This window comes from Carya illinoinensis, chromosome 13, assembly GCF_018687715.1.
Source record: "Carya illinoinensis cultivar Pawnee chromosome 13, C.illinoinensisPawnee_v1, whole genome shotgun sequence".
In the NCBI taxonomy this organism is placed as follows: Eukaryota; Viridiplantae; Streptophyta; class Magnoliopsida; order Fagales; family Juglandaceae; genus Carya; species Carya illinoinensis.
The window spans coordinates 29,784,442-29,845,389 of NC_056764.1; the positions used below are offsets into that span (position 1 = coordinate 29,784,442).

General features: G+C 37.1%; 6 protein-coding genes and 1 non-coding gene across 17 annotated transcripts; 5 read left to right on the top strand and 2 right to left on the bottom strand.

The window, feature by feature from the left end:
• The first annotated feature begins 8,835 nt into the window (after positions 1–8,835).
• On the top strand, positions 8,836–17,588 carry LOC122292151 (homeobox-DDT domain protein RLT1-like). Of its 5 annotated transcripts, XR_006236852.1 has the most exons (9): positions 8,836–9,077; positions 10,667–10,774; positions 10,869–11,528; positions 12,157–12,236; positions 15,314–15,778; positions 15,881–15,967; positions 16,091–16,224; positions 16,783–17,167; positions 17,299–17,588. XR_006236852.1 is itself a non-coding variant. In XM_043100374.1 (8 exons), exons 1-8 carry the CDS (start codon positions 9,071–9,073, stop codon positions 16,804–16,806), a joined length of 1,569 nt encoding a protein of 522 aa, XP_042956308.1. In that variant the 5' UTR covers positions 8,836–9,070; the 3' UTR covers positions 16,807–17,265. The 5 variants fall into 5 exon arrangements, 4 of the variants coding, with proteins under 4 accessions (XP_042956308.1, XP_042956306.1, XP_042956309.1 ...); XM_043100374.1 differs by lacking the exon at positions 17,299–17,588 and having other exon boundaries at positions 16,091–16,228; positions 16,783–17,265; XM_043100372.1 differs by lacking the exon at positions 17,299–17,588 and having other exon boundaries at positions 16,783–17,265.
• A 281-nt stretch (positions 17,589–17,869) lies between these two features.
• LOC122291126 (E3 ubiquitin-protein ligase EL5-like) lies at positions 17,870–18,364 on the bottom strand. Its single transcript, XM_043098772.1, has one exon. The coding sequence runs from the start codon at positions 18,362–18,364 to the stop codon at positions 17,870–17,872; it is 495 nt and encodes a 164-aa protein (XP_042954706.1).
• Positions 18,365–22,076: 3,712 nt separating this feature from the next.
• On the top strand, positions 22,077–35,167 carry LOC122292105 (PH, RCC1 and FYVE domains-containing protein 1-like). Of its 2 annotated transcripts, XM_043100327.1 has the most exons (9): positions 22,078–22,889; positions 24,960–25,046; positions 26,813–26,902; positions 27,627–27,707; positions 27,849–28,043; positions 28,123–30,261; positions 31,784–31,930; positions 33,962–34,344; positions 34,674–35,167. In XM_043100327.1, exons 1-9 carry the CDS (start codon positions 22,839–22,841, stop codon positions 34,804–34,806), a joined length of 3,306 nt encoding a protein of 1,101 aa, XP_042956261.1. In that variant the 5' UTR covers positions 22,078–22,838; the 3' UTR covers positions 34,807–35,167. The 2 variants fall into 2 exon arrangements, with proteins under 2 accessions (XP_042956262.1, XP_042956261.1); XM_043100328.1 differs by lacking the exon at positions 27,627–27,707 and having other exon boundaries at positions 22,077–22,889.
• A 1,101-nt stretch (positions 35,168–36,268) lies between these two features.
• Positions 36,269–39,061, top strand: LOC122292106 (pentatricopeptide repeat-containing protein At5g27110). The gene has a single exon (XM_043100330.1). It carries the CDS (start codon positions 36,334–36,336, stop codon positions 38,431–38,433), a length of 2,100 nt encoding a protein of 699 aa, XP_042956264.1. The 5' UTR covers positions 36,269–36,333; the 3' UTR covers positions 38,434–39,061.
• Positions 39,062–39,197: 136 nt separating this feature from the next.
• On the top strand, positions 39,198–39,269 carry TRNAE-UUC. Its single transcript has one exon. It is a non-coding gene; the product is annotated as a tRNA-Glu (tRNA).
• A 3,527-nt stretch (positions 39,270–42,796) lies between these two features.
• Positions 42,797–44,740, top strand: LOC122292107 (cytochrome P450 94A1-like). The gene has a single exon (XM_043100331.1). It carries the CDS (start codon positions 43,030–43,032, stop codon positions 44,623–44,625), a length of 1,596 nt encoding a protein of 531 aa, XP_042956265.1. The 5' UTR covers positions 42,797–43,029; the 3' UTR covers positions 44,626–44,740.
• A 1,827-nt stretch (positions 44,741–46,567) lies between these two features.
• Positions 46,568–51,622, bottom strand: LOC122292543 (probable magnesium transporter NIPA3). 6 transcript variants are annotated; one of them, XM_043100944.1, is made up of 9 exons: positions 51,286–51,611; positions 51,154–51,210; positions 50,697–50,787; positions 50,427–50,587; positions 50,219–50,346; positions 49,482–49,619; positions 47,911–48,003; positions 47,041–47,161; positions 46,568–46,925 (listed from the first exon to the last, which is right to left on the bottom strand). In XM_043100944.1, exons 1-9 carry the CDS (start codon positions 51,413–51,415, stop codon positions 46,792–46,794), a joined length of 1,053 nt encoding a protein of 350 aa, XP_042956878.1. In that variant the 5' UTR covers positions 51,416–51,611; the 3' UTR covers positions 46,568–46,791. The 6 variants fall into 6 exon arrangements, 5 of the variants coding, with proteins under 5 accessions (XP_042956878.1, XP_042956879.1, XP_042956880.1 ...); XM_043100945.1 differs by having other exon boundaries at positions 50,697–50,818; positions 51,286–51,371; XM_043100946.1 differs by having other exon boundaries at positions 50,697–50,934; positions 51,286–51,369.
• Between the last annotated feature and the right edge of the window lie 9,326 nt (positions 51,623–60,948).

A 60,948-nucleotide genomic window follows, 5' to 3' on the forward strand; every position in this document is an offset into this window, starting at 1 on the left:
TGGGTCTTGTTAACTTGAAATGCAGTTTCTTTTATTTCATAATGGTTACTTCTGTATTAGGCATTTATTTGGCCAAAGATGCGAATGATTCTAAGTGCATGAGTTGATAAATCTAACACTAAGCAATACACGTGATATTGAAGATAATTCGTGGTTCTTATTTTGGAGTTACTTTTCAACTGTAAGATTTTCCACTAAAGAGAAGATCTGAGCACCATTTCTTTACCTATGCACTAAATAACAAAAATAGGTTGTTAATAATAAGCACATTTCATAATACATATTATTACCCATTGAGCACCTGATCATTGACGTTCATTTATTCATAAATTGGGCATGATAATTGGTGGGTAATTAGTACCACATAACTGGTTAAGCACCTGATCATTGCAGCTAGACTATCTTCACAAGACTGTCACACTTTCCAAATACACAATCTAAATTAGCTGCAACATATTCTTCTTGAAGAACACAATCAGCAGTTTCCAATTCAGGTAAAGTCAATTGCCTACTTTTTCAAACATTCACTATCCCATGTGTTCCAAAATACAAAATATATATTTTTTCTAAAAATATTGTAGGTATTTCCATAACTACTAGTCTAAAGCAGAAATTCACAAGTGTTCAGCTTTATACACTAAGTTTGTTGATTAGTGGATATTCATTGTGATCGTGAGAAGTACAAATAAAGTAATATACAAATTATACAATAGAGCCTTATATTTGTGCATTGACGCTGGACTCCCAAGTCCCTCTTGACAATTTTCCTCTCTCTTTTTTGAACCTCTTCATCTCTTGTTTGAACCTATTCCTCTCTTCTTCGAACCTCTTTCACTATTTGTTGAACCTCTACTTGTGTTTTCTAAAGCTCTTTCTCATTCTTTAACATCTTAATTTCTATTTTTACAAGTTCTTTTTCTCTTTTCTGGCTGTTATCGCTATCTGCCCATTTGAAATAGTTGCAGTGTAGTAACCCCTGTATAAACAAATAAACGAAATGCATAGGAAAATATCAAAATTTTGACTCAAACCCAAATGCAATTCAAAGGATGTAAAATTTTGTTTACTTGAGAATTGTACTTTGAACCAAAGTTTTGAAATCCGTTTCGGAGACTATTCTGGTTGAGGCACTGGAACGGAATATTTCGGTACCAGTACGTTTCGGTGTACCGTTTCAAAATTAATTATATATTATATATAAATATTTATATGTATATATAAACTAACAATTAATAAAATAAATACATATATATGTAAGTATGTATCATGTATATGTGTATATATATGGAATAATTAAATATTTATAAAATAAATATATATTGAAAAAAATCACAAACTTGAGTTAAGACACAAAAATAAAGGAAAAAATTAAAGAATATACATATTATTAAAAGTAACAATACTTCTAGTACACGGAAAAGAGTATTTGAATTTTAAAAGTACAATTTTATCCATTATTTTTCAACTTATTTACAAGAGAGCTATTTTTTATTTTTTTTAATTTGAATTTTAATTTCGGACCGGAATTACTATTCCGGCTGGAATATCGGAATCTGTCCGGAATTGATCGGAAAGGTCGAAATTTGACCGGAACGGCCGGAATTTGACCTGAAACGGAATAGATACCTATCCCATTTCGATTACTATTCCGGCACGAAAAATTTCTACCATTCCGGCCGAAACGGAACAATTTTTAAAACTTTGTTTTGAACACCTAAAGAATGATCGACCTGTATTTCTTGGTGTATTGGATGTTCTAAGTGAAGCGGGTGACCCACAAATGCACATTAGATTGGTTCTCAAAGTATGATTAACAAGTAAAGAAGAAGAATCTTCACTCGATACCTTTTCTCCATGCAACATTTTCCCAATCTACGATGGAGTATACTATTGCTAAAAAAAAAGTGTTTTTTATTTTTAGTTTATGTTCGGGTTTAGAAGTATTTTTTTAGAGAAGAGAGGTAGACCAACTTAGTTAAGATTAGGGCAGTGTTAGTGGAAAATAGAGAAATCATGAAGTTAAACCAAGTTGACACAATGGTGATAACATTAATTAATCAACCAAGTTGGTACTGCACCACTACTTCTATTACAAGAGGAAGATCATACATGGACTTTTTGCATACGTTCAGGGCAATAAGAGTCTTAATGTCATGAATAAAAATAGAAACAAAAATTTATTCTTATCCATAAATAATAGACCTAGCCCAACCAATTTCATGTGACGCATATCTTTCGATTCACATAATTGTAGTATTTTCAGTCAATGAACAAAACTGTACAAGACAAATCGAGATTAATGCATCATTGGTCAGGAAAGAATATCTTGCAATGCAGATTAGATCATATATATATATATATATATATATATATTTATATATATATATATATGTCTCCACCCATATCTCAAATAGTTTAATCGGCCAAATTAAAAGAATACCAAACTTATTTAGAAAGTGTGTGCTTCTTTATTGGTAAGATCTTCAATTTTGTTAGACATATATGTTTATGTAGTGTAAAACAAATTATAAAAGCAGAACAAAATATTTTATAATAAAAAATGGAGCACATCAGCTAACTATTCCATGAAAGCATGCATATATGTATATCCATGTTAATGCAATCAAGTGGCAAAATTGCTTTTATTGTTGCAGATAAGGGGCTAGCTAGCAATTACCTAGTTGCTTTTTCAATAAAAAATGTACAATATCACTTGCATGTTCTAGAAGTATACACATCATTTTACGATACCTGAGAAGCTAGGTTCACTTGCAGAGTTAAATGTTACTTGAGTTCATGGTCGGGTCAAAACTAAGGATAGATTACGTACAATAATATTAGCTATATTAAATAATTTTACTTTAATGTATAATTTATTAATAATCATGAGAGAGCCTGGAGATCAAATGGAATATATTAAATGTTAAAATGGCATATACTTAACTATTTGGTTTATCATAACATTAGCTCAAAAGATCACTTTATATGAGTTTTCAAGCTGATCAACTTATATTATAATATGAGTGGTGGAAGTTTAAGGTTGGAATCCTTACATATTAAATACATAGCTAGGTGAAAAAATAAAAAAAAAAATTGAGGAAAACAAAAATAGATGAGCAGTGGATGCAGCCAACATCACATTCCTATGAATTTAAAGGGAAGTATTACCTACTTTACTCTTTGTATAGTGAAATTTCACGAGTGTTTCTGCACTTTAATGCATGCCAAAATTCCACGGGTGTACAATTTTACACATCAATTTCACATATCTAAAATAATTATTCTAGAACCAATTAAAACCCTTTAGCATCGACACAATGTAGAAAGCTAATTCAAAGAAGTAGAATATCCAAATAATCAAAACTTATAGATATGGTTTAGGGAGTGCGACGGGTTAGATTAGTGATTTCACTCTTCACATGAGGGGAGGGGTTAGGGTTAGTGATTTTCAACTTTCAGATGGGGGAGGATAGCCTTCAGATAGGGGAAACCATTTCAATGGGGGAGGAGATTTTGATGGTTTCACATTAGGAGACCTTCGATTCAAAGGTCTTCAACAAAATAATCTAAACACACAAATTGGTTTAATAAAAGATATTCTTAAAAAAAATTAATCAACGTAACATACTTGAAGAAAAAGTCTATTTTTACATCTAAAAAAAATTCAAATAGGCTTTATATTCTTTTCCACTTTCTCAGCAGCCAAACAAGACATCAAAACCAAAATTATTATAGGTCTCAAAATTAAAGGACTATACATAACTCAATGAATTAATTTTCTCATAGAAACCCTAAAAAAAAATCTTTGTACAGATTAAGGGCTTCTAAAATTCATCAAATAAAAAAATAGATCAAATAACTGAGAGAGAGAGAGAGAGAGAGAGAGAGAGAGAGAGAGAGAGAGAGAGAGAGAGAGAGAGAAAGAGAGAGAGCTATTAATCTCGATTTAGGGTTTCTCAAACTCTAAAAATCTACACCGCAGAGTTCATGAAATACAATAAGCAAAATGAAGAAGAAGCCAAGGAGTCTTGCAACGTCAAAATGAGTGTGGGGGGAGATTGATAGAGGAGAAGATCTCGATGAGGAGTTTTAGACGCGGGGGGGGGGGGGGGGGGGGAGGGGGAGGGGAAAGCTGAGACAAGTGCAAATGAAAAGAGGGAAACCAAAAAGGCTACACGAATGGTTGAGTTAAATTTCTGTCTTCCCGCTTCAGATAAAACACTATATTTCATTTAATCCATGTAAGCAATTGGTGCTCGATTGGTCCGTTGTGCGCTTGCAATAACACCTTTCCTTTAGAAAATGATACTTTTATAATTATTTCACAATTATTTCAAAATTTTACATAAAATAAAGGGTAATTTTGTAATATTAAAATTTATTTTTAATAGAGTAGCATGATTTTATTAATTATTTGAAAATGAGTTATAAAATAATTTTAAAAGAGTCGTAGATATATCATTACTTCTTAATTTTTGGCTAGATCTAAATCTGACAACTCCAATATAGAAAATTTTGTAAGTTCACCGTTATCATACACTTATTTCATAGTAACAAGATTACCTTGTTCATAAACTTTTGTTTTTTTTTTTAAATAAATTAAAGATAATTCAAAAGTGATAAAAATGTTACATTTTACATAATGGTATGAAAATGTGACAAGAATACAGTTTGTAGCGTTACTAAAAAAAATTAGAGTTTTACTACATACAAGTAAATTTGTGTATCGATCTGTGTACCGATGCTGCTGCTTTCATATTTAAAATTCAAATTAACACAATTTTCATTAAAGTCTAACTTTCTAACCAATCACGTTGGACGGGTATGCATATTGATTCTCATAATCGTTTACAACCAGATTTTTTCAAAAAATTATAATCTCAATCTAAACATATTTTAATCTTAAAAAAAAAAAAATTATGTTTCAATTTTTTATCCAATCATTTACTTTTTTTGAGATCAAATAAACTTTATTGATAAACCTCTCTACAAGAGAGAATGAATACAAGAGGGAATGTACTCCTTATCAATAATAGAATCTACAGCAGATAGTGCACTTTTGCTCAGAGCATGCGCTACTTATTGGCTTCCCTATTAACATGATTAACAAACCACTTAGGAAACTTTGCAAGAGTATTCTCGATATCTGAAATGAGCATTTCTTTGCTATTCCAATTGTTTTTAGAACCATTGATAGCTTTAACAACCAGTAAAGCATTTACTTCAAGAATTATATTTTGTAGCCCCAACTTGAGACTAAAGAAGGTGGCATGGACAACAACATAGGCTTATGCTAAATAAGGATCTGGATATAAAGATCTATCATTCTCAATAGGGCTATTCTTGGAGGAGTCCCCATGAGGTAATGGTTAAAGATGTATTGGATGTCTAATTAGAAAGCCTTTGATTCAAGGTTTTGAGATTTAGCAATCTTTGAGTCACCTTATTCATGAGCGCTTTTGGGTGGGTAAATTATGTTTAGAAGACAAAGTCATTTCTCCTTTTTCATAGTCTCCAAGTTACCACTATAAATTCCTCCATATCCCCTCAATCTAGATTAATAAGCAAAGAATGCAATGTCTTTGAAGCTCTAGATTAATAAGCAAAGAATGCAATGTCTTTGAAGCTCTAGTTGGTAATGGAAGTCTTTTGTAACTTCTTAGAACACTCGCTCCAAACATCCCTAGTTGATGCATATGTCCAAGGAACATGCTCAATAGTCTCAAGCTCCTGATCACAAATAGGACACATTGGGTTATCCACTAATCTCCTTTAGAAAAACTTGAGTTTGTTAGGTAAACCATTCTTACAAGCATTCCATATGAATAGTTTTTCAGCATTAAGAACTCCCAATCCCCACAACCAATTCTCCTCTTTGTTATGGCTATTTGATGATTGGCCCTTTGACCTCTCTACTAGCTCTACTTGAAGGTGATAAGCACTTTTGACAGAACAAAAGAAAAAAAAAAAATCATTCTTGGTACATCTCCATATTAGCTTATCCTCACTCCCACATGGACAAATAGGTATCTTGCAAATCCCTTCAACTTCACTGCTTGAGAAGACTTCATCGAGGATTTGCATATTCCACTTCCTTATGTCCTTATCAATCAGCATTGCAACTTTGTCTTCTTCCTGTAATTGAGTGGCACCACTTTGGATTTTGAAAAAAAAAAAAAAAGTGAAATTAGAAGACCATTTATCAATCCAAATTCTGATAGATTCATCATTAACAACTCTCCATATTAAACCCTCTTCCAAGAGAGGTTTGGTTGCCATAAAACTTCTCCACAGGAAAGATGGATTCCTCCCTAGCTTTTCTTGGTGGAAAGTCTTACCAAAGTAATACTTGGTAGAATTAGGGAATTACACTAACCTCTCAAAGTCTTACCAAAGTAAAGTCTTACCAAAGGCTTGGCTAACATAGCTAAGTTGAAGCTCTCAAAGTCACAAAATCAAAGTCCCCTTATAGATTTACTTTCCCCATCTAGTTTCAAGAGATCCATTGAATTCTTTTTTCTTCATCTTTCTTCCCCCACCAATAGGCCTTCATTAATATGTTGATCTCATGCAATATTGCTTTAGGAAACTTAAAAATTCCCATACAGTAGGTGGGAATAACTTAGATCACTACCTTTAATAGAATTTCTTTTCCAACTTGAGAGAGATACTTCATCTTCCAGTTACAAATTCTTGATTTGAATTTGTCTACAATATTACTGAATGAGCCTGCTTGAGATCTACCCATAACTGCTGATAAGCCAAGGTATTGCTCATAAGATTGTGTGGATCTGAATCCAGCAATTCTTGTAATAATGTCCTTGGTTTCTCCTCTAGTGTTCTTGCCAAAAAAATTCAAGTTTTTTCCTTATTAAGTTTCTGACCTTAAGCTTGCTCATAGATCTCCAAGATCCTTAGTAATCTACTCCATTCTAGTGAGTTGGCTCTACAAATGATAAGGTTATCATTTGCAAAAAAGAGATAGTTGATCTGAAGTTGACCATGAACCAAAGGTATACATGAGATCTAGCTTGAAGCTTCTACATGGTTAAAAAGATTGTTTAAGGCTTTTGCACACAGTATGAATAGGTAGGGGGAGAGAGCATCTCCCTGTCTAATGCCTCTTAAGGGAGTGAACCTCCTATAAGGACTTCCATTTATGAGAAAGGAGTAGGAGACTGATGTTTCATACCTCATAGTCAATTGAATCCATCTGCTAGAGAACCCTATTTTCTACATGACAGCTTCCAAGAAAGACCATTCAATTCTATTATAACCCTTGCTCATGTCAGGTTTTAATGCCATATAACTCTCCTTACCACTTAAATGACACTTTATGGTATACATGAATTCAAAAGCAATTATGACATTATCAGTGATAAGCCTACTAGGGACAAAGACATTTTGTGTAGGAGATATGAGAGAAGAGAGACAAACTTTCAGCCTATTTGTTAAGACTTTAGCAATGATCTTGTACTGTACATTACATAGGCTTATAGGTATGAAATCAGGAACTATAATGGATTTTTTAACTTTGGGAATAAGAGAAGTAAAAGTATCATTTAGATATTCTGCTTAGACATCAGATTTAAAAGCAGTAGAAATTGCTTCGCACAGTCCCTTACAAACAATATCCCAGTGATTCTGGAAGAAAGCAGCTGGGAAGCCATAAGGACCTGGTAAGCCTAGCCTATTCATATTAAAGATAGCTTCCTTAATCTCTGCATATGATAAATCTTGAGTGAGATTGATATTCATTTTTGTAGTTACTATAGGCCTGAGAGATTCCAAGCACTCTTCAATTCTTGCTGGCTAAGATGAAGTAAATAAATGTTGGAAGAAAGCTTGGAACATTTCACAAATATCCTCATGTGTATTGGTTGAATTTCATGCACCATCAATGATACTCTTAATGAGATTGGTCTTCCTCCTTTTGTTAGCACACATATAGACAAACTTGGTGTTTCTATCACCTTCATTGAGCCATCTTTGCTTTGTCCGTTGTCTCCATTTAAAGTCATCCTCTTCTAGAAGATCATCTACTTCCTTATTTAACTTACTGATGAGCTTGGTATGTTTACACACATTCACCATGAATGTTTAAAGCTGTTCTAAATATATTTAAGGCTCATTTGGAGAGTAAGATAATTTGTGAATAATAGTAACAAAGTTTAAGTTGAATATTTTTTGAGTTTTAGAAAAGGAGAGAGAAAATTTTGAACACAAAAATTATAATGTTAAAATATTGTTAAAATATAGTTTTATAATATTATTTTTGTTTGAAAATTTGAAAAAGTTTAATTATTTTTTATTTGAAAGTTTGAAAAAATTTTAATGATTAGTTTGAAAATTTTATTTGAATTATGTTTGGAAAGAAAATAGGATGAGATGAGATAAAATAAGATGATATGAGAATTTTGGAATGAGATCTATTTCTTTATACGCCCGGATACTACACTGAATTAGATATGCTCAAATATTTATTAAAATAAAAGTAAAAGGACAAAGAAGAAAACAAAAAGAAAATAATTATGCCATATTTGTTTTTGTAAATGACATGAATTGAGATAAAAGTTGAAAATTGAATAAAATATTGTTAGAATATATTTTTTTAATATTATTTTTATTTTAAAATTTTAAAAAGTTGAATTATTTATTTTATTTTATATAAAAATTAAAAAGAATATAATAATTAAATAAAAAATTATTAAAAAATTTTATTAAAACAAACTAGCCATAAGACGCCCAAAAGGAAAAAGCTAAAAAATCCAAACAAAAAACGTTAACCCAAAACGTAAAATAAATAAATAAATAAATAGATTAATTAAGAACTAAAAAAATTTGAAAATAAAAAGATTGGAACCAGCGTATGGAAACAGAGAATTCCCTCTGCCTTCCCACCTCGTACCAGAAACTCTTTCGTTTCCATTAGGAAATTGATTGGATGTCAAAAAAAAAATCGCATTTTTCTGTGGCTTCAAGCTTGTTGGGCTAATGGGTTTTGCTTTTTGAGCCAACGGAATCCGGTACTTCTACAGAGATTGAAGGAATCACCAGGATTTCACTCAACATGGAAGGTATTTTGTTGAATTTTCATATTTTCAATTCATATCAGCGTTTTGGATTCTCATTTGCTAATCGTTCGTGCGAATTGCTTTGGGTTTCTTGCGTTAGAATGTGAAATTGAGTTCTAGGACATTGAACTCTTTGCATAAACAGACAAACTGTTGTAATGGTGAAGGTAATGCCCAGGACGTGAATTTGGGAATTGTTGTCTGTTTTCCCTTCTGTGCTCTTGAGTCCCCACTGATGGAGAGTTTGGATTCTCAGGATTTTCGTGTCTTTTGTTTCCTGCATTTTCTCGAATGAAATTGGGCATTTGTTTTTGTTCGTCATTTTCCCCAAATTTCCTTCACAATGGCAATGATAACTGTATTTACATTTGAGCTTGATGACTAAAAATCTGAGTAGAATTACTGATTAATATTGGGGAGGCAATTTGCTTCTTTTGGGACTGCTTTGGTCTTAATGAAGCTTGTTTAGTTATGTTTAAAATTGGTATTTTCCTTTCCTCCTAATTGTTTGTAAACTATACATCGAATTTACCTGAAAATGATGAACTTTTACTTTTGGCATCTGCTTGATGCGTTTAGTTAGCTTCAATTAAATCATTTCACGAAAGCAGTAAAAGCAGTCTTGTCACAAGTTTTAAGTTGTTATGATTAAATCCTCAATACTTTGTACTGTATGGAATGATCATATTGAAAACCTGTACGGAATTAGGAAACCTTGTTCGCAAATGAGAAACCCAGGTACTATTTGAGTTATGGAAGAGTGAGCTAAGTGTGACCTATATAATCTACAGCTAGGAAAGCAAACATAATTATGCAAGTGCAAGATTTAAAGTATAATGGCAGTATAGAATAAATGACAAGATAGAATATAAATTATGTAAGCAAGAAGCATGATAAAAATTCCTCAAATATCATGAAGTGTTAATATGCCTATGCTTGCATTTTAGTATACAGATTGAACATTCTTTTGGAGTTAGGACCAGATGGTTTTGACAGAACCTTTTATTTACTGGTTGTTGAACTTCACGTATTTATTTGGGAGCAAAGGAGAGAAGCTCTGACAATTTTATTGCCTTGTTGCTGAAATCATTTTATTTGACACTGCACTTACTAATTATAAAAAAGAAAAGAAAAGAAAATTATTTGACATTGCACAAAGTCCATCATGTTCCCGAAAAAACTTGTATATTTCATTAAGCCAGAGCGCTTATGTCTCGTTCTATTTGACATTGCAGAAACTTTATCAAGTTTCCTTGAATAACTTCTTTATTTCACTAATCCAGAGGACTTATGTACCATGAAGAGAAGAGAGAGGGAGAGAGAGGAGGGTGGTGGGGGAGCAAGGCCAACCGGGCATATCATTGACTTTCTATTTGCCTTATGAACTGAGAGAATTTGTTATATTTATCCCTTCATTTTTCTGGAGACAAATTAAATTGCCATGATCACAATGGTGTGATCGTGGTGTAGTTTCTAGTATTACCATTTTAATTTAACCAAGTGGCTGATAGCGAAACAATATTTCCTGATAAATATCATGGCCATTGTTATCATTAGTAAAGTTTCTTTATTACTTTTCCATTCATGCTCAGAATCAAGTGGAGTGCACTCTGAAGAGAATAAAGCATCTATGGAGAAAGATAGGAAAAGAAGGCTCAAGACACCTGCCCAGGTTATGGCTTTGGAAAAATTTTATGACGGTATGCAACTTCACTTGTCTTATCTTATCTCAGGCTTCCAGTTAATTGCCAATCATGTACTTTTCTAAACGAAAATTTCTTGAACTTCTCTTAGAGCACAAATACCCTACGGAAGAAATGAAGTCCCAACTTGCAGAGCAGATAGGATTGACAGAAAAGCAAATATCTGGATGGTTTTGTCACAGAAGGTTAAAAGACAAAAAACTGTTCAGAGATGAAGCTTGTCCTAGTGGACGACAAGATCATTCAGGTGCTGTTATTCAGGATCGTGGCAGTGGACTCGTACAAGATTCATGTGGCAGCACAAAACATGGTGATTATAGGCACATTGATCCAAGGGAAGTTGAAAGTCGAAGGCTCTATCGCAATGATTTTCAGGCTGCAGGCCTCACCTATGAGCATGCGACTCATTATACAGGAACTGTCCGTGGCACAGATAATAGATCTTCAGAAAGTAGCTCATCTTCGCAAGACAGATTGTTTCGCCAAACTGAGGATCCAGATGATAGGGAAAATTCTAGATACCTAACACATAATGGAGTCATTGCACCCATAAATGCTACTAGTGAAAAAGTGATTGGATATAAGCCATCAGGATACTTGAAAGTGAAGGGTGAAATTGAAAATGCTGCTGTTACTGCTGTTAAGAGGCAATTGGGGCGTCATTATCGAGAGGATGGTCCACTGCTTGGTGTGGAATTTCAACCACTTCCTCCCGGTGCATTTGAGTATCCGATTAGGAATGCCATCCGTGGTAAGTTGTAACATGTATTTCCTCGTGAGAACGGCAACATCTACTTTAATTTTGATGCAGCTGGTCCTGCCAGAGTTGAATTTCACATTGTGTTGTTGGTTAGATCTTCCTGCTTAATTTTTTTAGTTGCTTTTTTATTTATCATCATTTTTGTGTGTGAAAGTGTCTATTTTTATTTACAACGATGTATAATTTTTGTCTCTAGGCAAATGATAATTGGATGAGCATAATTTCTGTCATGCAAATAAAAGTACCTATTATGAAGTATTCACCTTTTCATTGGTAATGCCATGATGCATTATTTTTCTCGGCTACTGCATCTTCTCCCCTCTTTACTTTTTTAAAGGTTTTATCTCTCAAGGTTCCCCCCCCCCCCCCCCCCCCCCCCCCCCCCCCCGCGCGTAGTGGGAAGAGGTTGTTATTGATAATTTGAGTATCATTGACTAACTTGTCAAATTATGCTTAGAATTTTGTCATTGATAAAGATGAACATGCATCTCTATATGAACCTTACTTTCTATGAGTTTCCTTTGGTTTAAACGCAGAGATAATCCTTTTCTTAATATTCACTGGAAAACTTCTTTCTCCAGAGAATTGGAGCCTTATGTCTCATTTTGTGTTTCTGCAGAACCTTACTATGTTGGGAATCCTTCTCTTACCCATTCTCCAGATATCTCTGGACCAGAAAGGCAACGTAGTCTCAGCAATGTAAGTAGACTTTTGGATTCTTTCTTGTTCTGTATTAGACAGATTTAGTAAGTTGAAATCTGCTTTGTACTCTATATTTTTTTGCATAATGAGTGTGGTAGGGGGGGGGGGGGGGGGGGAACAAAGGACTGGACTGGAAGATTTTATCAATGTGTTGAAATAATAAACTCATCAGGACAAGGAACAAACTGGATGAATATATATGTTAAGTTGGAAAGTCCATGTTATATTTTTGAGAAATTAAGAAATCAAGGACCTGTACTTCCCACTTTTTGACTTTGAGATCTGAGTTTTTAATTTGAGTTTTTCTATAATTTTTAATGAAGGAATGGATGGAAGCGCATTGGAGGCCATTCCACAGTGGAGGCACTCCTGCACCTCCTGTGCTATAGTGCATCCTCTACCCCATTGCACAGGTGGTGGAGGGGATCCACCCCATCCCTTGTTCTTTTGTTTTTTCAAATGTTTTCCTTTCATATATTTTTGCATGTGGATGACACGTGAGTAATATGTCTATGTCAGCATTTGCTGCCAGTTATTTGATGGAAATTTTCTTGGCATCTTGAATTTAACATGTCCAATAGCACAGGTCTTGAATTTATTAAATTAAAACTTGGGTCTCTAATTGAGAAAGCACACGTATTTGATTTCTTAATTTCCCTGTACTCTGAAATTTTGTCATCTGATAAGCTTTGGTGGATTTTTTTTAATGTTAAATTAAGGTTTCGGCAGAGAAGATTGTCTATAATGGCTCTAGGTATAGGTGCCTTTCATGCCACTGTAATTTTTATATAGAAAATATAATTTATGAACTGTTTGGCATTTACTTTCATTATGATTTCCTGAAATTTTTGATATATATCATTGTTTTTTTTTATAAGTAAATGATTGTATTGATAAAAATAGGCATAGTCCAAGTACACGAGATGGTATATAAGAGGTAACATCTATCTAGGAAGAAGCAATGGAAACAAGAAAATCATGAACATCAAGGCCCTTAAAATCTATAGGTATGGCCCATATAAATGAAGTCCTAATAAAAAGAGATCTAGGTTCCTCTATCTTGTGCTCCTTGTCTTCGAACGTCCTGTCATTTCACTCCTGCCACAAGCACCACAGAATACAGATAGGAATCATCTTCCACCCAGCTTTGATTTGTGGAATACCTCCTATGTTTGTCCAGCTGGCCAACAATGCAGCCATTGTGGCAAGCATTACCCAAACTACCCTAATCTGCAAAAAACTTTATCCCATAACGCTCTAGCAAGCTCACAATGTAGTAAGAGATGATCCACAGTCTTGCCATTTTTCTTACATATGCAGCACCGAGCTACTATGATCATCCTATGTTTCCGCAAGTTATCCGTCGTCAAAATCTTACCCAAAGAAGCTGTCCAAGCAAAGAATGCCACTTTGGGAGGCGCCTTATTTCGCCAAATTCTTTTCCATGGAAACTGATTGTTCTACAGTTGTGTGAGACTTGTAGAACGAGCGAACCGAGAGTGTACCTTTGCTTGTGGGTATCCATTGCAAAATGTCAGCTCGTGCTTGGTTTCATGGAATACAAGAGACTAAAAAGTCCTCAAAGCTGCCAACTTCCCAATTTTGGGCTGCCCAAGTGAAGTTGATGTTCCATTGGACTTGATCCCCAGATATCACCATAAGATCAGCCAGTGAAGCTTCTTTCTTGCATGTAACCCGGAAAACTGAAGGTAATGAGTCCTTTAGGGCCTTATTCCCATGCCATAGGCCGCTCCATAATTTTATTCTAGAGCCATCTCCCAACACAAGTCTTGTATGACGATTAAAAACCCCCCACCCTCGTCTAATGTGCCTCCAAACTCCCACCCCATTAGCCCCACTTATCTCTCTAGTGCACCAGCCTCCCCATATGCCTTCCTATTTACAGTCAATCATTGATTTCCATAGGGCTTACCAATTTCCACATACCTTCATATATCATTGTTTTTATTACGACTTACCCCAAATTCAACTCACTCTATAGGTATTATTATTATTTTTTCATCTATTGTTTGGTTGCGGAGGAGGGGAGGTTAGGAGTCTAGCTATGAGTGATGCATTCAGTTTAGGAAATACTACGAAGTACATAATCAGTAAGTAAATGCAAGTTCATGCTCATTGGTTGAGTCTGGTAGTTCAAGCCAAACTTAATAATTTTGTAATTGTATGGGATTTGGAGCACTGGATTCGTTCAGCTAATCACCACCTGAACCTTTTGATATAGTAGCAAGAGGCAGGGCTGGATTTTGTTTTCTATTGCCAAGAGCTCAAAAACAGCAGGAGTGCTTGGCTCGATGTGAAGTGGGGATAAGTTTCTGCCACTCTAGCTGCAAACCAATATTTTGAAGAAGGAAGCTGGTCGTTTGTCTTGATTCTTTAAACAGTTGCCAGCATAGTGAATGAACCATACTGACCTATTGGTTTGGATAGATTCAAGTAATTTATCTTATGGAAGAAAGCAATAATTAATTCAAGGCTTATCTCCTTCTTTACCACTACAGCACTAACCTTACATTCATCCCTGCCACTACATTTGTTGTAGTGTCATCGTCCACTGCCACTAACCCCCATTATACCACTACCTACTGCACCTTCACTACAACCTTTGCCACTGCTACAGCACCGCCAGCATGTGCATCTTCTAATAGCTTCAATTTCATATTCTTAACACTTCATCTTGCCGGTTGAACTCCAACATTTAATGGATTCCTGGTGTGGGTGAAGAAATAATAAGTAAATAAGATCTGTGCTGAGCAAGTCTTTTCTGGTTCGATGGCCTTGAACTGACCAACAATTATTAGTGGTGGCTATATTATCAATTTGGATGTTTGAATGCTCTCAACATCAGAGCTCACGCCTGCACCTCATATTTGCTTTACTGAAGCCAATTACTCTTCTATGCTCAAAATCATGGAATTCAAATAAACTCACTGTGAAAGTTTTGCATCAATTTTGGTGGGAGTTCCACTCTGCATGCTGCTTATATTTGTGTTTTCTTTTAGAATAATTTTATTGGCTTCTGTGATAATATTTTTCCCTTTACCCTGCCCTTTCAGAGATATGAGATGTACAATTCCAATATGAGTTCACAGGATTTATATATAGAAAGGGAGAATTGTGGCAGCATGCATGGCTCTGACTATCAGGACAAGATATCTCATCCCCAATTCAAACAGAATTCAACTGTTCTCAACCATACAAAACCTTTCTGTAAGCAGAACTCTTTCTCTGATCTGTATGAAGATTCTGCAGGAGAAACCACTGTTTACAGCAATAAGAGGAATCAAAGAATGAGTGGTAAGCATGATGTTGAAGGGATGAGGACTGATGCTATCGCTAATCTTCACGGTCACCATGATGTGAAAATCGGAAGTGAGTTGCATGATTATGATAATGTCAGCCCCAACATTATCCATATGAGTGAAAAATTCAAATCGAAGCCTTCGATATTGATTCGTAATCCCTGCGAATCAGTTGATACAGATACAGAGGAGAGGGGGTTATCTATGAGGATGAAAAAGGTCTACTTTTCAGTTTAGACATTACTAGTAATTTGCTATATTATTTAGAAGCTCTTTTATTTTCTTTGCTTGATATTCTAATGTTTATGTCCACATGTGCAGAAGGAGAAAGTCAATCGAAAACTCAAGGGTATTAAAGAATATGGAAACCAAGTTAACTTAAAGATGCATCCAACAAAGGAAATGATGGTGAGTTTTAGCTTTGGCCAATTTTGAATGATATCACGATACATTAATAAATACATGTGTTGTGGAAATATTATGTGTATGTACACCACTACATATGAACATGCATAGGTGCATGCTGTGCAGTGTTTTTCCTTGCTATTGATGCCCCATTTGAAATTGAAGGTTGCAAAACGAGTCATACCTGATCTTCCTAAAACAGACTATGTGCAAAAAGCATCATTCACTGGAATGCCGACATGGACACATCGGAGCAAAGGGTTGGTATAAATTTATACTTATAATTGTTATCCTCTGCCTCTGTATTAGCATGCATGCTTCCTCTTCTAAATCTTTCAGTTTAGAGTGGGGTTGAATGTGGAATCCGAATCTATTATTTGACTGGGTATTCACGAAATTCTGACTTATAAGTTCTGAAATCTTGAGAGGCTTATTCTAGTAGTCTATCATATGTCTATCTTTCTCAGTACAGATTGAATACTGAGAATGAAAGGTGTTGATTTGCTTAGGAAAGGTATGTTTGTGATTAGGATGTTGATTTTCTACTTAATGGAAGTTTGCGCACGAGTGGATGCACGAGATTGAACACCTAACTCAATCCTAGAAAAATGACTACCCAGTCAATAATTAGTTGTGTTTCTTTTCTTTTCTTTTTTTCAATCGAGTTTCTATTCTTCTTTGTTCTTAAACTTTTCTGTTGTCCTTTTGAGTACTGAAGAGCACATGGTGCAGTCTTTCAAACTTCTGTTTTTCTTTCCCTTTTCAATTTTGTGGCTCCAGAGCTAATTATCTTTTATTGCGTTGTAAATATCATCTAGATCTGTCATGGAGATCCCTTCTAGCTTTAGCGAGGATGAAACTGCAGAAACCAGCTCTTCCCTGGAATAGGAGCCAGCTGTTGATGGATGGTAGAAAGCTTTAATGTTCTCAAAGCGATGGGCATGTACACTCCAATGCAGAATCACTTCTTTATAGTTACAAGGGAAGCACTACTTACCATTATCATCATCAGCAACAAAATTTCAGTCCACTGGCTAGCAATTTCTTTTGCAGTTGCAGCGCTCACCTGTTTATATGTGTAGAAAGAATTCCTTTTTTTTTTTTTTTATGTTTTCATTTGAGTTTTACTGCTTCGCAGAGGAAAATATTGGTAATGAACGCTTGGCTGTAAGATTCATATGCCTGGATCTGCAAAGGATCAAGGTATGGAAAACAAAAACCATGGCAGTGCTTTCTGCCTTTGACTTGCCTTGTTTTGATTTGTTTGTTAATCAGTGGAATTAGCCTCCCTCGTTTTGTTATTTTTTTTCCTCTCCCTGGCTAATTGGTGGCAGCTCCCGAACAACAGCGGATATTTTACCGATACAATTGTTACATGAACTGAAAATATTGGAACGGAGTCATTATCACAGGTTTTCTCCAGATATGTGATAATTTTAGCATTTTAGTGCTTTGTATCTTAGTTAGCTTTTTAAAACCTCTCACAAGCAATGCTTCTTCTGCTTGGAAATGCCTATCCTGTTGGCTTTGCTTAAATTGTCTTTGAATTTCATGCTCTCCTTGCTTTATTGTATTTGATATGTTTTAGTATACAACAAAAGGGAGGAAAAGGATTGGCGCGGCAGGTATCTATATTCAGTGCCCTTCAGGCTTCAAGTTTGAACCAATGCCATTGTTAAGCTTTCTTGAAGTTCTCACCCAGAACTCAATACCTTGTATTGTTGTTGATTTTAATGCTGCATTGTATATGCTGTCTGGGGTGTTATTAAGAATTTGACGTATAAAAGTATTTAAAACGTGTCACCAAGAACAAACAAGAAGAGCATTAATTCGGGAAATAAAAAGAAGATAAAAAAGGAAAATTTATAAATTTGATTCACTTTCATGATCTTGTTTCTCCGAGAATCATATGTTCAGCTCAAACTCTTTGACCTGCATCTGATATCTACACAAAGGACATGTAGCCTTACTCCTAAGCCACTTCACTATACAATCCGTATGAAACTCGTGCTTGCACCCAAGCATTCTTCCTTCATCCCCTTCCTGCATTTCTTCTTGACAAACCCCACAGACCATCCCATTTTCCTCCACCACCACTTCCTCCGTCCCTGCAAATGCTGGGTCCACCGTCTTGGCCAAGATCCTGCCCAGTCTTCGCATCACCTCGAACTCAACCTCCCTCAGAACAGTCTGGAATTCGCGCTTCGTTTCGCGCGCCCGCCACAAGGCTAACTCCGCCGTCATGGTGTCCAACCTTATGCGTTGCAGCTCCAACGTATCTACCTTCCCTGTGAACGTCCGGGGGTCGTACGAACCATCGTACGTCGAGTATTTACCCCAGTTGCTCAGCCTGTCGAGCAGTTCAGCCCTCAACGTAGCTATCTGAAGCTCATCAATCATGGTGAATCTGAGGGCACGATTCTTCGCAATACCGGCGAGGAGAGAGGCAGATACAAACTTGCCAGTAGAAGAGACAGAGGAGTACGGGACTCTTGAATGAAATACGGAGTTCGATTTGTCTTAGGAGAAGACATCCTATGTATGTTTGAGTTCTGGACTCTATAAAGTCGGTGTCAGAGTGCAATTTGGCCCGGCGTGCAGCGAGTATGAGAGAATCTGATGGTGGAGAAACCACGAGGGAATTGCAGGGAAGCTGAGCAGCAGCAGCAGCGACAGGTAGAGTCTCGGACACACGGCTTTTGAATGATGAATATTGGTGGCCTGCGTTCTACAAAACGTGTTCTTTTTTTTTTTTTTTTTCTCTTTCTTAGCATGCATGTTTTTTTTTCAAGCAAGCCTATCGGTGAGTCAACAGGACGAGAGATCCAACGTTCATCCAAAACCAGCAAAAACGTGTGTGTTTCTTGTGAAATACTTCATTTTTATTATGAGTAGTAAAAGAATATGAATTTTTACTACAAGGGTTTATAGTTTATACAAGTGTTTTTTTTTTTTTTTCAATAATTTCCTGTGAGTTTACCCAATTATTGGTCAATTTAGGATAATTGATAAAGTTGTGCATCCGGGTCGGTTTTATCTGGAAAACTATATTCATTCGGGCAAATATTCAAATTTCGTACCCATCTTTATTCGGATGCAAATACTGGGTTAATATTCAATAACTGTAACTAGATTTTCTATTTTAAAAATAATTTACTTTATAAATGAAACTATGTCAATTTAATATTCAAAATAACGTCATTTTATATTTGTAGCCCTCCTATTTAAAATGATATTTTTGATAAATTTGGATGTTGGTTACAACCCGAGTTACCTAATATTCGAATGTTTACAACTGAGTACCCATCCAGATTATAACCAAGTTAACCTAGGCAAGTAGGATTATATTATAAACTCGGATGCAGATCCAGAATAGCCAGGCATCTTAATCCAAATTCAAGTTCACTCCTAGAAAAAAAATGAACATAGATTTTATCATCGATATAAATGAGACTAAATATTCCAATGATTTTTCATAAAAGAGGATGTGATGTAAATATAGATCACACCCTCCATCCAAGAGTTGATGCATAAGTTTATTTCATGATGAATGAAATAAATTCACTCACACAATCAAAACATAAATTTTTAAATAACAAAAATTGAATAAAGATATATTTATATAGGGTGGCAACCACCCCAAGGGGTGCAATCAACTAGGACTTAAGGTTGCCCTAGATTTACCCTTCGCAAGAAGGACAGTGGCTACTTATCGGGATGATTTCCCAACAACTCTAAAGATGGCAGTCGAGGTTGTTAGTTTGATACTTCGTCATTCTTTCGGAGTAGCGGCCACCACCACGAGGTATGGCCAAAAGTGGTAGCTGGTGGTAGTCCTACAATGAATCTAGGCTTGTAAATTTAGAGGTTAGAGTTGAGTTTTAGGATATGGGGTGTTTTAAAAAAATAGAAATAATCATGTGTGGTGCAGTGTGTTTTTTACAGATCCTTGTGTGGCTGTTCAAAACGATAAGGTTGGGCTCCCAGACAAGGATATGAGCATCTACTGTAGCAATACATGGGCCGCAGCAACCCAAAACTTCAACTCAATTCCTCCATGGGCTGAGGGAGATCGAATCCAAAAGTCAAAAAGCAGTACCACCACTACTACTACTATAAGTAGCTAAGCCCATGAAAAATGCATGGCAAAAATAATGACAATGATATTTTATTTTATTTTATTTTTCATAATAAGTGACGTATTGCCGTATCAAACTTGCGAGTAGACTCAATTAAAAAAATACATAAATCTTATCGATTTGAATTTCGAATTTTACATAACAGTTTTTTATTTAAAATATTATTGTGAAAAGAGTTATAAAAAAAATATTTTAAAATATTATTGTCAAAAGGCAAAAATCTCGAGATAATTATTTAGAGAAATGATAGTTGTAATTGTAAGTGTGTAAGTATCACGTAATTATCTTGAAAAAAATAAATAATTATGAGATCCACATAAAAAAAAATTAATTTTTTAATAATAGATTTTATTATTTTTTAAAGTGATTGTACGGTATTTACACACTCTATAATTATACGTAACATTACTTAATAGTTTATCACACTACCTTTGGGATTTATACATCATGCATGGGCCTCTTTATACTTCTTCATCTAAAAGAAAGATCCTTAAAAATTTTGTTTTGTTTTTCTTAAAGTCAAGAAAGTTTCTTAATTGTCTCGGATGAAACAATTAGAAGACACAACTATTTATTTATGTGACCATAATATCATCTTACTTATTGAGATATCTATCTAGATGGACTTAGATAGGCTCGTGACGCAGGGATAAATGCGAGAGATCGACATAATCTTCCGCAAGACAAATTTGTGTTGTAGTGTAGTCAAATCTCTATAAAATATATATGGACAGAAAACCAAAAGATGATCGAGATTATAAGTCCAAACTTGAAAGACTAAACTCAAGCCACTAACTTAACAATCAACAAGAGGTAGGCTGCAAATTGCAAATAGGGAGAGAACGAGGGATGTCTTCCCTATATTGCCAAAGCAATGGCACATGAGCTCAAAGGTAGTTTGATTGGATTTGCATTGGTGGATCATGAAGGGTAACCTTCAATTTGAGCTGTGAAAAAAAAGGGGGTTCGGCCTTTCTCATGTTGAAGAGGATGTGGGTGGTGCTGCTTGCACTGATAAGTACATCACTCCACTAAAATAGATAGAAAAGTTTTAGGACCACTTTGACAAAAAGTCGACAGAATTTTCTGACTTGTGGCTAACCCACTTTTCTATAAAGTGTACCATCACGGTGTTGGTCTTAATCAACAATGGTGGAAAAAGCCAAGTGCCCTTGTTAAGGGCATCATGCTCCTATTGTGAACTCCAGCCATTTTGCCTCTACTTTTTTTTCACCTTTCTCACCACCCATTTTCCTTTGTACAAGTCACAATTACGTTTGTTTTTTTTAAGGCATTTGGGGTTAGAGGGAAGGGATTCGATTCCTAAATATTTCATGTTGCTGCAAGGATTTATAGTCCATGTTTTCCCTACAAGTTGACAAATGATTAATATGTGCCTAGGCGTTGAAATAATCAACTCTTTGTAGGTTTCCAACTTTCTATAGAATTGCCACAAAGTGATTGGATTGGCATGTGAGGCTTACGCGTCGCTTTGCCCACACATGAATTTCACGGTCCTCAAAACTTCCGATAGTTACACGTGCTTGATTATTAGAATCGGCATCTTCAAATCTTCTAAATCCGGCCCATCCCACCCAATCAATCCGATCCCCACTTGTCACCATAGTAGCATTTGTGATTTCTCGACCACCATGAAAGGCAATAAACCTCAAACTTTAGAAAAAGAGGATAGAAAAACCATCCAGCTATTTTTTATTTTTATTTTTTGGTTTGGACAGTGATTATTTTGATTCCTCTTGACTTGGTGAGTCTACTTTCAGTTATAATCTTTTTTTTTATTTGAAATTGTTTTCCGCAAAATAACAGTCAAAGTCTCCACGGCATTGTCCACTCTCTGCCTTGGTTGTTGACAGCTTGACATTTAACCCAAAGAAACCAAAGAACTATAGCATTATTATTATTATTATTATTATTATTATTATTATTATTATTATTTTCTTCCCAACCTTTCTTTCACATTTTCCTTCCATCCAAGCGCGGAAGTAAAGAAATAAAGAAGAAAAATAAAAGGAAAAAACTTTCCCGAGAAAAGAAGCAAGTGTCAACTTGGAAAATTTAGATATATATGATGGGCGTTATCCTACCCCCATCCATTTGTTTTTTTCATTTTCTTTCTTTCTCCTGTTGCTAAATACTACTACAACATTTTTCTACTTTCATGATTCCTCTCTCTCTCTCTCTTCTGCTCCTGATCCTGAGAGCATCGATCAGATCATAGTTTCCTAGATTTTCCCACTCTTTCCCGTACTTTCTCGACCCCGAAAATCTCTCTCCCAGACTAACGGGCGCGCGCACACACATACGCGGACACACCTCGAGCTTCGCGACCTGTCGATCACCAACTGCTTCGATTGATTCTCTTCCCATAATTAAACAACTGCTCTTCTTACACACTATATTTTACTTCGCAGTCCTCGCTGCACGAACCGTACTCAATTCGAAGCATCGGATGGTACGGTACTGTCAGTGCAGCTAGATACGGAAACCGTAACTGATGGAACTGGCGCGGAACTGAGTGTGTATGAATGCTTGCCACGAGGCTCGATGGGGCTTTTAGGGCTGAGTGAGAGTGTGAATTTGGGGGTGAGTTGGATAGGGAAGGCGTGGTTAAATGAAATTGCTGAATGGAAGGATTTGGTTTTGAGAATGGGTGAGTCAAAGACTGGTGGTGGCGTTTAGGTTTTCGTTTTTGCGTGATATCGCGGACGGATAGGATGGCTTCGGATCTTAACAGGGCTGGTCCCGTCGAAAGGGATGTCGAGCAGGTATTTGCTTTCCTTCGTTTCTTGGATATTTTAGTTTATTCCTTTGGTACAGTGTTATACATTCAAGAATCGGCTGATTTTGAGCTTACAATGAGATAGCAAACACTGTGAATTCTATGTCATTGCTGGTGCTAAGTGTTAATTTTTGTTTGGTTCTACGTGATGCTAGGTATTCTGGATATGAATCTACGCGATGTTTTTTTTTTCATCAATACGATTCTAATAATGATGGTGCAATTATTTGCGGAGTTGGGTTGCTCATGATGGATATTTGTGGAGTTAGACTAAGTTGTTTGAACAGACTTAATGTACTTGTTACCGATGAATTTTCAAATTTCAAGTCGTTGGAATGAACTGAAAGATGATTTTTTTTTTCATGGTGGGATGACTTTCTTCTTCTTCTTCTTTTTTTTTTTTTTTTTTTATCGGTAAATATGAATTTTATTAAAAAAAAGGCAAAGCCAAGTACACGGGACATGTACAAGAATGGTAGGATGACTTTCTACCTTAAATTGTTGGTCAGCAATGTTCTTTTTCACCATTGGCTAACCACCCAATGTCGGGATGTAGTTTGCTCTTTGTGATATGCATCTGTGACGGGAAGAACTAAACAGGAGAGTTTTCTTTTCTTTTTATTTTTTATTTTTGACTCCATTGAGGCCCCATGGGCCTATGAGCAAATGTCCGTACGTCACCCTCTCGCATCCTTTAAATTTTGTTCCTTTGTGTTGGTGGGATTCCATCCCAGGCCTCTTGGGGTTACACCAAGAGAGTCAGATTTTGTTTTGACTTGCAAGTTATCCACTTCCCCCCTTCAGTGCTAGTCCTAAAAACTGGTAGTGGATAGCTTGTAAGTCAAAAGACAATCTTTACAAAACCTTCCCTCTTTTCTGGACTGGTTCATAGATGAATGTTGTCCCTCAGAAAGTTTATGGCCGAACAACATAATGCTCACTTAATATAATTCTATGGATTAATATTATACTTATGGGTTACTTATAACTGATCTTTAACTAGAAATTATAAAAAAGACCGATATTAAACAAGTCGATATCTAAAATCTTTTATAGCATCTCTGAAATGTTCAGGAAGTTGACTTATCACAGTTGATAATTGAATTGGATATATCATCTTTATACATGATATAATTTGCAAGGTTAGGCCAGATACTACTCGAAAAGAAAGGTCAGATGCCTTTATAAGAACTCTCTATCTACGCAAGAGTATTATAATGTGGCAAGAAATGTCAAGTTTTTTGTAAATATACTGAGAGAAAAAGGAGATACGAGCATGAACTCTAGAATCCACACTGCCTGCTTACCAATCTTTGAGTAGATCTCAATCTAGACTCCTGGAGGAGTGGGTGGGGAGGTCAACTATGTTATAATCTTTCTGCAAGAGATTTTCTGCTTTATGCCCTTGTAAAATGTCTAGTCTAGTCTATTCCAGTCACTTAGATTCAGAGTGTAAGTAGGTGCTACCTCACTGATCAAGTGGGATAACAGAGCAGATAGGATTTTCAAATGGGACTTACTGTATCAGAATTTATTTTGGAATCTTGTTTGTGGGTGTTTTTTTTTTTTTTTTTGATAGGTTCTTGTTTGTGGGTGTTACTAGGCATTTCTTTTTTTTTTTTTTTGATAGTTTTTTTTTTTGATAGGTAAAAGAAGTTTTATTGATCCACGTAAACAGGCAAAGCCCGAGTACATAAGAGATATACGAAGAAGAGCCTAATTACAAAACTACGTGCTACTGATAGTAGCATACAAATCGTTTAGGCTCGTTCCATTCCATACTATAGAAGAGGCCCACAACAACAAAGTGTGATTTGATAGTTAATAACAGTTTTATTATCATAAATAGGCATAACCCAAGTACACAGGAAGTATACAAGAGGAAATACCTACATATAGCAACTAGGCATTTCTTATTTATAACGTTTAATAGCATGCGTGTCATTTTTTTTCTTACTTCTTTATGTTCTCCTCTTGATAATCGGCTTGTGTTATTGCCTGCTTCCAAATGAGCTGAACATGCTTAAGTTAGGTTCTTGGGTGATATTTATGGCAGGCCATTACTACGCTTAAGAAAGGTGCATACTTGCTCAAGTATGGAAGAAGGGGGAAGCCCAAGTTTTGTCCATTCCGGCTTTCCAATGTAAGCTTGACCCCTATTTTTAGTCATGTGTATGCAATCTTCTACATTCGAGTCTGCATTCCATAGTTATCTTTTATATATTGGAAAGTATGCATGCTTGTGCATTCCCACCTCCTTCCACTAGTTTATTATTTTTATTTAAATCTAATATTATGTTATTGGAACAAAAGTTTTTTTATAAGTAAGAAAATTTTATTAATAGAAACTAGGTAAAGCCGAGTAGATAGGAATTATACAAGAGAGACACCTAGTTTAGAAGAGGGAGAATATAAATAACTTATGTTTCTAATCTTTCTTATGTGGGATTTCGGGCTTGTTTGGGTAACGAGGTATTTTCAGATATTCTCAACACTTCTCATAATTTCTTTCCCAAACATCACTCAAACACAAAACATTTTTCAATTTCAAATCTTCAAAGTGTCCAAAGGAGCCCTTGGTATCTTTCATGAACATTATCAAGCTTCTAGTCAGGTAAGTGGTATTACACTTTTAGTATCTGTATTTCATGGTCTGTTGTAGTTATAGTTAACTATTTAGTTCCAGAAAAATTGTGAATTCTTTTACTTTGGCGGGAAGGGTGTGGGAGAGATAGTTCTCTTTTCAGGTATCAGATAGCAATGTAATTATCCAGCAAATAAGCACCGCATATGATGTCTCCCTCTCTCTATGTGTGGAACAACCAATCCAAACATTGTACAATCGTCCTAACTTGGTGTATAACTAACTGTAACATTACCTTCTCATAGGGTTAGGAATGCTACATTATGACATTACATAGAACCAGGTAATAAGTGGTCCATAAACGTTGAAACCTCAAAATCATAACTTTATTTAATCACAATTCAATTTGTAAAAGAGTTTAATAAATTGAAACTAAACAATATCCTCAAAATATGATGACATAAAAATCCAAAACTTAACAACCATGTAGTGAACATTTATTATAAAGGTCAACATTTTTCCTTTTTAAAAGCTCACAAAATTTTCATCATCCAGAGATGCCCTAAGTTTTCCCTTCTCTATTTATTTGTTTTTTCATATTTGTTTAACACATCTATGCTCTGATTTCCTCATGATGAAGGAAATTGGGATAAGAAAAGAGTGACACATGCCCTCTCTCTTATATATTTATTTATTACATTTAATTTTTTATTGTTGATAAAAAAATTAATTTCCATGCATTCTATTTGTACAATTACTAAATTGTCCCTAAGTTTTTACAAAATTACAAAACCTCCCTTTTTAATAGTCCTTTTGTGTTTTTCATTTTACAGAAATATATTCATATTTCTTTTGTGATACAGCATGCAGACACAGATAAATTTGGACAGAATCCATTCAGTTGTAGTTGTTCCTGCTGAAAGATAAAAAAATAAAAAGGATGACTGTTTTATTTATTGTCAAACCAGATGCCATTTCCAAAGTACAATAAGTAGGCATTACTAGCTAAATACATGCCAACCAAACACTCAAATTGAATATAATTTAATTCATAATATATCCTATTCTCCTATGGGTTATGACTTGTTATTTTTCCTTCAATGCTCCGCTCAAATGAATGGAATTGGAACAACTAGCTACTTTCTATGAGTACAGTTCATAAATGCTGACTTAGTCCTTGAGAAAGAAAGTTCTCCATGCACTTGTTGTTTGTATCCCTTCCCCCGAAGAAAATAGGTAGCTCCATAAGAAGTGTTATATTCGCATGCCACAGAGCTTTCAGTTTTGCTAGCAAAAGTTAAATGTTTGATTTTTATTGCTTTCAGGACGAGTCTGTTCTGATATGGTACTCTGGGAAAGAGGAGAAGCACCTTAAACTAAGCCATGTGTCTAGAATTATTTCTGGACAACGCACTGTAAGTGTCTTTGATGTGTAGATGATATGTAATATTAGTGACAAGATAGATATCTTTCATCTAATAATTCATCTCATTTTTCTTCATTCCTTTTCTGGTGTGTGAAAATCATTTGTCGGACTAGGACAACTTACATCGTTTATTGTTTAATCAATATATGATAGTTTAGCGTGCAAATCATTGTAATTATAGTCCTGGCCTCGCATGAGTGGAACTCAGAATTAACTTCATCCAATTTAACACCCAACACTTAGTTATAAGTATAATCTCTATTTAACAACTAGTTTATCTTTTAAAAAATTTTCTATTTAAATTGGGAATCTTGCCTCTTTTATTTTTGGTTGAACTTTTATTATTCAGTCACTATCTTCTCTGTCTCTGAAAGGTTTCTTTGCCTTGGATCTTGAATCTGTAAACAGATTGCAGGCTCATGGCTACTGATAGGGTTCTGTCTCTTGCTAAGACAAACTTTAACCAGGATGTTTTGCTGTGTCTGGATGCTAAATTTGTTCACTTGTATTATTGGTCATCTTTTTTTCTCCCTTCACGTTCTCAGTAAAATTTATTGGCATTGGAGATACTGATGATTTCTTATGAGCATCAGGTCACTGGCTTGTTTGTGCGTGCCGTGCACGTTTCTTGCCTTTGACCCATTTTAGTGGCTTCATACTTGGTCATTAAGTTTTTCTACTCTACTAATTAATCATGTTATAATTTTTTCCAGCCAATCTTTCAAAGGTATCCACGGCCTGAGAAGGAGTATCAGTCATTTTCGCTCATATATAATGACAGATCGCTAGATTTAGTAAGATTTGTTTATTTAGTCGTCTCCTTGCACTATTATTGTTATTGGTTGCATCTTGTGGCTGTGGGGTTCTAAGCCATATCTGTCTGGTTTTAGTGTTGAGGTGCTTTGTAATTTGGTGATCTGATCCTTCTGAAACAGATTTGCAAGGATAAAGATGAATCTGAGGCATGGTTTGGTGGTTTAAAAGCACTAATTTCACGTTTCCATCACCGTAAATGGAGAACAGAATCAAGGAGTGATGGAATTCCTTCTGAAGCAAATAGTCCTAGAACATGCACACGAAGAAGTTCTCCTTTGAATTCTCCTTTTGGTAGTAATGAAAGCATGCAGAAGGTATGGTTATCTTGTTTCCAACTCTCTTCCCATTGAGTTAAAAATGTAACTAAAAAGAAGCTTCTTATGCTTGATTCAGGATAGTGGAGATCACCTTCGCCTTCATAGTCCATATGAAAGTCCCCCCAAGAATGGTCTAGATAAAGCATTATCGGATGTCATATTGTATGCTGTTCCTCCCAGGGGTTTCTTCCCTTCAGATTCTGCTAGTGCTTCAGTCCATTCTTTGTCATCGGGAGGATCTGATAGTGTACAGGGTCACATGAAGGCAATGGCGATGGATGCTTTCAGAGTTAGTCTATCAAGTGCTGTTAGCTCATCAAGCCAAGGTTCTGGTCACGATGATGGTGATGCCCTGGGGGATGTCTTTATTTGGGGGGAAGGAATGGGGGATGGTGTTCTGGGTGGTGGAATTCATAGAGCTGGCAGTGGTTTTGGTGCCAAAATGGATTCTTTGTTGCCAAAAGCCTTAGAGTCTGCAGTGGTACTTGATGTCCAGAACATTGCCTGCGGTGGACGGCATGCTGCCTTAGTAACCAAACAAGGGGAGATTTTCTCCTGGGGAGAGGAATCTGGAGGCAGGCTAGGGCATGGAGTAGACTCTGATGTTTTGCATCCGAAGCTAATTGATGCCCTTAGTAGTACTAACATTGAGCTTGTAGCTTGTGGTGAGTACCATACGTGTGCTGTAACACTTGCTGGTGATTTGTACACGTGGGGTGATGGGACTTTCAATTTTGGTCTTCTTGGGCATGGAAATGAAGTGAGTCACTGGGTCCCGAAGAAAGTAAATGGGCCCTTGGAAGGCATACATGTTTCATCTATCTCTTGTGGACCGTGGCACACTGCTATCGTAACCTCTGCTGGGCAATTGTTTACTTTTGGAGATGGCACATTTGGTGTTCTGGGCCATGGAGATCGGAAAAGCATTTCAATACCAAGGGAAGTGGAATCCCTCAAGGGGCTCCGCACAGTCCGAGCAGCTTGTGGTGTTTGGCATACTGCTGCAGTTGTAGAAGTCATGGTTGGGAACTCAAGTTCCAGCAACTGCTCTTCAGGAAAGCTGTTTACTTGGGGAGACGGGGACAAAGGTCGTCTTGGGCATGGTAATAAGGAAGCCAAACTTGTGCCCACCTGTGTTGCTGCTCTTGTTGAACCCAACTTTTGTAGAGTTGCCTGTGGACATAGTCTAACGGTTGCCCTTACAACCTCTGGCCATGTCTATACAATGGGCAGTCCTGTTTATGGCCAGTTGGGGACTCCCCAGGCTGATGGGAAACTCCCTGCTCGTGTTGAAGGAAAGCTCTCCAAGAGTTTTGTGGAGGAGATAGCTTGTGGTGCTCATCATATTGTGGTTTTAACTTCAAGAACCGAAGTCTATACTTGGGGCAAGGGAGCAAATGGTCGTTTAGGTCATGGGGATACAGATGATAGAAACTCCCCAACGTTAGTAGAAGCTCTGAGAGATAAACAAGTCAAAAGTATTGCTTGTGGTATTAATTTTACAGCAGCTATATGCCTCCACAAGTGGGTCTCTGGTGTTGACCAGTCTATGTGTTCTGGCTGCCGACTTCCATTTAATTTTAAAAGAAAACGTCACAATTGTTATAATTGTGGACTTGTTTTTTGTCACTCATGTAGCAGTAAGAAGTCTCTTAAGGCTTCTATGGCACCAAATCCCAACAAACCTTATCGTGTCTGTGATAACTGTTTCAGTAAACTAAGGAAAGCTATTGAAAGTGATGGTTCATCTCATTCTTCTGTGAGCAGAAGAGGAAGTATCAATCAAGGGTCACTTGAATTCTTGGAGAAAGATGATAAGTTGGATTCCAGATCTCGTGCTCAACTTGCTAGATTTTCTTCAATTGAGTCCTTGAAGCAAGTGGAAACCCGATCTTCTAAAAAAAATAAGAAACTAGAATTTAACAGCAGTCGGGTCTCACCTGTTCCAAATGGAGGCTCCCAGTGGGGAGCACTTAATATTTCTAAATCTTTTAATCCAGTTTTTGGGTCATCAAAGAAGTTTTTCTCAGCTTCTGTTCCTGGATCAAGAATTGTTTCACGGGCAACATCCCCAATATCAAGGCGGCCCAGCCCACCTCGATCAACGACACCAACCCCTACCCTGGGAGGACTTACCTCACCAAAGATTGTTGTTGATGATACAAAAAGAACAAATGATAGTCTCAGCCAGGAGGTTGTTAAATTAAGGACACAGGTATATGCTTCTCCCTGCTTTTTAATCCCAAGTTAATTTGCTCATTTACTTGCAGTATCTACCTTTTATTTCACCCACATTTTTTCATGTAGTGAGAATGGGTATTGCACTGGCAGGTGGCAGATTAGAGAAAGCACTATGAAAAAAACATCTATCTCCTTCTTGGTATTGAAACTTGAAAGTAGAGAATGAGTGCTGCGCAACAGTAGGCACTTATGTTGTCAAATTGATTTATATTCTATAACTTAGCCGTCATTCATGATGTGAAAAATGTGGGCTAGCATAAAGTTGTCATTCATGATGTGAAAATTGTGGGCAAGCATAAAATGCAAGTTAGTTTTGTAGGAAAATGAGTGTCATATTGCAGTTATTGACTTGTTTACTTGTGACTTGTGGTGCCGGGGCATACATAAGGTTTTTTGGGTCGGATTTAGGTCAAGATTTTGTCATCTATAGTTCAATTTAAACTGGAAGCAACTCCAATATGATGAAGTTAATAATAGCATGGCATAGAAATGTTTGTATATTGCATGCAACTTGATGATTGATATGATTCTTCCCTCCATCCCTCAGCACTGTTGACCAATATTTTTTTAAAGTAAAAAGACTTCATTAAAAGGTGCAAAAGGCACAATCCAAGTAGTATACAAGAAATACACCTATCTAGAAGGAGAACACTACTGAGCAAGATGTGTTGGAATTTCCCAGACTTGCCCCTCTTTATTTCTTGAGATCAATGAACTAAATAGTAAATGATGAAATTGTGCAAGAAAAGAGAGGACCTCTAAACTTGTCAATGAAATGCAGTTACCTAATAAAAGTGGTTCATATGTTCCTTTTGAAGATTTTAATCTTCCAGAATGGATATGTATCATCATTGTTGTGTCTTCTATGTGGGCTGCATACTGGGTATACCCATCTCCATCTCATATTCTTTTCCTCCTTGGGTCGAACCAAAGAGCTAGTCCATAGTAAAGGGGCACTGCTTGGCTACAAGGGCAATGTGTGTGGTGTGTGCCTATATGGATACATGATAAAATGTCAACGAGTGTTTGTTTATTTCTTTCCATGTTTTTGGACAAGGAGTTGAATAAAGAAAATTATGACTGTTTATCATGATTCTTTAAGTTTCGTGTGTAATTGAAGCTACAATATTTCATACAAGTGTTGGAATGACATCACAGCGCATGAGTACTAGAGTTCATGACAAAGTTAGATAATTCAAATTGGACAAAGTCGAATACTTTCTGAAATTGTGATTGAAGTGACCATTTGTCTGAAGAACTGGTTTTAAGCTTTTAACAAGCATTGATTTATTTTATATGCAAGCATAAAGTTTTAATTGTGATGTATAGCTGACTAATAATGCAAGCTAAACATCACAACTATATGCTTACATATATAACAAAAAAACTATCCTTACATTAACTTTAAATTTCTCTTTTGTACGTTTGTTTCTGACAAGCTATTCCTGCTCAGTTGTATGTTTGTTCATTATTCCTAACCTATCTTTATCTTGCAGGTGGACAATCTCACTCGCAAAGCTCAACTTCAAGAAGTTGAGCTTGAAAGAACAACTAAACAGCTAAAGGAAGCAATGGCAATTGCAGGGGAGGAAACTGCAAAATGTAAAGCAGCAAAGGAAGTCATTAAGTCCCTTACTGCCCAGGTAAGATGGATGTTTACATGCATTAGTGTGATAATGTTTTTAGTTTTTTGGATTACCATGTCAATGAAATCTAGCATTTATGTTCTGCGTGGCAATGGGAAAGAAATTTTTTCTTCTCTTTTTTTTCCCCCTTGAAGGATTTGGATGGAGTCTGTTTTCTGTAAGTCTGGTTTCAGCATGAACTTAAAAGGGATTCTTTTGAAAAAGGAAAAGAAGATAAGATTACTTGCAACATTTTCCCTTTTTATTGCAGAGAAGTGCTATTTATCATCCCCACACCACACACCAACATGTGATTTGTCATTTTTGTCCTTTTATTTTACACACCACCATGTGATTTGTCATTTTTGTCCTTCTATTTTACACACCAACATGTGATTTGTCATTTTTGTCCTATTTTAAATAGAAGGACAAATATGACAAATCACATGTTGGTGTGTGGCGTGGGGATGATAAGTAGAATTTTTCTTTATTCCAATATGTTGATTACTTGCAACATTTTCCTATTTTATTCCAATATGTCATCATAACTGGAAAGTGCAAAGAGGTTAAAGAACTCCTGAAGTAAGCTGGAAGAACATATGCACGCAGACAGGCGCAAAGATTATCATTACATGTAATTTATATGCATCCATAAAAGGGAAAAAAAGGTACAATTGCAATGAAGTAAACAACTATGGTTATGATGTTAGTTGTATATTTATAGATATTTAGGTACTGGAGCATTTAGAGAACTAAGCCGGAGCAGATAGGATACAATTTGTGCTTGTTTCTCCAAGCTTTTAGACCATAAACTTGCCAAAATACTTTGTGGCCTTGGTTCTTATGAGGCTATATTGAGGTGCATTTTAACATTTTATTCAGACACGTTCACTCTGGCTATAAATAATTTTCCACTATTATTTTTTCTTTAACATGTTGCAATCCACCAATGCCTCCATTTTCTGTATATACCACTTGGTTAAGCTCCGCAGCATATTGAGCTCTAATTAGTCACACCATCCTGCTCAAGGTATAATATCCTTTTCATTAATGATGTTAAGATTGCTGGATTTCTGCTGGGTAACTTGTTTTTGCTGTGAGGTCAATAGAGGCTTATACTGTTAAACAGTTGGCATTTCCTGAAAACTCTGTGGCACAAGCTCCATAAGTAGGCTTTATATGTTTCTAGCGTACTTAAAAATTGAGTCTTCGCTTCTCTTTTGTCAGAGACATTTAATAGATACTTGGGTTGGTTTTGAACTCATGTTTCATTGGATGCTGATGGAACCTTAATGCTTTATGATCCTTGATAAAGATTAAAGTTCTGCACTTTTATTTATTAGTAATAATTATTCAAACTACCTATCAAAAAAAGTAATAATTATTCAAACTAAAAAATTGGTGTAATTCAAGTACACTGGAAGTACACGAGAGATGCTGCACCTAAAGAGGAAAAGGAAAAAGAAGAAATCCTGAAAACTAGGAACAGATTCACAAATTTGATTAGCCACCCAAAGATAAGATTTGAATGAAAAAGCCTTAATCCCTTCCATTGATTTCTCACAATCTTCAAAGCTCCAACCATATGTCTCTCTCCTAATACAACACATTAAGCAAAATGGAGTCAATTTTGATAAAACCCCATGATGGTTTCCAAACTGTCCTTTCAACACTCAAGGAGATCTACCACTCTTGGAGGCATTACACAATCCACTCCAAATAGACTAAATGCACGATTCCACAAAGCACAAGTGATTCCACAGTGAAGCACTAGATGGTTGACTGATTCTCCAGTACTTCTGCACACAAAAACTAATAAACAGTGCTAAGAGTTTCACGCAGGAGTCGTAGGGGTTAATTTCCAGAACAGTGACTTCAGAGCTCATAAATCACATGTAGGAGGAAAGAGACAATATACAAAAAAATTGGTTGTCTAAAAGATGATGTAGGTTATATGATCGTATTTTACAGACAACTAACATTAATCTTAAGGAGTCACTTTTACTTGAGCTTTATGCTGAAACACATTTTTGTCTTTGTGCTGAACAGTTGAAGGACATGGCTGAAAGGCTGCCTTTGGGAGCTGCTCGGAGCATCAAATCACCTTCTCTTGCTTCTTTTGGCTTCAGTCCTACTTCCATTGACGTTTCAAACGTTTCTATTAGCCAAATGAATGGTCAACTGACATTCCAAGAACAAGACCCAAATGGAATGAACAGCCAGTTACTTTCTAACGGATCAAGCACCAACAGTAACCGTAGTTTAGGCCACAACAAACAATCCCATTCAGATCCAATGAGTAGAAATGGAAGCAGAATAAAGGAATCTGAATCTAGTCTTGATACTGATGTGGAGCAAGACGAGCCCGGTGTATATATTACACTCACATCTCTTCCAGGAGGTGCCAAGGATCTTAAGCGAGTTCGCTTCAGGTACATCACCTGCAGACCAGTTTTCTTTCCATTTAAAAGGGCGGTTATATTGCATTGCTTACATGTCTTGATTATCATTTTCCTCTTACTGTTTTAATACTTAGTTTTGTGGGGGTTTTTTTCACTTTGCCCTTGCATCTGAAAACCCAGAGCTCGTTGTCTTTGCCCCCCTTGGGTACTGAGGAGATGTAGAATTTCTTATGCACCTCTTAATCGAGTTTAAGAATTAACCATATCATGATTTTAGTTATATGGTAGGGAAAAAAAAAATCTTATCATGATCTTCCACCTGGATAAAATGTGAAGTGTTATTTAAATGGTGAATGCAGTCGGAAGCGATTCAGTGAGAAACAGGCAGAACAGTGGTGGGCAGAGAACAGGGCGAGAGTATATGAACAATATAATGTACGGATGATTGACAGGTCAAGTGTTGGCGTGGGAAGCGAGGACTTGGCTAATTGACATATGGGAATGATCATATGTAAATGAAATGATCTTTTCCACAATACAGCTTCTCACTTACTGGGAGGTTGATACTAATTGATTAGATGTGGCTTCCATCTGCTATCCAAGTTTGAGGGAAGCAAGGTTTGGTATAAGGAGAGAATCAGAAGGGTTTGATTTGTTTTTTGTATTTTTGCATAATTTTTTTTTTTTCCTTTTTAAGATTTTTACCTTCCATTTTTTTTCCCTATATGTGCCTTGGTGTGGGGGTTGAGAGTGATGAGAAATGTAAATTCGTAGTAGGTTGCTGGCTCTTCTTGTAGTTGTGGATACCATGTAAATTCCATAAGCAAAATGTATCTGCTGATAATTTCTGTCAGTCTATAAATTCATTAGGCTCATCCTAAAGGCAGCAGTTACATACCATTTAGGGGCAAATGCATCTTTCCATTCGTCTTCTCGGCTTATTGTTACAGGAGAAATTGCTTTTTTTTTTTTTTTTTTTTTAAATATATTTATACAAACTTGTAAGAGGTATGCTACTTATAAATAGGTCATTGCTTACTTTTAAATTTATTATAGTTGTAAAAATAGTTGAAAGACCTTTAATTAACGTGGCAATTTCTACTTAGTAGATCGTTTTGTGGCAATAGACGGCCTTGGAAATATATATATATATATATATATATATATATATATATTTTACCCGTAATAAACAACATTTTTATTAACTCAATTGACTTTTTGCATAAAAATCGTCACAAATCCAAAGTAATAATGGTTCAATTGGAAAATATATAAACTATTTTATCTGGTGTTGAATGAAGACTTTTAAGATGCGTCATCTTACGGACAAGTCTCACGAGTGTAGGAAATTTACAAAAGTCGATTTTAACGTTTTCACGTGTGATCTAACATTTTAGATCTCATTTAGATATCGAGTTAAGATAAATGGGTTAAGTATTTTATAAATAATAATAAGTTAAGTTAGTGGAGTGACTTCTGAAGTCTATTTAATAAAAGTTTAAATGTATTTAAATATTAAAATGAGTTTAGATGTACTTGTGAGAAATTAAAAAAGGTTGTGAATCCTGTGTAAAGATAGGTTGAGTTAAAAAAAATTGTGAATTTCAAGTATAAAAAGGTTTTGAGTTGAGTTAATTGAGTAATTTGAGAGTCGAGTATTTAAATATTAGACTCAGCATAAAAGTAGATCAACTCAGTTTAGTCATATTTTAAACGTGGCCTTAAGATATTGTGACTCAGCTCCATTTAATCCCCCAGGATTTGTTTCACGAGTTTTGTTATATACAAGCAAAGTCGCGTACTAATCTGCGTACCAATACTGATTTATTCATACTTAAAATTTAAATTAACATTATTTTTAATAAAATCTATTTTTTGATCAATCACATCAAATTAATATACATATTAATACATAATTGTGTTTGCAATTATATTTTTTCTGTTTCACGTAGATCTCTCTGTGTCCGAGACATGTGTCTGTCCATCTTATAGCTGCTACATGCTCATATTTGTTACGGAATGGACACCATAAAGCTATGTTCTCTATTGAGAGCATGCGTAAATTCTAAGTCGCTCAAGCACGGCAAGCTCATCCACCAGAAGATAGTCTCTCTAGGCTTACAGAACAACATCGCCATTTGCAAAAACCTCATCGACTATTACTTTTCATGCCAATTGTATGATTCTGCCAAGCTTGTTTTCCGAACCATTGATAACCCTTTAGACATCTCTTTGTGGAATGGCCTCATGGCTGCTTACGCCAAAAACTTCATGTTCATTGAAGTTCTTGAGCTGTATGAGAGTTTATTGCATCACCAATATTTGAAACCCAATGGTTATAGTTACCCAAGCGTTCTCAAGGCCTGTGGTGGATTAGGTAGGGTTGGTTGTGGGAAGAGGATTCATACCCATGTGATAAAAACTGGTTGTCTAATTGATGTTGTTGTGGCCAGTACTCTTGTAAGCATGTATGCAAAATGCAATGCTTTTAATTATGCTATACAGCTATTCGATGAAATGCCCGATAAGGATGTGGCTTGCTGGAATACCGTGATTTCTTGTTATTATCAAGATGGGCAAGCTAAAAAAGCGTTGGAATTATTTGAAAGAATGAGAGGCTCTGGGTTTGAGCCTAACTCAGTGACACTCACAACTGTCATTTCGTCGTGTGCAAGGCTTTTAGATTTGGAAAGAGGGAAGAAGATTCACATGGAGCTGATGAGAAAAGCGTTTGTGTTGGATGATTTCACCAGCTCTGCCCTTGTGGACATGTATGGAAAATGTGGTTGTTTAGACATGGCTATTGAGGTTTTTGAGCATATCCCAAGAAAGACTGTGGTCACATGGAACTCCATGATTTCAGGATACAGTTTAACAGGTGACAGCAGATCATGCATTGAGCTTTTTGGAAGAATGAATGAGGACAGAATTAAACCTACTTTAACTACTCTAACCAGCATTTTATTGGCTTGTTCGAGATCAGCCCAGCTTCAACATGGAAAATTCATACATGGATATATAGTAAGAAATGGAATAGAGGTTGATTTCTTTACTGAAAGCTCCTTAATTGATTTATACTTCAAATGTGGAAGTGTTATGTCAGCCGAAAATATTTTTGAAAAGATGTCCAAGACAAATGCAGTTTCATGGAATGTTATGATTTCTGGATATGTGACTGTAGGCAATTATTTCAATGCTCTTGGCATCTTTGCTGACATGAAAAAGTCTGGTGTCAGACCAGATGCCATTACATATACTAGTGTTTTATCAGCTTGTTCCCATCTGGGAGCGTTGGAGCAGGGTAAGGAGATTCAAAGCTATGTCATTGAGACTAAGTTGGAGACAAATGAAGTAGTCATGGGGGCTCTCCTTGACATGTATGCTAAATGTGGTGCTGTGGATGGAGCACTTGATGTTTTTCATCAATTGCCAGAGAAAGATACCGTGTCATGGACGTCAATGATCGCAGCTTATGGGTCTCATGGTCAAGCTTTAGAAGCTTTGAAGCTTTTTCGTGAAATGCAGCAGTCCAATGCAGAACCGGACATGGTTACTTTCCTTGCAGTTTTATCTGCATGTAGCCATGCTGGATTGGTTGATGAAGGTTGCTATTATTTCAATCAAATGATCACCGACTATGGTATTAAACCTAGCGTTGAACACTACTCATGCTTGATTGATCTTCTAGGACGTTCTGGAAGACTGCGTGAGGCTTATTGGATTCTCCAAAGAAACCCAGAAGTTACTGAGGATGTTGGGTTGTTAAGCACACTATTTTCTGCTTGCCGTTTGCACAGAAATTTAGAATTGGGTTTTGAAATTTCAAGATTACTTATTGATAAAGATCCTGACGATCCATCGACTTTTATCATTTTATCAAATATGTACGCCTCTGCCGGAAAGTGGGAGGAGATGCGCAAGGTGAGATCAAAGATAAAAGAGCTGGGATTGAAGAAGAACCCTGGGTGCAGCTGGATTGAGATTAACAATATGATCCAACCATTCTTTGTTGGTGATAAATCACACCCACAATCTGAGATGGTGTATGAATGCCTCGTGATTCTTACCAGTCACATGGGGAAATATGAGTTGTTGCCATATAACAGCTCAGTCAAATAATAACAGCTCAGTCAAATAATGTACTAATAGATGCACCTGGTCGTTTTGGACCAACGAGAGAGAAATGTGAAAATTCCTGATCAGAGGATCCGATGGAGCATCAAGATCTTCAAGAGGATGTGTATGTAATTCTTGGTTAACATTAACTCTACCTCCTGATTAAATCACGACAGGAGGAAACACACTTCTTCAGCTGATAGCCGGTTCTTGAACAGCTTTATCTAATCCAACTCTTGGAGGGACGGTAATATCCATTGTTCATGTGATCTATGCTGAAGCATCTTGTGCTTATTCCCGGGAATTACTATTCCTTTGCCATCAAAGATAACACGCATAGATTTATCCCAGAGGTGATGCAGGAACAAACAAGCACTTGAAGAAACGGGAATCATCAAAGGAAAGTATAGGAATTGAAACGAAATTGGGAACAAGTATGGTACCATATGTTGAGTTGTGCAGTGCATTCATATAGATTCATTAAATCTGCCACACAAGCTTCTATTCTTCTTGTTGTATCATACCATTCTTGTGAAACAATCAGTTGTTTTATCAAACAATAATAGCTTTACATAAAATGATTAAAGAGAGAGAAATGAAAAATTCATTCATCCAACTAGTTTCCATCTTCAAGCTCAATTTACCCAGTGCCTAACAATCCATTGGGCGGATTCTCAATTCTCAGCAACCATCCTTTTCTGTGCGTGAAGTCCTTGACTTACTAAGCCGAAAATTAACCTTTTAAATTAAATTAACTCGCAAAACAATCCGTTGTCGTCCAGCGGTTAGGATATCTGGCTTTCACCCAGGAGACCCGGGTTCGATTCCCGGCAACGGAAGAAACATACATTTTTCTATCTTTTTTACGAGCATTTTGACCAGCAAAAGTAAACTGCAGAGCGAAAGACAGTTCATTCCAATTTTCAACTGTCGATGGCAAGGGACAGTTACTTGGCTCGCGTGACCGCCGGAGTTGCAGTTGTTGAAGGTTCAAGAGGTCGAAACATCGAACATCAATAAAATCTAAAATAGTTGAACTTAATAGGTTTTCTTCCTCTTCTCTAATGGTGACTGGTTGCTATTTCAATTTCAATCTTCGCCTAGCCCAACCTGGTCTAGCTGCATTCTATGTTTGCCTTTGTTTGTTATATTGGTTGCTTCTTATTATGTTGATCCTCATTTTGTGCGATTTAGTATATGGTTAGCACAATTTGAGATATTAGAAAGTGATCTACAATCCATTTTCATACATTCGATTTCAATGCTTGAAAGGCTGATTTTACACTTAATTCAACGGATTTCATTAGCAGCTCTTTTTAGGTGGCGTTGTAAAATCCATATGTTAGCCCATGTCAGATAGAGATGGTAATTACTGATAGCATGTTAGTATAGTGTAATGCATGGAGTAGTTTTTATGTTTTAGGAGTAAGAGTGGAACTAATAAGCATAGCACCTTTAGACCTTCATGAAGTACTGCACGTTTGTGACTTTACAAATATAGGAGTGTGAACGCTGGCATACAAGGATTGCCATGACTAATATCAGTTTCTGCAGCTGATGGCTATCTGAACTTCCTACTTTGGGTTTGGCTGTAAATGGTGTACTTGGGATATACCTTTTGTATGTTAATGAAATCTTTGATTGCTTGTAAAAGAAAAGGTTGTAGTTGCCTTTAAACTGCCTGCTGCCAGGAGACCACCGTTGTTATTTTTCAATTGTTTAAACTCGATGAAATTTATTTTCCACTGGCTTCTAATGGTTTTCAATAGGGAAAGTAGTTTATATCTCAACCTAGAACTAGATGATGAATCAAAGTTCGTACTTTTTTTAGTCAAAACTACCAAGTGATGTTCCCTTTTTTTTCTTTTTCCCTTCTCCGGCTTTGGGTTGACTGCCTTATTCTGAGATAGATAACTGATCCAGTTGGTATAACTTGTACCTAACTTTTGTGTGTCATATGTCCAGGGTAAAAGTATTTTTTTACCAGTAAACAAAATTTTACTATCATAAGAATATGGAAGAGCTCAAGTATATGGGACATATACAAGAGCAACAACTAAACATGCTAGTTTAATTCAAGGAATTCATGAAAATTCATGCCATGGAAATCAATTACAAACAACCAATGGAGTAAAGTATTGAAGAATAAATTTCTAAGTTCATCCATTGACTGTTCTTCATCTTCAAAGCTTCTTTCATTCATCTTCCTCCAAATACACCACCATAAACATATTGGAACCATCTTCCAAATTGTTGCAATATGAGAGTTGCCCCGAATGCCCCTCCAAAAAGCTAGGAGGCTGATTATCCTTCTCGGCATCAGCCAAGATAGTCCCATCCGAGCAAATATTTCATTCCATAGTGTCATGGCAATCTCACAATGAAGTAGTAGATGGTCGACGGACTCTCCACTCTATTTGCACATATAACACCTATCCATGACTATGATTCAAAGTTTCATTAAGTTGTCTAGAGTAAGGAACTTCCCCAAGGAAGTTGTCCATACACAAAATATTGCCTTTTGGGATGCCTCGTCTTCCAAATACTTTTCCATGGGAATGGATTTGTATTGTGCATTGTCAAGTCATGGCTTAGTAGAAAGAGCAGATTGTGAACTTCCTTTTCTTAGAGGGGTGCCAAAAAATCTTATCTTCGACTCCCTTTGTCAAACAGGTAGAGTATACTTGGTCATTGAACTCCGAAAAAGCGTCAACTTCCTAATCTTGTGCATTTATGAGGAATGTAACAGTCTATCAGGGAGGGGAGTACCATTGGATAGGATTAAGAAGTCCACAATTGAGGCTTCTTTCATTCTTGTTGTACCATAAATTTGTGGATAAGTTCCTTGAGTGCCCTATCGCCACACCATATATTGTGCCAAAAATTGATTTTGGATCCATCACCCGCCTCAAAATGGTTATTTCTTGAATATGTGTCTCAACCTCTTCTTATGTGCTTCTATAGCTCCATTCCATAGGACCCACTCACCTCATTCGAACACCATCCTCTGCATGCTTCAATTCGATGGTGATTCTCCACAAGGCCCCCTATTCATTGTGGTTTCTCCATAGCCAATTGCCAAGCAAGGCATTGTTAAATCTAGTGTAATCAAAGAATTGGCTTCTTCTCTCGTGTTATAATTGTAAGGCTGGGTTAGCAGATATCATTTTAATTATCAACTGAAACAATTATAACTTCTGGTCATGTGGTTTTTTATGTGGCATGGACATGCTTATAACTGAGATCCAAATCAGAAAACAGTATGTATGTATACAATTCTGGTGTAACATTGACTCAAGAGTCAATGAATTGAGGCAGCTGTTACTACTTTCTGGATGAGATATCCCCACTAGTAGCCTCTCATCTTCCTGGCAATATATTGAGTATACTTAAATTTTTCAACACGTAGTTAAAATTTTCTAGTTAATCATAAACCGAACCCGAGAATAACATTGATTTGCAAGTCCAGATGAGATATAGAGCTAATGAAATTTATCTTTTTATCAATTATACATTTAACATCCTTCTGGATAATGGATACAATTCATTTCATTAAAAAAAAATTGACACCCTTTTGGATGCAAAACTGGAATTGCCTTGTCTACAGCTTAGATATGCTGCCCACCGAAAATATATATTCTATTCACTTTGGTTTCCAATATCATCAGCATTTGCCTTTTTTGTTAAATCTCATATGATATATTTATATTGGGATATGCAAGTACCAGGATTAATTATGAAGATCAGCCTCAGGTATATTGGACAAACCTTACTCGGCAGTGCTGCTATTTTTGGTCTTTTCTTGGGTGCTGGAAGCCTTATATACATCTTGGGAAGTCATATTAACCAAGCTCCTGTGAGCTTAGCTTTGATATCAAGTGTTCTTGGAAGTACATCTTTTTCGTAAGAAAGAGATCGGTATCTTTTATGGCAGATAGATGTCGTGGTAACAGACACCAGTAATTGGTTGTTAATTTTTTGAAAGATTGTTGAGGCAGTCTTGATGGGTATAACTCTTAAGATTGAGTAGTCATAGATCATCTTTTATGAAGATTTGAAATTTTGTTTGATTACTTTTATTTAAATTTTGATTTTTATGTAACGTTCATCTCAATTAATTTTTATTATTTTGTATAAAGATTAACAAAACATTAATTAGAGAGTGTGATTGAGCTGAAATATTATATATTTAATATATTTAGAATTAATATATTTTAATTTTTTTATTATATTATTATTAATTTTAAATAAAAATAATAATTAAGATGCATAAATTTAAACGTGATTTAAATTAATAAATAGATTTATACCTAATTTTAAAACTTATGATTTACCAGCTCGTCTTCCTGAACAAACCAGGGTTTTAAAATATCATTTTCGGAACTAAATTCGTCAATCACACGGATTCTTCTCTCTCTTGTGACGCCATTTTCATCTCCTCTATCTTACACTGTTTCTGTTCCTGAAAGTCAAAGCTGCCTTAATTATTGGAATCCATTGACTACTTCTGGATCTTCGCTGCATTATGGAGAGGAAAAATGAAGCACAAGTACTGAAATTTACAGCAGAAACTTTCTGATCCTCAAAAAACAGGAAACTATGCTGAATCTCGACATGATTACTGATTCTGTTTCCTCCTTGGCCTTATTGTTGTGCCTCTTTATCCCACTCTTCCTCTTCATCTTCCATTTCCTCTCCACTTCTACCTTGTTTCCCTCTAAAACTAGTACCCCATGCCCACAGTCTTACCCTATTATTGGAAACCTACCCGGCTTTCTCCGCAATCGCCATCGCTTCCCCGACTGGGTCGCCGATATGCTCTCCCAAACCCCATCATCCACCCTCCGAGTTCGCACCTTCCTCGACCTCTCCCATGGAATCTGCACGGCCAACCCCACCAACGTCGAGCACCTCCTCCACTCCAACTTCCCAAACTATATCAAAGGCTCTCGCTTCCACGACGTCCTCACCGAGCTCCTCGGCGATGGCATCTTCAACGTCGATGCCCATCTCTGGACTGTCCAGCGCAAGATTGCCAGCCATGAATTCAACACCAAATCCCTCAAACACTTCATCTCCGACACCGTTGCATCAGAAATCTCGGACCGCCTCATTCCTTACCTCTCTGCAGCCTGCGAGGAGAACAGAGCCATCGATCTCCAAGACGTGTTACAGCGATTCGCTTTCGATAACATATGTCAGGTCGCATTCGGTGTGAACCCCGAGTGCTTGACCTCCGACAGCATGTATCAAAACCTCCCAAGCTCCAACTTTGTCAAAGCTTTTGATGATGCCGTGGAGATTAGTTCCTCAAGGTTTCTGTCACCGTTGCCTTTACTATGGAAGCTGGGAAGATTTCTCAATATAGGCTCGGAAAAAAGATACAGAGAAGCCATAAAAGTAATCGACCAATACGCCATGGAAATCATTCGGTCCAAAGAAGAAGAAGACAGTTCTGAAGTAACGCGTAAACATCAAGATCTGTTATCAAGATTCATGTTCTCGACCTTGAATGTGGAGTTTCAAGATGAAAAACACAAGAGGAAGTTCTTGAGAGACATAGTCTTAAGCTTCATACTAGCCGGGAGAGACTCAACATCCACGGCCTTGACATGGTTCTTCTGGTTGATGTCCGGCCATCCTCGCTGCGCTAGTTTAATACACGAAGAGTTGTCGTCGGCGCCGGAAAAACAGTCGGGAATATTCAGCTACGAGGAGCTGAAGAAGATGCATTACCTACACGCAGCTCTAACAGAATCCATAAGATTGTTCCCACCAGTACCGATCAATTCGAGATTAACGGTGGCCGATGATGTCTTGCCAGATGGGACCCACGTCGGGAAGGGGTGGTTCGCCGATTACTCTGCGTATGCAATGGGGAGGATGGATAAGGTGTGGGGAGAGCACTGTAGGGAGTACAGGCCGGAGAGGTGGTTGGGAGAGGATGGAACTTTTATGCCGCTGGATCAGTTCAGATTCCCTGTGTTTCACGGTGGGCCCAGGATTTGTTTGGGGAAGGAGATGGCTTACGTGCAGATGAAGTCTGTTGCGGCGGCTTTGATGTATAGGTTTGAAATCGTGGCCATTGATGGAGGTGCGAGTGCAGAGAAGATGAAGAACCCGCCTTACAAGCTATCTTTACTACTTAAGATGAGGGGCGGCTTGCCTGTAAGGCTAAAGAGGAGACAGCTGTAAGAGATGTTAAGTCATTTGTCTTGTTTTGGACCTTTGGTGGTTTCCTTTCCTTAAAACAGTTTTTTATCTGCTTCCCTTTCTTTTTAACTTTGCTATTCATAAATTTTATACATCACATCTCACGTAATTTTTTATTTTTTAAAAAATTTTATTTAATTTTATTCTTTTTAAAATAATTAAATTATTCTACTAATTATCTATATATTATATATTTAATTAAAAAAATTAAAAAAATAATAAAAAAATAATGTGTGATGTATAAAACTTACTAATAGAATTTTTCTTTATTTATTTGGCAGCTGAGAAAAGAGAAACAAAACAAGATAAACCATTTTAAATAGAATTTTGTTACGTACAAACATACTCGCGCATTAATATGTATATCAATACTTATTTATTCATACTTAAAATTTAAATTAGTACTGTTTTTAATAAAATCTACTTTTTAATCAATTACATCATATTGATACACAGATTAGTGCACAATTGTGCTTGTAACTATATTTTTCCTTTTAAATATACTCTTTGGATTCTTGGTGGAGAGTAAAGTTTGAATAGTAAATTGAAATAAAATGAGATTATATGAAAGTTGAAATTTAAATAAAATAAAATTAAAATATTATCTTTTAATATTATTTTTATTTTAAAATTTAAAAATATTGAATTATTTATTATATTTTATATAAAAATTTAAAAAAAAATTAATAATCATATGAGATAAATTGAATACCTAAACAGGCCTAAGTGATACAAGTGGATATCATACAACCATGTTTATCTTGGTAACAAGCATATCCTTTTTTTTTAGACTATATATAAAAAATTGTAATATATATTTACAGTTTTACATACATTTTTACTTAAAAGACTTATTTTTTTTAAAATTTATATTTAATAATTTTCAACATATTAATAACTGTTATGTGAAAAAAATAAGTTTTTGTAAATTTTTTTTAAATATATTTAATATTTTTCCTTTATAAAATCATGTTTTAAAATAAGGATATTTATGTAAAATTATTTTTATTTATAAAAATTTCTATTAAAACATAATTGTATAAAATATTATAAAAATCATTTTTATGTTTATCATTTATAGCCTTTTTACAACCCCAACCAACCAAAACACAAATATTTCTTCGCAGCAAAATAGCACCGCTTATTGTTAATGGTAGTATAATTTTGAATTTTTTTTTTAAAATTTTTTTTCATATTTTTTAATATATTTAAATATTATTAAAAAAAATATAGACTAATCCGCTTAAAATTACTTTCTTAATTATTAAATAAAAAAAAAAAAACTTAACAGACAGTCAACTAAAAGAGACAACAATGGGCGACATAGTAGATTTATCCTTTCTCAAAAGAGTAATTCTACTCATAAGCCACTTAAGTCTCCAACACCACAGACCAACGGGGTGATTTATCCTTTTGAAAGAGGCTCACAGCATGCCCTGAATTTGTCTTGTGGAGGCCGGGATTGTCTGCAGCACCTAACAAAAGTGGTATGCTGTATTTTAAGGCTGTCTTTGATCCTTTTTAAAATCCATTTCGTGCACTCTAAAAATGAACCGCTCTACATCAATCACCATGAAAGGCTACGGCTGATTGTAAAAATACCCTACAAGCATATCCTTCTTCTCGACTCACAAACATTCACAGAAAATTAAAATTAAAACCAAGTCAAGGATCACTCGTGCTACCCAGAAGCTCACCAAGTCAAATATAAGATTTCTGCCTTCTTTGCTGGAACTCAGATTCTTGAGTCTGGAGGGATTCAATCTTGCTTAACAGAAGCTCTTTTCCTTACTTGACAAGTGAACAAACCACGCATGAAGATACTGGTAATCTTGGACAAACTGTACAGCCTTGCACCTTAGACGCATTCCTCCAAACCAGACATTTAATAAAAAAAAAAAAAAAAAAAAAAAAAAAAAAAAAAAAAGAAAGGAAAAAAAAAAAAAAAACAATGAAATCCGGATGATGCTCATGAAAACAACCACCTGAATACGTTCTCAAATTCTTCCATCATTGAATGGGACGTTATGACCTGAACTGGACGTGGAGAGTCACTTGATGGGCATCTTTCTCAAAGCTGTTCAAATTTCAGTTGTGCCTTGCCTGTTGATTTGAAGTAATGCAATGGTATCCTCTGAATGGGACAATCTAATACACTTCTTGTCTTCTTAAGCAAACTTCCTCAGGACGCGTTTCTTCTTCCTCGTCATACTTCAGTAATTCCCCATTTCCGCTGCAGAGTCGGGTAGACAATGAGGGGGACACAGGTGCGTAGTTGTTACCTGTGGTTATTTTTACAATAAAGCATGAAAAGCCAAAATAAATCAAGGCTTGATCTGTTGATCTGATACAGAAGTTGGTTGAGATGAAAAGGGTACAAGTGAATTTATTACACACCTCTAAAAGATGAGCTTCTCTCAAAGTCTTTGGTCGAATGCAATAAGATTGTTCCAGAAAGCACAACAATAAAGCCACATATTTCTGTTACTATGGTTCCTCCACTTTGGCCATCCCAATCCTGAGACCATAAGTTTCAACATACAATGCATTTATCAAGCAGTATTTACAGTTTAAATATGCTATGAGTGCAAAAGAAAAAGGCCAACTACATATACAGGTGATCATAGCGATAGAATGAGAGGAGTCTTTTGTTCACCAGGTATCTGCTCTCAAGGAATGCCAGGCTCATGAAACAGTTTTTACCCAAAACAAGGGCAAGAGTCGGGTTCTAAGGTTCAGTTATAGGATTCTAGTAAACTAGGTACAGACACTACTTCCAATTGTCAAGTAAGCTAAATGGGAGCAAAATTTTCTCCAACTGTCTATTTCAGATGCACTGACCCTTCAAACTTAGGATTTACAATGAAGGTGTGGACATGGCCAATAGGTGTAATATTTAACAAGATACTGCTGGAAATCATATCCTCTTCTGCAGGTGTCATTTCTAACCCTTTCCAAACCCAATCAACAAAAAACAAATATTTCTCCACTCCCACAAACAAACTGGGTTGGCAGAAGCTCACAGCAAGTCCAGAAATTGTTAAGCGTAAGCCAAGATTTGTCTGCAGCACTTAACTAAGTGGTATGCTGTATTAAAGGTTGTCTTTGATCAGTTTTAAAATCCATTTTGTGCATACTGAGTTCATGCCTCAAGAAATAGTTTTGCGATGTTGCTTGCTCTGTTTAATAAAGCCAACTTGAAAATGAAGCTAAGACTAGTAAAGTGAGAATATCCAATCCCAAAAATCAGTACTGACTTGACATTACCTTAAACATAATGACGCTGGCTAGGATTGTAAGTGTTGTGAACATCACGTAGTATATGGGGGAGACAACGGCTGTGTTAAATGTGTCAAGCGCCTAAAACATCAGAGTAAAGTTGTTAGAGCAGATATTTTAGACTAAAAATTTACAACTTTGCAGACATCAAGAAACATCCAGAAGCTCTTGAATTTTGACAGATTTGCTTTTAAATGCGCCATTACCCTGACATATTTCAGAAATGCATTATCAATTACTTGCAAGGAAACCGTCAGTATGATCTAGAAGTACCATTAGGTTCAACTCAAGCTCAACAAATCCTATAATGAAAAATGAGCAGGAGATGCATGGCAATCTTGGCAATCTCAACATGATTATTTCTTCTATTAACATTTCAGATGAAAATTTCAAGGAACTTGTAGCCTGTGACATGCTTTTATGTCTCTAGAAGTTTTTATACATTCCTGAGAAATCTTGGCAAGTGTATCGAGTAATTTATTGGGAAGTATAAAACACTCTGAGCTGTTTTAACACTTTGTGATGTCCCCCAGTTCATTTTACCTCCTCAAGAAAGTTCCTTCGTAAAATTACATCTGCAAGCTGCTATCCCAACTACCTTTGTAAGTCACGTGAGGCTGGCACAAAGGCAATGAGAAAAATTATAGTTGGCCACACAATTTGACTAATATCTATTAAGGGATTGACTTCAGGGAGCTAAAAGTTTGAAAAAAAAAAATACTTTGATTTATAATGAAAAAAAGGAAGGTGGTAAATGGGATCCACATTGTTTGTGAGTGATAAGTTTTGCAGTTTATAATCATTTTAAGGGACTCCAATGGTCACATTGACTAGTTCTTTTGAATTATAAATTCATATGTGACTTGAGCTTTCCTAGGATAGTTACAGGACAAAACTTAATTTTCTCTCTTGTGAAGTGATGGAAAGCTAGACACAGAAAATTGGAACTAGAAACTTAATTTATTTTTGTATGGTGATAGTTGATTACCATGGGGCAATAATTGCGACTACCATGTATCATGCCTTATATCCATCAAAATGGATACCATTTTTATTAATGCTCAGAACCTGCAAGCAAAGTTGTCAGATACGGGTATATCCCACATACTTCTCCCACGAATAACTTCACAGGAAAGGGAATATTAGTAATACCACACATCAGATTCTGGCATACTTTTTAGTTTGTTTCAATATCCCTAGATTAATTGGAGCAAGCCTAAGTCATCCGATCACTTTAGAAGATCTAAGGCAGTCAACTGTACCTAATTAATATAGGAAGAAAAACTAAAGATTGTGGATATATTGCTCACAAAAATTTGGCAAGAGGCATATCAAAATTGCGATAGACAAGTATGCACATGTTCTAGAAGGCTTTTCATTGGTTGAATAAGTAGCAAACATGGAGGGAAAAAGAGCAAGAAAGGAAAATAAATAAATAAATCAAAGCAATAAAAAGGGTAACTTTTATCGAATATTTAATGTGCCAGGAATTCCGTAGATTCAAAACTTAAAATTATGCTAGCTTGAATTAAACACTGACAACACCATTCCATACCGACCTTATTGAGGTAATTCATCTGAGTGATGACACATGTAGCCACAACCAACATGAAAAACCATGTCTCTGGATATATTAACTGATTCTTTCCCTCGAAAGTTAACTTTAGTGAAGTTCCAAGGGCTTTCACACTCATCACCTGCGCAATTATTGGTGATTACAGTGATTACAGTCACAGGAAGAAGAAAAAAAGACTGCATGTGTAAGTTTTGCAATCCAATTTTACAAGAAGATGGGGATTCAAAAGCTAAAAATTCCCAGAAGCCTATCCAAAACAAAACAAAAAATGATGGCTTATCTAATAAATAATAAATATATTACTGATTTTTACTTATAAAATAAATAAATAAATTACTCCCCCAGACCTCCACAGTTGAGACAAACTTAAAGTCAATACTAAATCTAGAAAAAGGAACTGGAAGTGAAGATATTTAAACAGAGTCTACCAACATTTTATAATAATCATGTCAAGTAAGGTAGGATTTCACACTTCCATTCTGATAGGATTGAATCTTGTTAAATATGTTTAGAAAAAGAATTATTTGATCTCTGTGGAAGTCTGTAGAAGTTCAATAGCATTGTTTGAAACGATTGTAAACTATTAATGAGAGAGAGAGAGAGAGAGAGAGAGAGAGAGAGAGAGAGAGAGAGAGAGAGAGAGAGAGAGAGAGAGTGCATCTAACGTTAGAGTACTCGGTCAGGAAAAGAAATAAGCAACTGATGGTTGAAATGATGTACCGAGAGAGAGCCCATCAATGAACAGATGCCGGTGAAAACTAACACGTTCGTGTGCCCACATTGTGGTGCAAAATGGATGACCAGAATGAAAACCAATACAGTGACAGAGGCCATGTAAAGCAGAAAGGCTGAAACAGAGAGGTCATTTTTAAGTTTATTGAAGTGATATATGCAAAAGCAAGACACAAATATGAGGGGAAACTCTAACCTGGTTGAGTTGCCATGCTCCATATTTCCTGAACAGACGTAATGGGATGCTCCTGTGGTGCATGGATAACAATTAGGACAGATCCCACAATACACATCACGCAGCCCAAAATTCCAAGCTTGTGTAACTTCTCGCTCAAGATAAAGTGAGCCAAAACAGCACTACACCATGCAATCCAAGTCATTACCAGAACAAAGCAACCACATTATATGACACTAGAAGAACACATAATTAGCTAAGAAATAAACTCAAAGCAAGCCAAAAACTTACCTGACAATAATACTTAACGCCCCAAGAGGAGTAACAAGAACTGCAGGGGCAAATGCATATGCAACGAAGTTTGCAACCTCTCCAACAATCACTGTTTCAGGAATCATATAACAAGAGAGATTCTGCAGAAAGTGAGAACAACACCAAACAACAGAAGTTCACAATATCTGTAGTATGACCCGTGATTAATAACGGCAATTGCTATTTAGAAGCAGCCCATCAAATTGAACACCTCGTGCTACCAAAAAGCAGAAAGAGAAATGAAATTACAATTCACAAAAATGGAGCATAATATGACAAATAGGAAATACATATATAGTTTGTATAATCCAACATACAAAGACAACAGTTTGCATGACCTAAAAAGGAATAGAAATTAAGCAAAGATCACAAAAAATCAATCCCATTTTGCTTAGAAAACATAAACAACAAAAGGGAACAAAAATTAAAAACTTACTCGTGATCATTCCCAGCCACCACAGAGGCTCCAAGAGATAAGAATACCCACCAACACCTAAACATTCAAGAAAATCCCATTAAAGAAAAACCAAAATTGATACCAAAAAAGAATGCAGGGAGAGAAATTCACCCGCTCTGACACCAGAAGTTGCGGCTGCTCTTCTAAGGCCCTTCTTCTTGATGATGAAGCTTGCCCCTATGAACCCACTTGACAGCAAAGCCAACACAAAGCCTTTCGTATTGTCTCTGGAGAAATCCATTTTGAATCTCTCTTGGATCTTTTACTTCTCTTCATCGAAACCTCCCCCCGACCACAAACTTTTTCGGATCATCCTCGTTCGCAAGGGTGACTATTCTGTGTTTTTGGGCAAGTCATTATGGGGACGGCTATGAGCCTCTGATGTCATGTCTACACCTAAAATCTACCTCTTTTTTGTTTTGTTTTGTTTTTTTGCGTAACCACTGAATTTTGTTTGCGAGCACTTCGCTGCTGTTTTTCTTTCCGGCGGATTGGATCGAGATTGTTTTAGAGGAAACTTAAAATAAAATAAAATATTATTTTTTAATATTATTATTATTTTAAAATTTAAAAAATTAAATTATTTATTATATTTTATATAAAAATTTAAAAAAAATCTAAGATTAGATCAAACAACATCTAAATCCAAACGAGTAAATTATAAATCGGTTTCACTCAACAATCATTAGCGAAATGGAAAATGATCCTATGCTTTTAAGATATTAAAATCCAATTTTAACATTACATTAATAAAAAAAATATTGCACTCCATTTAACAATTTTTTTCGTCTTAAATTCTTAATCACACTAATTTATATTTTTAAGTATTATAATTGATTTATTAAATTATTTAAAATATAATAATAAAATAAAATATAAATAACAATATCTTTTAATAAATTATTGATGTTTTTTTTTAAATGGCTACAGAGCATGTTTGGTAACTTATTGGTACCTTTTTAATAATAAAATAAATAAATAAATAACAAATATTTTTATAATATTTTTTAATAAATTATTATATTTTATAATATAATAAATAAATAATAATATTTTTTAATAGATTATTATTATTATTTTTTTAAATGGCTACAAAGCATGGCCCACCTAAAGTCATCCAAATCATAAATGTGTTTGCTCTTTATTGGTACCTTTTTGTAGTTAAGAGAATACAAACAAAAACCTTATTGGCATGACATTTAAATAATAGATATATTATATTTTTAATACGTGTTGTGTTTGTTACAAGTAATGTATTGCTTCGGCCAATAGGAACCACAGAAGAAGCATCTAGGAACATGCCAAATGGGCCAATTACCGATCATCTACCCCCAAAGCCTCTATTGTTGCTATCATGTATTATTAGTTTCTGACTTTTTGGCATTACTTCGATAATTTTTGACGTGGCAACTAAACAATACTAGGAAAATACTATATTATCCTTCTACATGCATCTTTTAAATTTATTGTTAGTGAATTTGTGTATGTGTTTTTTTAATATTTTAAAAAAATACAAATGCACTAACGAAAACTTTGAGCGATATGTTTGGGAGGGCAAATCAGCAGATCTCATAATACTAGATGATTTAGTTATTTTTTGTTTAAGCTTGTCTTGTTCAATTCCCAATGGATTGGATGCTATTATGATCACATATAGATAGAAAAATCACCTCCGATTACATTCTACTATTTAAGAAGAAATTCAATAACAGTTACTTTGAGATAGTCTTTTTATAGATGGATTACTCGTAACAATCCATCCCTCAATTGTCTTAAAAATTGACCTTTCAAGACATTAGGTTAAGAACGTATAAGCACTTAATAGGACCATCATTGCTATCAATATCTAGATTTGTTGCTTTCATTACTCTCAAACAAATTTAAGGTCCGTTTAAAAATATAACTATTGTCAAGTATTTTTAGATTTTTTCAAATTATTTTACTATTATTCACTATTATTCATAAACTATTTCATTATCATTTACAGATATTCTGAGATATTTTTAACATATAAATGAATCAGCCACCTTTAGGTGTGGTTTGGTTTCAAAGTTGAGATGAAACCATTTCAACTCACTTTGTATGAAGAGATACTCTCTTATCCAAATGCTTTGTTTCACTTTATGAGATTGAAAATCATCTCACTTCACTAACAACAAATGGCCTTTCATCCTAAAGCTTTTGCAAACGAAAGACAAGACGAAAACACCGAGAACGAGACCACACAGCTCCAACCTCTGGGTTTTCTGAATCCTTTCCCCTCACTGAAACCATTAACGCACCTCACATCCCTCTGTTTGGGTGCAATGCCATGGATTGGACCATTGTGCATGGATGCTCACGATGATGAGTCCATTGAGCAGGCAAGCTGTGGTGAGGTGAGAAAATGGTCATAATGGCAAGTAAGCATGTTGTGAACAAGGGAGGGTGGCGAGATGGTGTGGTGAGGGCCTTCCATGGCTGAAAAGTGCCTCGTGGCCAAGGGAGGGTGGCAAGATTCTCCATCCTCGGGCGAGAAGCTTGTGGCGAGATCCGGAGTCCACTGTTGTGTGACTGGTGAGGAAGGTCCCACCGCACTTTCTGTTGCTGGGGACCATCACGTCGGCAATAGAAAATGCCGACATGTTCAATTGTGGCCCCTGGCAGCCTCAGCAGGCTATGGAAAGCTGTCAGTGATTGTGTGGCCTAATAAGCCTAGGTGGTCAAAGGACATCTTACCAATGATAGAAAACGATGGTCATCTTGGTGTTGGCCCGTGGTGGCCCTACCTACCCACAGACGCCACAGGGAGGACCCCTTTGGATGCATGGCAATGTGTACCTGCTGCTCGACCTTCCCCTCACCGATGCACTCTATGTTCATGGCCACTGTGGCTCAAGGCCACAGCAAGCACGACCTCCATGGGTCAGTGACCATTCCCATTGAGGTAGAAGGCACCGACAGTCCATGAGGACTAGGCTCACCATTGGAGGCCGTGAACGATATGGGTGCACATTACGTGCACTCGGCAACTGCACACAATGTAAAAGTTAATTTATAAATTACTATTACTTATTTATAAATAAAAAAAATTATTACAAATACTATGCAATACTTGGTGGAACCACATCTATCAAAAATCTAAAAAGTAAAAATCATCTAATCTAACTCCATAATCTAAACACACAAAAATAATAACTACATCTATCTATGCCACTTAGATGGTCCCATTTTCCTCCCCTTTATTTTCTTTTTCTCATTCGTTAGTTGCATTGTAATGTTTTACTGCTTTGGATTGATTTATGAAGATCTCATCATTTCCAAAATGTTGAGGACGTGTCTCACTTCCTATCTTCTACTGCTTAGCCGATCTCCGTTGATGAAACTCGAAGGGGGAGCTCCTCCTGCAAACACTTCGATGCTAAAGTCAGTTAAGAAGTTATCCTCCTGAAATCTCAAAGATTACCTGTATATGTAGGCTCATTTGCTGTATATATCTCATCCAAGATTTATCGGAACACATCAAGACTTAAGATTTTGAATAATCCTATCACTTCTCGCTATTTTTATCCTTCCGTTAAAGGTGGCGCCATGTATATGTCTTTTCGAATTCCTCTTGACCACCCTTCTATGATGGGCCCATACTCTGGGCTTCTTGGTTTTTATTGTAATATAGGCCTTTTTGTACGTTTCAGGGCCCTTTGGTTGGGATGGTCCCTCCAGTACCCCGCCAATTCTATTCGCCTTATGGCAGATGGAATTTATTTTTTGATCAATCTTGTCGCTGTGAAAGTGTTAGGTGTGATTGCATGGGCCTGGGTGCTTGGAAAATATCGGCGACCCACAGCCTTTCGGTGTCTTCTGGCCCATTATGCCCTCTTGCCGCTTTATATTATTTCCTTCTCCTCATAAAGATTTTGTTATAAAGAATCGTAGATTTGATATGATTTCCTGCCATTGTGTCAAAGAAGATAGACAGTTTTCTTGTGCCGTTAGCCTTCTTGCAGAGTCACATTTTCTGTCCGTTTGGTGCTTCGTATTTCACTAACCTTCAAAACTTTATTTTTCCGTTGCCTTTCATCCTTTCCTCTGTTACGCTCTCTGCCTTTCCATTCCTATCTTTGCTCTTTGCTTATCTTGTTCTTTCTCGCTACCCTCTTCCCACCGATTTCAATGGCCCCCTACAGCAAAGGTGAGGTTTCTAAAAGCCCCTTTAAGATTCCTGAGGGCACAGTCTTTCTTGGACACCGATGGCGTTCAGGCATCTGAGAGAAAAACTTTTCCAAGATTCGGGAAGACTTTCATATTCCTAAAACCGTTATTTTAAGCGTTCTTGAAACCGGAATCTGTGATGACGAGGGCTTTGCTACTAAAGTAGCTATTTCTGTTTCTTTTCTACAAAATGGGTTGAGGATCCCCTTCTACCGCCCTCTCCGCGACCTTTTGGATCTCCTCAACCTCGCTCCCGCTCAATTGCACCCTTTCGCGTTGAGGGCGTACCTCTGTGCTTGTATCGTATTTCATATGGCTTTGGAACCTCTCGGGGATCCTTATCCCGATCTGACTGCTCAGGAATTTTTGGCGTTCTATAGCTTGAGGGAAACTTCCAAAGGCAATATTCTCAGCTTCTGTAAGAAGGACGATGGGCAAACATTGGCCCGATTCGAGATCCGCCATTCTAATGCCAAGGCGTGGACCTCCAAGTTCTTTTACATCTCTGACCAGGGTTAGGAATACCCTGGCACGGAAGAATTCTTCCATGACTTTCCAGTCAAATCGATCTGGCACCCTATTCCCGATGAAAAGAAACTGTGGCTTAAGATGCCGCCTCTGTCGCGTCGTGAACTGGCTCGAATTGTGATGTTGATTCTTGGGCCAAAGCTAATCCAGATGCGCTTTGGACTAACTACTTGCTGACCTCCACCCATATTGATTGGTTCTTGAAGTCTCCCAACCGATCTTTGTTCAAGGGCACGACTTCATGATTTCAGACACCATTCCTCCTCCCCTGCCGAAGTCCATTGAGAAAACTGCGAGGTCCAAACCCTCCAAAAGGAAAATACATTTGAAAGAGGGGGAGAAGGAGGATGCCACCAAAAAGAGAGAAAAAAGAAGCATGAAGAAGAATGATGGAGATAAGAAGGTGGCCGCCGAGAAGAGGGAGAAGAGGAGCAAGAAAAAGAATGAGGCAGGCAGCCGCCAAAAGAAAGTTCGCACTGGAGATTCTTCTCCGCCTTCTTCTCTTCAACAGGAGGCCCTGGCGCCCTCAGGGGGCGTCCAGGCCCTGGTGTCGCAGGAGGACACCCCTTCCCAGGCGAATACGCAGCTAGCCACCATTGAGCCCTCGTTGCCCCAACCAGATGTCCTTGTCGTAACCATAGGGGAAAGCCACAGCCAGGGTTCTACCCCACCCAGTACCACTAAGCTCTCCTCGTCTTTGCCGTCCCTGTCGCAGTCACGTTCTTGCAACTTGAGAGATGTGGAGAGTCTAGCTAATCTGGCCCTTTTTGGCTTGGCCGCCTCCCTCCAAGTCGTGCCTGGGACACAAGAGTATGCCCTTGCGTTTGAGTTTCTTGTGCTGGCGGGGCGAGCGAGTCAGTTCGAGTTGAGCACAAGAGTGGTTGTGGCCCTTAATCTTGATGCAATCACTTCATCGGGAGCTTGCTTTCCCCCTTCTTCTACTGCTGCACCTGCTAAGGCGGCCACAGTTTTGCCCACAGGTGGCCACAAGGAAATGTCGGGCGCCTTACCTGTGGATGGGGCGGAAGGTGCCACAAGGGATGTCCCTCCACGCCTGGCTGGAACAGACGACGAGGTTGATTCACGTCAAACTTCTCTTGAGAGCTTACCAAATACCATCTCTGGGGGAAAGACCTCTTCAACAGTTGGTAGCTGGCCTGGGCTCTCTTTTCCTCCTACCCATACCTCCTCTTTTGGCGGGGACACTGACTCTTTCCTTGAGGAGAAGTGGGCAAATTTCCTAAAGGAAGACACCCGTCTTTGTGAGGCTGAATTGGCTCAACCAGCACCTTCTCTGCCTCCTTTGGGCCTGGTTGATTTGTAGGAGAGGACGACGGCTTCGGCTGTAAGGCCTGAGGAAAAGACTCGCCCAGCCCCCTGTGAGATTGTGAGGGGGGAAGCTAGCGGTGGTGATTCTTCAACGAGAGTCAACTCCCAGGTCGAGGCCACTATCCAGATGGCCAATTGTTTGAAGAATTGGCTTTCTGAGGTATTATGCCTTTTGTCCCCTTTTGCATATACTTCTTTAGTATCTTAGCCTTTCTTCATGTTGGTTTTTTATTTATTTATTTATTTTTTTAACAGGGGATCAATGACTTGGCTGCCTGAATAGTTGCTGACCGTCTCCGTCTCGAGGAGGAGGTTAAAGAGCACCGCCAGTTGTGCTACATAGCCAAAAGTGCCTTGGAGAGATGGCGGGTTGACAGAGCTGAATTGGCAGCTTTGGCCGAAGATAGGGAGGAGCTGAAGATCCTACTGGAGCAATCTGAGGGTTACTCCCACTCTTTGCAAGGTAATCTTGAGATACACGAGGCTGAACTCCTTGCACTGCATGAAGCAATCTGCCTAGCAAACGAGGCCAAGGCCAAAGTCGACTTCACCTGGTCAATTCTCCTTTCGGAGAGGGACTCTGCCAGGCGGTAACTTTCAAATCAGGAAAGCCTTAAGGCTGAGAGCTCTCGTTTGAATTTCGAGCTTGCTGCCCGTGATGAAGCACGAAAGCACTATCCTCTCTTCGTGGAGACCTGGTCCATTCTCAAGACAGCTGTAGGTCCTCCGAGGAGAGTTTTTGGGAGGCAAACTTGGCCCTTGGAGCCAGCCAGTAGAGTCTATCTGAGAATGAGGGGGAGCTAATTGCTGCCCAGGAGAAGGTCGCACGGCTTCCCACCCAGTTGGCCCATGTCCCTGCTACAAGGGATGATGCCTTTGCTTACTGGTATGGCCGTGACATTGTGAGGCTAAGGGACCGTCTTTTAGTTGATCCTGCCACCAACCTCAGGATTCTTGACTAGGAGTTGTTCTATCTTGAGGAAGCTTCCCGTCGCATGGTTGACAAGTTTGGGAGGAAAGAGATGCCTGATGCTTTTGCCAACATGCCCCGAGCCTTCCTGCTTGATGATGCCATTTGAATAATTTTGCTTTTTGTGTATTTGACTGTGAATTTTTTTTTGATACTTCTATATCTTGTACATTTGTAACAATGGACTTTGATTTGCTCTATTGAATGTTTTGGCCACTGTTCTTTTAATTCTTGTCTTTTTCATGACACTGCAAACTACTGAGGCTTACCTTTGGTGTTTTGGGTCAACGTGGTCTGAGGACCTACGCACCCTTTTTTCATGGCTAAAAACGATCCCCAACTGCACCAGTGCATGACACTTTGACCATGCTGCTGCTATTACTCATGCTCTGGTTGCCCAGTTGTGTCTCATCAACCAGATTTGGGGTCCTATCTCCTTAGACCAAGGATACAGAAGTACAACCTTACAAGCTGCTAAGGCTTGTATTTGGTGTTTAGGATTGAGTGGTCCTTGACCTTTCTCGCCTTTTTTTATTTTTTTGTGGCACCACAAGCTGCTAAGACTTGTCTTTGGTGTTTAGGGTCGAGCAATCCCTGACCTTTCTCGCCCTTTTTTTATGGCACTACAAGCTGCTAAGGCTTGTCTTTGGTATTTAGGGTCGAACGGTTCCTGACCTTTCTCACCCATTTTTCATGGCACCACAAGCTGCTAAGACTTGTCTTTGGTGTTTAGAGTCGGCGTGGTCTGAGGACCTACGCGCCCTTTTTTCAATACACCACAAGCTGCTAAGGCTTGTCTTTGGTATTTAGGGTCGAGCAGTCCCTGACCTTTCTCACTCTTTTTTCATGGCACCACAAGCTGCTAAGGCTTGTCTTTGGTGTTTAGGGTCGAGCAGTTCCTGACCTTTCTCACCTTTTTTTCATGGCACCATAAGCTGCTAAGGCTTGTCCTTGGTGTTTAGAGTCGAGCGGTTCCTGACCTTTCTCGCCCTTTTTTCATGGCACTACAAGCTGCTAAGGCTTGTCTTTGGTGTTTAGGGTCGAGCGGTTCCTGACCTGTCTCGCCCTTTTTTTATGGCACTACAAGCTATTAAGGCTTGTCTTTGGTGTTTAGGGTCGAGCGATCTTTGACCTTTCTCGCCCTTTTTTCATGGCATCACAAGCTGCTAAGACTTGTCTTTGGTGTTTAAGGTCGAGCGGTCCCTAATCTTTCTCGCCTTTTTTTCATGACACCACAACCTGCTAAGTCTTGTATTTGGTGTTTAGGGTCGGCGTGGTCAGAGGACCTATGTGCCCCTTTTTTTTATACAGCATTTATATTCACCCTTGGGAACTTTTTTCTCTGTGCAAAATTCTTAATGATCGAAAAGGAATATATTCATAAATAGTGATGTCGCAAACATTGAACAAAAATAAAGAGAAGGAATGTTTAAACCAATAAATACTACAAAAATTATTGATAAAATTTCTTCAAGTGCTCTGTGTTCCATGGGTGCGACAGTTCCTTGCCCTCGTTGTCTTTCAATCGGTATGATCCAGGCCGGTTGTTGGCTATTACTAGATAAGGACCTTCCCATCAGAGTCCCATTTTTCCCTCATCTTGGGTAGTCACCCCGCTTTTCTTCAAAACTAGGTCGCCCACTTTAAAGGTCCTAAGCCTTACTCTTTTTTGTTGAAGTATTGCGCAGCTTTCCTCTTTTCTTGCAGCGTCTGAACCTCATCTATCTCTCTTTCTTCTTCGAGTAAGTCAAGGTATTTTTCTATCTTTTTGTCATTCTGGGTACATGAGAAATGGCTCGTTCTGTAGGTTGGCAGCCCTACTTCTACTGCTGTAACCATCTCGCACCAATACGCCAGTGTAAAAGGGGATTCCCCTGTCGGAGTTTTTGCTATAGTTTTGTACGCCCAGAGTACCCCTGGCAGCTCGTCCGCCCAATCTCCTTTCTTCTCTGCGACCTTTTTCTTGAGGATTAAGAGTAATGTCTTGTTTGTCGCCTCAGCTTGACCATTTACTTGGGGGTGGCCTGGGGAGGAGTACTTTGCTTTGATCCTTAACTCCGCGCACCATTCTCTATAGTGATCTGAGTTGAAATGGTGCCCATTATCGGTTATAATACTCTGGGGAATCCCAAACCTACAAACAACATTCTTCCACAAGAATTTTGTCACAGCTTTGTCTGTGATCGTTGCTAATGGCTCTGCTTCTGGCCATTTTGTAAAATAGTCGACGGTGACTATCATGAATTTAACACCACCTTTTCCTGGCATGAAGGGTCCCACCAGATCCACCCCCCACTGGGCGAATGACCATGATACTGTTACTGATGCTAATTCTTCCAGAGGGGCATGCGGTATATGTGCGTAAGTCTGGCATTTTGCACACCTCTTGACAAACTCCCGTGCATCCCTTAGAGTATTAGGCTAGTAATATCCTGTCCGGACCACTTTCCTAGCCAAGGTTCTTCCCCCACTGTGGTTTCCACATATCCCTTCGTGTATCTCAGTCAGGACATACTGTGCTTCTTGTGTGGAGATGCACCGCAACAAAGGAACAAAGAAGCCTCTTTTATAAAAGATCCCATCGATGAGTAGGAACCTTGCCGCCCTTTTCTTTATCTTTCTTGCCTCTCCTCTGGCTTTCAAAAATTTTCCTTCATCCAAGTACTCCACTACACTGTTCGCCCAATCTGGGGTGCTTGACCCCAGAACTCCTATCTCGACACCCACAGCTGGGACCTCGACGACCCTTCTCTCGA

Bases quoted from the DNA above. Each gene is read 5' to 3' on its own strand.
- LOC122291126 (XM_043098772.1), bottom strand. From the start codon at position 18,364: ATGATTGATGAGCTTCAGATAGCTACGTTGAGGGCTGAACTGCTCGAC.
- LOC122292543 (XM_043100944.1), bottom strand. From the start codon at position 51,415: ATGGATTTCTCCAGAGACAATACGAAAGGCTTTGTGTTGGCTTTGCTG. The intron at 51,211-51,285 runs GTGAATTTCTCT...TTGAATGTTTAG, and splicing joins AACTTCTGGTGTCAGAGCGG to GTGTTGGTGGGTATTCTTAT. The intron at 46,926-47,040 runs GTGTGTAATAAA...AAATAACCACAG, and splicing joins GAGAAGCTCATCTTTTAGAG to GTAACAACTACGCACCTGTG.
- LOC122292106 (XM_043100330.1), top strand. From the start codon at position 36,334: ATGGACACCATAAAGCTATGTTCTCTATTGAGAGCATGCGTAAATTCT.
- LOC122292105 (XM_043100327.1), top strand. From the start codon at position 22,839: ATGGCTTCGGATCTTAACAGGGCTGGTCCCGTCGAAAGGGATGTCGAG. The intron at 31,931-33,961 runs GTAAGATGGATG...TGTGCTGAACAG, and splicing joins TTAAGTCCCTTACTGCCCAG to TTGAAGGACATGGCTGAAAG. The intron at 34,345-34,673 runs GTACATCACCTG...TGGTGAATGCAG, and splicing joins CTTAAGCGAGTTCGCTTCAG to TCGGAAGCGATTCAGTGAGA.
- LOC122292151 (XM_043100372.1), top strand. The intron at 11,529-12,156 runs GTAAGTTGTAAC...GTGTTTCTGCAG, and splicing joins GATTAGGAATGCCATCCGTG to AACCTTACTATGTTGGGAAT. The intron at 16,225-16,782 runs GTTGGTATAAAT...AATATCATCTAG, and splicing joins TGGACACATCGGAGCAAAGG to ATCTGTCATGGAGATCCCTT.
- LOC122292107 (XM_043100331.1), top strand. From the start codon at position 43,030: ATGCTGAATCTCGACATGATTACTGATTCTGTTTCCTCCTTGGCCTTA.